Source organism: Bufo bufo, chromosome 1 (assembly GCF_905171765.1).
Source record: "Bufo bufo chromosome 1, aBufBuf1.1, whole genome shotgun sequence".
Classification (NCBI taxonomy): domain Eukaryota; kingdom Metazoa; phylum Chordata; class Amphibia; order Anura; family Bufonidae; genus Bufo; species Bufo bufo.
The window spans coordinates 532,760,374-532,830,200 of NC_053389.1; the positions used below are offsets into that span (position 1 = coordinate 532,760,374).

Here is a 69,827-nt window from a genome sequence, read left to right on the forward strand (position 1 = left end):
GCTGACCAAGAGAAGGCAGATGCTCAACAAACAGGATCTGTTTTTTGGGGGGTTATTGTTCTGATGGATCAGAGGAAGGGAAAAATAATCAGTGACGTTGACACAAACTTACTACTGACACCCTCTCCACTCTGTCAGTGGGGCTCCACTTGTATAAGCGTTTAATAGAACAGGTTCTGTAGACATCTATGTGGAATCAGCTGACAATGGTGTAAAAGGAGTGTGCTTCTTCTTGGCACCAACATTGACCTGTAAGGCTGAGTTCATACTTGAGTTAATTTGGTCAGTTGTGGCCCCGTGACTGCCCACATAAGTGAAGTGTGCAGTGATTCTAAGAGTGACGCCTGTCATCGGCATGTCATACTGACTCACAGTATTATTTCACTACCACAGCCAACTCCCTATGTGTGTTACTGCAAGGCACTGTGTTATACACCACTATAAAAGGCTCTCTGCAGCCAGGAAATAGCCGTTTTTTACCTAAAGTCAACGCAAATAAATTCAGAACAAATCAAATTTTTTCAAAAAAATTCTGCGAAGCGGCCAAATTGAATTTTTTAAAAATTCGCTCATCTCTAATTATGTCCCCCTCCCCAGATAATTTAACTTATTTCACTAAATCTCTTAAATATAAATTTGTCATTACAAAATATTGACAGGTGTTAAAGAAATTTTGTGAAATAAATTAAAACATTTAAATTAAAACATGCAGCCAAAATTGATGCAAATATCTTGTTTGAACACCCAGAAATTTTGTCTTGGAGGGGTTTCAGAGTAGAAGAAAAAAAAAAGGAGGTGCATGTAGCAGCCCATGCAACATTTTAGTCCCCTCCCATTGTTATAAGCCCCTCCTACATATAATAGGTCACTCCCAACAAACACCATACAGCTGAAATTATATTGTTGAGTCTCACCCTCATTCTACATAGACACACTATACTTAATACTCAGGGCCCCTACATAAAGCTACTGTACTCAAACTAGTTTTCCTCCTAGTGACAGGAATCACCATCCAGTTCTGTTTCACATACTGCCCACCTCGTGGCAGGTGCTGTTACAGCTTCACTTCCTCCCAACTAGTCCTGAAGGCGCCAAAAGAGGAGTGGAGGAGGAGCTGCACGATATTTAAAGTTGTGTAGGTCTGGGGGGAGAAGCCCGGCTCTACACAATATATAGAGAGGGGAGGGCCTGCCCTGGCTGCTTTACATTATACAATAGACAACAGCAGGCTAGAGCCAGGAAGCTCCTCCCCTCTCCAGATCCTTCTCACAGTAGATATTGTTCCCCCCACCATCTGCCCATGGCCTGCTGCCCCCTTTGGCCATGCTCACCAGGCCGAAGCCCCCTGCCACATTTGCAGCCACCACCATGCTTCTAGTCTCGGACACTAATAGTATAAACATAATGTCCCCCAAAAATAATTGTGCTAAGCCGATATTGTGCCAGGCTGTACACCACAGTAATAGTGCTGCCCAAAGCCGCACCAATAGAAACAATTCTCTGCCCCAAGGAACACTTAGTAGTATAATGCCCATACTAGTAATCATGTTCCCCATAGCGCCCCCCCCCCCCTTGTAGTAGTAAAGCTTACCATAATGCCTCCTTGTAGCAATAATTCACCTTACAATGTGACAATAGAAAGTACTAAAATGCCCCCTTAAAATGTGTGCCAGTTCAAAAAAATTCCCCCTATTTATGCAAACTAGTACATAAATGCCTGTTCTGTGTGCCAGTACAAAAAATACCCCCTTAGTGCCCGTGGTTGAGCTAATGTCCTTTATAATGTAGGCCAGTATAAAATACTCCTATATAGTGCCCCCATAGTTCTCATCTCCCCCTTCCTAATAGTGCCCCATAATGTGCCAGTATAAAATGCTCCTATACAGTGCCCCCAGTAGATGCCTAGTGTCCCTCATAATAGCCCTTCTTAGAGCCCCCTGTAGGTGCCCCCATAATGAGTCAGTATAAAATACCACTATCAGAGGAACGGGGAAGGGAGACCCTTTTCCCAGTGCCATCTTAAGAGCATTATAGGCCCCCGGGCAATACAGTGCACTGGGGCCCTGTCTACACAATCACGCACTAGAATAAAAATGCAAATTATCAATAAGGCGATATTTATTGGGCATTTCCTCTTGTGGATTTTCCCCAGCAGTAGGATCAGGTAATGATACCATTGGTATTTCTGCTGGAATTGGAGTGCATGTAGATGTGGATGCTACATCTGGAGGAGCAGAACTACTGGCTGACGTTGCACCTGGATTGAGCCAAGATGTTAGTTTTGGAAGTTTGCACATTTTCTCTTTCTCCTCTGCAGCCTTTTTCCTCTTCTGTGCTCCACTCAAAACATTACGTTTCATTTCTGCACTAAAGGTTATTTTCACCAACACGTAATAAACTTTATTTTTCCTCACCTTTTTTACACTTCCTCGAACGAGTGGCAACTCTAAGATTGCTATATAAGGGGGACACATAAGATATTACAGTCAAAACTTGAGGGGCACTAATAACTTAAAGTGGATGTAAACCCAAACATTTTTTTTTTTTGTGATGTCACAATGTAGAGTACCCAGGCAGTACACACGCCACTCCAACATTAATACCCACCAGCACCAGCAGTACCCACACCAGCATTACCCACCAGCACCAGAGTGTGTGTACATTTATATATATATCTATATTTATTTCGTTTTTTTAGTTGTATGATTAAAGTGGATGTAAACCCCCAAGTATGCAGTATAGCACCCTATAGTATACAGCACCACACAGTATGCAGTATAGCACCCTATAGTATACAGCACCACACAGTATGCAGTATAGCACCCTATAGTATACAGCACCACACAGTATGCAGTATAGCACCCTATAGTATACAGCACCACACAGTATGCAGTATAGCACCCTATAGTATACAGCACCACACAGTATGCAGTTTAGCACCCCACACTATACAGTACCCCACAGTATATAGTAGAGCAGTATAGACCCCCACACTATACAGCACCTCACTGTATACAGCACCCCAAACTATACACGATACAGCCCCCCACACTATACAGTACAGCACTCTACACTATACCGCACCCACAGTATACAGCCCCCCACACTATACAGTACAGCAGTATAGCACTCCCCCCACTATACAGCCCCCCCCCCCACACTATACAGGCCCCCCACACTATACAGGCCCCCCACACTATACAGCCCACCACACAGTATACAGGCCACCCCCCCCCCCCACACACAGTATACAGCCCACCACACAATATACAGCCCATTACACAATATATAGCCCACCACACAATATACAGCCCACCACACAGTATACAGGCCCCCACACAGTATACAGCCCCCCACACAGTACACAGCACCCCACTATACAGTAGTTTACAGTATATTAAAATAACAACCCCATGTCACCTTTTTCTGATGTAATCTTTACACAGAAAAGCTCCACAGTTAACTTCTGCAACACTCCTGATAGGACCTGTGATGACTTCATAGCCATGTGACCAGTAATTGCTAGGTTACTGGTCACATGGTAATGATGTCATTAAGGTCCTAGATCAAAACTCATTAAGGTCCTAGAATTAAGATCATTAACACAGTACGATCATGATGCCTGTGTAGCCGACAGCCTGACACCCGGGGCAGTAGCTAGCAGGGCTCAAGAGGCAGCTGCCTTGGGCCCCCCCAGGAGCAACTGGGCCCAGGGCAGCTGCCCCTTTTGCCCCTTGGTAAAGACGGCCCTGGCGGCAACGCTGCTAAATGACGGTTGGGAAGTTGGCTGGTGGGTTCACTGGGCAGGCGGGCCCCCAGGCAAGTGGGGCCCCCGGGCAACTGCCCATTCGAAAAGACGGCCCTGCCTTTTCCTCTATCCCACCTCATCTACCTGTATCGCTGTCCTGAGAACGGTGATAGAGTTGGATATAGAGAGATAAGCGCTTCCACAATGGAATCGCTCATCTCCTACTGCCCTGCCCCCGCCACCCCCCCTTCCCAATTAGATCCAGGGCCACGCCGCCCAAGGCGATCACCTCACCTAATTGGCGTTGCAGCCCTGAACGGGAAAATAAATAAATCGGCCTGCTTCTAGATGGAACAAAGTCAGACTACAGGGGCTCATGATTATTCTGCAACCATACAGACAGGTCCAGAGCTGGCAGGAGGGCATCATCTCCATCACTGAAGATAGTAAGCTGTAGAATTTCTATGGCAATTGACTCCCACTCATTGAAGCTGCCATGAAACAGACACCTTGCTGAACTGTCTATACAGGATATCTAATAATGGTGTTCAATTCAAATCGTAATGTATGCAAAGTTTTGGATGAAACGCCTGTTTTCCAGCAAAATCTCAGTGACTTAATCTGTTAGAAAACCACACTAAACCATATGGCTCTCAGCCGCTCCAATGCTACTCGTAACTATGCACACATAAGATAGATAATACATTTCCTCCATGATTGAAAAATAAAACATTTTTATTAAAACAATATATGTATATTACATACCTACATTCATTTCAAAAAGGTACATTTACATACATATAAATTTCAAAATGTAATGCTTTTATTTTACCTGGAATTCAATTAAAAGTAAAGGACAGCTCTTTCAAATTTTTAGTAAAGGCTTGATCATCAGCCACAGTCTTTCACGGATATACTTGGGGAAAAAAAACTACAAAATCTCACATGCAGCGAGGCAGCAGTGGGTCAATCTACAACACTCCAAAATCTTAGCAGAGCAAAAGTGTGTGTGCCACTCATTCTCAGGCTGGTTAATTGGAATTAGGAAGTGTCCATTATATAATGTAGACAGTGTAAAGAATTCTGTCACTAGTGGTCCAGTTTGTCCAACTGATCTGAGAGGAAAAACTAAAACAGAAAATTCACAGAAAAAAAAAATAGAGCAATCCCTCCCTTTTGGACCGGCTACACATGACATATTTTATTGTAGAAATCCATGACAGAATCTACATGGGGTTTAATTATTTCCACAGATTTCATTCTAGGCATTGCCTTTAAAACCTGCAAAACATACAAAGTTGAACGTATTTAAAGAGAAACTGTCTGTCGAAATTCGACTCCGTATGGGGACCATGGATAGACAGGTCAGGGGTGTGCAGTCAAATGTGGGGGGAGTTCACTGTTATTTCTCTTACCTTCGCTATTGAACCATTGTTACCATTTTGGCTAGCCTGTCTATGGGCTTGGTATTGCGGGTCTGCCGGCGTCTCCATTGTCTCAGTTATTGAATTCATTACTGTGATCTGTGTATTTGCACATATTCTAATGTATCTGACTAATATGTTAAATTTGCTGCTCTCTTCCTATAATGTTGGGGTTATGGGGGATTTTGTTATTGTATTTTTTGAATACATTTGTATTTATTTTTACTTCAATAAAAATTATCTGATTTAAAAAAAAAAAACATACAAAGTTTGTGGGGGTTTGTTGCAGACATTTTCTGTGGCTTATGGAGGAAATGTAAAATGCTGCCGATTCTCTGCACCACATTAAGTTGCAGAAAATCTGCAGCATTTCTGCCACGTGTGAACGTAACTTAAGTCTTCCCATCTCTCATTTAAAGGGATCCTGTCGTCAACTTTATGGTGTCCATACTAACGGCAGAATAAAGTTGAGACAGGCGAGTGGATGTCAGTGGTCTGTCATTTATAAGTTAAAACTAAGTGGTTGCCGAGAACCAACATCACAATCATTGCAGACTGGGCCTGGAAAAGAGTCCCGGCCACCTGAGAAGAGTCCTGGTTATTCCTGAATTCCAGCCCTCCTGCCCACCTGCTGATGACTGACAGTCTTCTACCTAGTTTTCTCCCTAGGAGAGAACTGCCAATCATCAGCAGATGGGTGAGAGAGCAGGAGATTATGGATAACCAGGACTCTTCTCAGGTAGATTTGACTCTTTTCCAGGCCTGGGCTGCAATGGTTATGATGCTGGTTCTCAGCAACCACTTACTTTTAGCTCATGAGTGACACACCGCTGAGATCAGCATTTCTGTCACTATATTAGGCTGCCCACAGTGAGGTCAGCATAACGTTGATGACAGGTTCCCTTTAATTCTAAAGTTGTCTCATGTTGCAATTAAAAACGAGAGCTCAGCCTTGACAAAGCAGTAGATTGGCGATCTGATAAACATTCTGGGAGACATCTATCTTGACCGTTACACTGGTGAAAAAGTCACAAGTGATGTTACGTGGGAGTTTTACTGCAAAATCTTGTGACTGTCAGCTACACCACCTCTCACCACTTTGAACAGTAGGACTGTTTCAGCAAATTAATCACACAACAAAAAAAACAAAAAACAAATAAAAAAAACACAACAAACACAAATGACATTAAAAGGGTGCCAGGCATTGCTAATGATGACCTATTCTTAGGATAGCCCATCATTATCAGATCTTCGGGGGGGTCCGAGTCCTGGCACCCCCATTGAGCTCACCGGAGCTATACAGCATTGTATATAGTATAGCGGATGTGCTTAGTATTGCAGCTCAGCCCCATTCACTTCTATGGGGCTGAGCTGCAACTAGGCCATGTGACCAATCTACGGTGACGTCACATGGCCCATGGAAAGGCCACAGCAATAACAGAGCGCTGACCTCTTCTAACAGTTGATCACTGGGGTTTCCTGGGTGTCGGACCTGCGCCGACCTGAGAATAGGTCATCAATATTAACGAATCAGCTCTTTAAAAAAGGACAGCAAATGATAAATTCTCCCCTACATGTCTTTTAATCTTCTGACAAGGCTACCCAAGTAAGCAGCTTGTACTGTAGAGGTGACACAAAGACAGGACAGTGTTAACTGAATAGAAGAGATACTGCACAAGAAGCAAGTAATATCAGTGGCATACACCTGCCTGAATGCTACATTTCTATCCCCTCTCCCACCTATATATGCTTTCATATGCCCTCACATTGATCATCTTAACTGTGCGTGCGGCTTTTCTATGTAACAAAGTATGATCTGTACAAAGGCACTTCGTAATCACAAAGAACAGCCTATTTTTCATAGTTGCTGTAGTAGTGAATATCGCCAAAGTAATAAATGTTTGTGCGTATATGCATTAGCAGCCTGCTTTAAATCATTCCATAAAAGGTATATAGAATTTCCAAAATTTGTAAAGTAGAAAAAAAAAAGCAATTAAAGTGTTTTCTAGGTATAATCTCCCGCCTGATCTGACATCTGATGTGGATAGAGGCAACTGCACAATGGGTAATTGGGGAGGTGGGGCAACCATCTGACACCCAAAGAGTATAGTGTATGGCACCTCTTCTAAATAGTGGGACCTGGTCATTCTATTCACTGTGTCACACAGATGTCTTGACTACCTAACCACCCAAGGGGTGGGAAACATGCCTGGATAACACCTTTAAATATATAAATTTAATTTCACAAAGACCACAAGACATGACTGCTGCAGCCAATCAGTGGCCTTATCGGTGTATGACAAGACTGCTGAGGCCAGTGCTTGGCTACAGTGGTCATGTGCTGCATACACCTACATTACCGCTGCAGCCTGAAAACAAAGACTGGAGGTGCAGAGTGGAGCAGCAGCGCTGGAAACATCTGGGGATTCAGTGGTGAGTATATCATCTTTTACTGTTTTAAGACATGGGCGCTGGCGAGGTTTAAATGGTCACTAATGTTTTGCACAAATGAATATTAGATGAATATAAGAAACTTTGTAATATATCTTATTTAGGCTACGTTCACACTAGAGTTTTGGCTTTCCGTTTGGGAGATCTGTCATGGGCTCTCACATGTGGCCCAAAACGGATCAGTTTTGTCCTAATGCAATCTGAATGGAAAAGGATCCGTTCAGAATACATCAGTTTGCCTCCGATCAGTCACCATTCCGCTTTGGAGGCGGACACCAAAATGCTGCCTGCAGTGTTTTTTTGTCCGCCTGACGAAGCGGAGCCAAACGGATCTGTCCTGGCACACAATGTAAGTCAATGGGGATGGATCAGTATTCTCCAACAATAGAAAACGGATCTGTCCCCCATTGACTTTCAATGGTGTTCATGACGGATCCGTCTTGGCCATGTTACAGATAATACAACTGGATCCATTCATGACGGAAGCGTGCGGTTGTATTATTGTAACTGAAGCGTTTTTTGCAGATCCATGACAGATCCGCAAGAAACGCTATTGTGAAAGTAGCCTTATGTATACATATTATGAACTTTTTTCTTTACTCCTCCCAAACTATACATTCTCAAAGTCTGTGAGCTCACTAAAGGTTTAGATTATGGGGAGGAGGAGTAGTAGTCAACTGACAGTATGTTTTACACCGGCCAATACAGCGGGCCGTCACTAGGACCAAACTGTTCGTTCTCGATCACTGTCAGCTGCATTTACATGCATCAATCATCGCCTCTGTAGTACGTTTATTCATCCCCATACATGTTCATTGTCTGTCAGCAGCACATTCCGGTTTACACAGGGCAATGTGCCAAAAATGATAATTTTACATGCAGCATAAATAATTGGGTCACCCAACAGATAGGCATGTGCTAGCTTGTCGCATGATCTGCAGCATATTTACATAGGGAAATCACCAGGAAGTGACTGCCCAGATCCTTGGCTCATGTAAAGGATCTTTTGTTTAGGAGTGGGGGAGAGTAAAGAGTAAGTAATAGACATTAGTGACATTTTAAATCATTTAAAGCGCTGGTGCCTTCTCAAACAGTTGATCAGCTCTGCTCCTCCTGTTCTATAACATGGTGTCTGCAGCTCAGACACTGTTTAATGTGAGGATTTTCATATTCATGGCCTACCTTCAGGATAGATCAGCAATACGAGATCAGCAGGGGTCTGACTTCGGCACTTCTGCCGATCAGCCATCTGAAGAAGCCACGGCACTTCCCAGAACACTGATGAGCGATACGACCTCCTCGCAGTGCCATCCATTGTATTGTGGCTGTGCTTGGGATCACTGCTCAACCCCATTCACTTGAATGGTATTGGGCTGCACCTAGGCCATGTAAAACGATGAACATAACATCACTGGCCTAGGAAGAAGCCTAAGCACTCGCACAGTGGGATAGGACATCAATATAACAATCCCAAAAACCTCTTTAACAGTTCTACTTTGGTTTTATTGCTTGCAAGAAGCATGCTATTTAAACATGGTTATAAATGTAGTACTATTAGGTTTATTTCAGGCAAAAATAGGTCAGAAATCTGAATTGATATTTTTGCCGTCATGTGCAAATTACATTTGGATATCAAAATACATTGGTAAATACAGTTGGTAATAAGCAATGTTTTCACATAAGAGCTATGTTTAACATCCAAATGCAATTTTAAAAACCTAACAGTAGTTGGTTTGTCCTGGTTGCCATACTCTGTGCCAAAGAACAATTCAGTTCTTCAGCTTCAGGTATCGGAACAAGGACTTTATGACGATCAGGTAACACACAGCTCTGAAGCCCAAAGTGGAGGCTTGCTGTTGTAGGGGATCTTGGGAACTGTGGTGGCTCTACAGGCAGCGGCTTCCAATGGTTCTTCTGGTGAGGCCTCTGGAACTTCACAGAATGATTCGTCCTCCTCATATGGATTTTCCAACATCTTCAACACCCTCCTGACCTAGTGAACAGTTTTCAAGACGTTTAAAAGTTATGTAAATATATGTAAGTACCACACTAATAACCCTCATAAGAATACATGCACTATGGTGAAAAGTTATTTATAAACACAAGACATTTAAAACATTGTTGGTAAACCCTTACCAATTACTATGGAATCTACCGACTACCTAATCTCCATTGATGCCAAACTGTACAAAAGAAGACCATTGATCTAATGCTTCTCAGCATTATTTATTAACACGTATAGAAGGCACTGTGTCTACATTTTTATCAAGATGCATAGGCCCACTCACCAACTCATCAAGATGGCCTCTTGAGTGGATTCCTAATCCAACTGGGTGCAGCGCCACATGGGATCACCACAACACATCAACTGCAGATGGCAAGAACCAGCAGCCTAACACCATCCACGCCATCAGGCTAGGCCCCCAGTGACTACAGGCACAGATCTCAAAAGCTCACCTCTTCAGGTTTCATCAGAGACCACAAGGAAAGGTGAGCTTTTCATATCTGTTTGCATGGGGCAGTGCTGCATGGTGGCTGCTGTTGCCATGCCTGTGGGTTGGTGGGGTCCAGCAACTAGAGGCTCAGCCTGGCTGAATGGGTGTTCTTGGGATCTACTGGATCTTTCCGCCTACAGGTGCTGTGCTACGGTGGCATTGGTTGTCATGTGGTGCTGCACCAAATTAGAGTAGAAACCAAAAAAGGCCACCTTGAGTGGTGAGTGGGCCTATGCATTTTGATAAAAATGTGCCTCACGGACATTTTTTTTTTTTCATCAGATAATTTTTATTAAAGATTTTCAGGAATACATCACAATCAATGTATGAGTATACTGTACATATACAGTTCTAAACAAGAACGGTACAAAACACCTACCATCCCCTCCCCCACCCCTCAGTGCGAACAAATATATTTCTGAAATAACTATGCTCATAGCAGTACAATTTTGCCTACTTCTCAAGTTCCTGCTTTCAACACCTCATTACACCGAGACGTGCAGCATCCAGCCCAATGTGCGCAATCCACATACTACACTCACCTTTGAACTTTTTCATTCATCCCCTTTTGAGGTAAACCCCCCTCTCAAGCCCTATCAAATCAGAACACCCTACCATCGAGCTCTGAAATGGATGTGGCAGCAGGTTTCAGCCAGTAAGGTGCTATCAGCTTCTTCGCACAATATAATATCTTGGCAATAGCTAGCCTGATATACTCCCCCTAACGTGTGAGTATCCCACAAGTAAGTGGGTTATTAGGAACTGTAATCTGATATATCCTATAAATCAGAGCAAATACTCCCTTCCAAAACCCATCTAATATATCGGACAATGCCAGAACACATGCATCAAATCAGCAGAAGAGGCCGTGCACCTCACACACTGTGCCGTATCTTGACTCCTACCCTATGTAAAAAGGCTGTGTACTATACACTCTATGAAGGAGATATATTTGAGATACTCTATATACCGGACTCGAGGAAAGTCGCGGTATCTGCACAAGTATAGGATTCTATATATCAGTGGGAATCAGTCCTACATCCTTCTCCCACAACAACCTAAGACCTCCCAGAGCATCTGGCATGTGTTTACATAGCAGTTTTCCATAAATCAAAGATATAAGCCCCCTAGTGGAGGTAGCTTCAGATAATATATCATATATAGGTAAAGAAAAGCAAATGCAGCGCTCAACTGTATTCGTTAATGGGAGGCAGGGATTAAAGCCCGGACTAGGCTTGACAGTGAAAAAAAGGATACAATCCAGCTTCCCATAAAAACGATGACTTTATTCTTGTAGCAGTAAAAACATACATGGACACCACGGTCAACCGTGGTGTCCATGTATGTTTTTACCGCTACAAGAATAAAGTCATCGTTTTTATGGGAAGCTGGATTTTATCCTTTTTTTCACATCATACATAGGAAGTATTAGAAAGATTCACAAGGGGGTGTAAACTTGAGTGCATGTTTATAATGATGCCAAGACGCAATAGATCAGTGGATGGCATGTGGATGTGAGATCCATGTCTGTTTTCCTACAGTCGGACTAATCTCCATTGATCCTGAACATAGGTAAGTCCAAACACAGGCCAGCACTCTACCTCAACGTGGTGCACATCCATCCGCTATGCACTTTCCATCAGCACATACTTTGTGTTTAGGTGATAAATATAAGGCTCAATGATATGCTCATGGATAGATGACATTACCTCGGTGAAGTCTCCTTTCTCAGCTGCATCTATGGCATTTTGAGCTATGTAATTTCTCAGAATGTTTACTGGGTTGTTGGAATTCATGATTTTCTCCCTTTCAGCAAGTAAAGTGTTACCATCTCCAGCATTTCCTTGTTCCTCCTTTTCCAAGCGAGCACTAGGGGGAGAAAAAAAAACAAAAAACGCAATCCTCAACGACCGCAGTGACACCGAGAATGCAAAACAGATCAAAGTGAGCAGCTCACCGGTTTTATGCTGTCCTATCTGAGAGCAGCATAAACTGATGACAGATCTGGACTGAAACGTAGGGTCATTTACTTGTTTCCATCAGTCCTTTTCCTATTATCCCTAATGAGTAACTACAAAGCATAGAAAGCTTAGGAGTCTGATGAGCATGAGCTCCCGCGCCCCCCCCCCCCCCCCCCCATGCCAATTGGTAGCTTTTTTAACATACACAATGTAGGGAAAAAAAGCTGTCAATCATCTGGGTGGGTTGGGCAATTCATGAATAATGGGACACTAGGGCTCTGCTCACACTGGAAATTCTCACTAAGGATTTTAAGTAAAGTGACAATGCAATAAAAGTGATCCATATTAGAATCTGTCACTAATTTATGTTGCCCTCAGATAGTGGAGGATAAAACTAATGACTGGTTCCCTTTAAAGGGCATCTGTCAGCAACTAGGAAACTGGCTGACCTCTTGCATGTGCGCTTGGCAGCTGAAAGCACCCGTGTTGGTCGCACGTTCATATGTGCCCGCATTGGTGAGAAAAATGAAGTTTCAATATATGCAAATGACCCTCTAGGAGCAACGGGGGCTTTGACGTTACTCCTTGAGGCTCTGCTCTCTCTGCAACTGCCGCGCCCTTTGATAGGTCCAGGTAGGTGTGATGATGTTTTCACTGCCTGATCCTGTTAAAGCACAGAGGGTGTGGCAGTTGCAGAAAGAGCAAAGCCTCTAGGAGGAACGGTAACATCCCAGTTGCTACTAGAGGCTTGTTTGCATACATTAAAACTTTATTTTTCAATGTGTGGTATGAAGAACATAACTTTATTCTGTAATTCAGTAAGATTATGATATTGGTATTTTAGTTGTTTACCAAAACATATTTAAGATACAATTATATGTTCAATATGGGCTTAAAAGTGCAGACTCTCAGCTTTAATTTGAGGGCATTCACATCCTAATTGGAGGAAGGGTTTAGGCATTACAGCTCTTTAATATGTAGCGGCCTCTTTTCATGGGATGAAAAGCAATTGGACAATTGTCTCAAAAGCTATTTAATGGGCTGCATGGGCTATTCCCTTGTTAATCAATCATCAATTAAGCAGGTAAAAGGTCTTGAGTCGATTTCAGGTGTGGCCTTTGGAAGCTGTTGCTGTGAACCCACAACACGTGTTCAAAGGAGCTCTCAATAGAAGTGAAACAGACCAAACAGATCATTAGGCTGAAAAAAACAGAAGAAATCCATCAGAGAGATCGTGGAAATGTAAGGAGTGGCCAAATCTGCTAAAAAAAAAAAAGGGTGCACTGGCGAGCTTGTGAACTTAGAAAGGCCTGGACATCCACAGAAGACAACAGTGGTGGATGATCGCAGAATCCTTTTCATGGTGAAGGAAAAACCCCTTTACAGCATCTATCCAAGTGAAGAACACTCTCCAGGAACTAGGTGTATTGGTATCAAAGTAGACCATAAAGAGAAGACTTCATGAGAGCAAATAAAGAGGGTTCACCACAAGGTGCACATCATTAATCAGCCTCAAAAATAGAAAGGCCGGATTAGACTAAAAAAGCCAGAACTGTTCTGGAACAGCATTCTTTGGATAGATTAAACTAAGATCAACCTGTACCAGAATGATGAGAAGAAGAACGTAGGGAGAAGGCTTGGAATGGTTCATGATTCAAACCCAGTGTTTGTCTGAAGTCTGGAACCCATGGACATTACCAGTCATTGCCTGCAGAACATTTGATTTAACCACTTCACATCCTGGTCATTTTCCCCATTCCTGACCAGGCCTAATCTGACATATGTCACTTTATGTGGTAATAGCTTTGGAACGCTTTTACTTATCCAAGTCATTCAGAGATTGGTTTTCTCGTGACACATTGTACTTCATGATAGTCAAAAATTTGAGTCAATATATTTCACCTTTATTTATGAAAAAAAAATCCCAAATTTACCCAATTTTTCTAAAATTGTAATTTCTCTGCTTTTAAAACAGAAAGTGATACCTCAAAATATTTATTACTTAACATTCCCCATATGTCTCCTTTATGTTGGCATACATTTGTAAATGTCATTTTATTTTTTTAGGACGTTAGTAGGCTTAGAATTTTAGAAGCAATTCTTTTAAGAAAATTGCCAAAATCCACTTTTTAAGGACCAGTTCAGGTCTGAAGTCACTTTGTGGGGCTTACATAGTGGATGCCCCCCATAAATGACCCCATTGTAGAAACTACATACCTCAAGTTACTTAAAACTGATTTGAATTTTTTTTTTTTAACCCTTCAGGTGTTCAACAAGAATTAAAGGAAAAATGGAGATCAAATTTTTACATTTCACTTTTTTGGCAGATTTTCCATTTTAATCCAAACAAAACTCAATATTTATTACCCTGATTCTGCGGTTTACAGAAACACCCGACATGTGGTCGTAAACTGATGTAAGGGCCACACGGCAGGGCGCAGAAGAAAAGGAGCGCCATATGGTTTTTGGAAGGCAGACTGGTTTTTAGATGCCATGTCCCATTTGAAGCCCCCCTGAAGCACCCTTACAGTAGAAACTCCCAAAAAGCGACGCCATTTTGGAAACTAGGGGATAAGGTGCCAGTTTTATTGGTACTATTTTGGGATACATATGATTTTTAATTGCTCTATATTAACCATTTTTTGGTTACCTTGCCCCGTGTTTAGGCACCGTTTTTATTTTTTATAACATTCATCTGACAGGGTAGATCATGTGCTATTTTTTATAGAGCAGGTTGTTACAGACGCAATGATATCAAATATGTCTACTTTCTTTGTTTGTTTCAGTTTTACATAATAAAGCATTTTTTTTTAAAAATTATTATGTTTGGGTCTCCATATTCGGAACTCCTTTTTTATTTTTATGCCGATCGTCTCATCTTCTCACTACTCATCTTCTCACTACTTTACTGAAAAAAATACCTCCGCCCCATATGTCACAATCAGAAAGCAAGGATGCTCTGTGATTTGTGAGGGGGCATTAACATGTACTGAAGTCCTTGGTACCCAACCTCTAATATCGAGCAGACTTGACTCCAGGTTAAACTTTTTCCATATCTGAATATTTATTATACTAAAGATACTGGACAACATGTAAAGAGACTTCCATCTTCGTGTACTAAAGGGATTCCAGATTCTACATAATTAAATATACATGAATATAACAATTCAAGGCTCAAAAAGACTGAAATAAAACTGTCCTACAACAGCGGATAGTAATATAAGCAGTCGTCCTGGGGGCCCATGGCCACCTATACCACCTACCATCTTAGACCTTATTCACACATCAGGTATTTAGTCAGTATTTTCCATCAGTGATTCTGCGCCAAAACCAGATGTGGGTCAGAAACATAGAACAGGTACCACGCCTAGTTTTGGCTCACAATCCCTGATGGAAATCACTGACTGTGAATAAGGTTTTAATAGACCACATCAGTCATGAGAAGTGACCTACCACTGTGCTGAGGCAGGCAGCACTCACTAAACTCTGCTATTGCTTTCACTTAGTGAAATAGGAGGCACACGGAGGTACAGTGAAATGGTACAAATTCCCAAAATAGTGAATTGGGGTCAGACAAGACACTTTTTGGGAGGGAAGGGGGCAACTTCAGAGTCTGCCTTGATGGCATTGGTTATACTAGTAACACTTATGCAAAAAAAAAAAAAAAGCTGGACTTTATTGGTGACACTTACACCATTTGTATGACAAACAACTATGAAACTGACATTTAGCTTATGTGAATATTTCCACTCAGACCAAGCTCCTCAAATATCCATAGCGCCATTTGAATGTTACAAACAAGTGATGTCACAGCAAGAATTAGGTAAGTGAAGGTGCGCTATAATCATCATGGAAATATTATAATGAGGTGATGTCACAAACAAGTGATGTCACAGTAAGCATTAGGTAAGTGAAGGTGCGATGGAAATATTATAATGAGGTGATGTCATAGAAATATTATAATGAAGTGATGTCACAGGCAGCTAGCATTAGGTAAGTGAATGTACACTGTAATCCTTTGTTGTTCACTGCCGCATCACGAGTAAGTGTCCAGCTACAGATCACACTTGCCTTCAAGCAAAGAAGTTACTTACTAGATACAAGTATAACAAATATATGTTTACTTGTTGCGTTATACACGTTTGTTGCGTGCTCCTAGTGGGTCCTCTAGAGGAGAGACTACTATCAAATCAGCAGAATATTAAGTATGAGGAAAACTATTGGACAGTCCCTCAAACACAGTTCCACCATCAGAACCTCATTTTAAAGCCCTAGTGAAGCCAAAAGAAGAATTTAATACGCGGAAGACTTATGTAAAGAAGTACTGCTTCCCCTACCGAGATGCACAATCTGGTGAACAAGGCCCACATCATTCAGTCAAGATCTTTACAAGAAAACACCATTAAAGAAGTCTCATTTTCACTGACCAAGTGGGTGCTAGGAATGGGAGCCCTAGTCATTTTCATTTATCTCAGCATGCGTGGTCTGACAAATTTGTACAAAAATGTATGGTGACAAAATCCCAGTGGAAAAAGCTACAGCAGCGTATGCCAAGGTAGAACAGGAGGAGTAACACCAGACGCTTACCAATAAGATCTCAAGAAAAAAGACTGACCTGGCAAGAATGATATATATTAAGCTTTATGTTATAAATAAAATGTTCATGCTGTAAAGCTGCAGCTTCTAATCTCATTTATTGTATATAGGTTTTTCTCTAAGGCTACTTTTACATTTGCGTTGTTGTTTTCCGATATTGAGATCTGGCAGAGGATCTCAATACCGAAAATATAAAATAAAATTTCCGTTCAGTCCTCATGCATTCTAAATGGAAAGAGATCCGTTCAGGATGCATCAGGATGTCTTCTGTTCCGGCAGCATTCAGTTTTGTGACTGGACATTACAAGATGCGGTTTTGTGTCTGGTCAAAAAAAATAAAAAATAAATTGATCAATCACTGAAAATTGAGAGCCTAAAAAACGGATCCGTCTCCCATTGACTTTCAATGTATTTAGTGTCTGATCAGTTTTGATTTCACACAACTGCATCCTAACAGAATGGATGCATCCTGATGTGCAAAATCCAAACAGATCCGTTTAATTCGGGTATCGGATCTCAATACCGGAATGTGCTTTAAACTGTAGACTGTCAGCTTTAATTTGAGGGTATTTACATCCAAATCAGGTGAACGGTGTAGGAATCACAAGAGTTTGCATATGTGCCTCCCACTTGTTGAGGGACCAAAAGTAATGGGACAATTGGCTTCTCAGCTGTTCCATGGCCAGGTGTGTCTTATTCCCTCATTATCCCAATTACAATGAGTAGATAAAAGGTCCAGAGTTCATTTCAAGTGTGCCATTTGCTTTTGGAATCTGTTGCTGTAAACTCTCAAGATGAGATCCAAAGAGCTGTCACTTTCAAGCCATCATTAGGCTGAAAAAAACAAACCCATCAGAGAGATAGCAAAATTAGGCGTGGCCAAAACAACTGTTTGGAACATTCTTAAAAAGAAGGAACACACCGGTGAGCTCAGTAACACCAAAAAACCCGGAAGACCACAGAAAACAACTGTGGTGAATGGCCGAATAATTCTTTCCCTGGTGAAGAAAACACCCTTCACAACAGTTGGGCAGATCAAGAACACTCTCCAGGAGGTAGGTGTAAAAGTCAACAATCAAGAGAAGACTTCACCAGAGTGAATACAGAGTGTTCACCACAAGATGTAAACCATTGTTGAGCCTCAAAAACAGGAAGGCCAGATTAGAGTTTGCCAAACAACATCTAAAAAAGCCTTCACAGTTCTGGAACAACATCCTATGGACAGATGAGACCAAGATCAGTTTGTGCCAGAGTGATGGGAAGAGAAAGAGTATGGAGAAGGAATGGAACTGCTCATGATCCTAAGCGTACCACCTCATCAGTGAAGCATGGTGGTGCTAGTGTCATGGCGTGGGCATGTATGGCTGCCAATGGAACTGGTTCTCTTGTATTTATTGATGGTGACTGCTGACAAAAGCAGCAGGATGAATTCTGAAGTGTTTCGGGCAATATTATCTGCTCATATTCAGCCAAATGCTTCAGAACTCATTGGACGGCGCTTCACAATGCAGATGGACAATGACCCAAAGCATACTGCAAAAGCAACCAAAGAGTTTTTTAAGGGAAAGAAGTGGAATGTTATTCAATGGCCAAGTCAATCATCTGACCTGAATCCGATTGAGCATGAATTTCACTTGCTGAAGACAAAACTGAAGGTAAAATGCCCCAAGAACAAGCAGAAACTGAAGACAGTTGCAGTAGAGGCCTGGCAGAGCAACCCAGCGTCTGGTGATGTCTATGCGTTCCAGACTTCAGGCTGTAATTGACTGTAAAGGATTTAAAACAAAGTATTAAAAAGTGAAAGTTTGATTTAGGATTATTATTCTGTCCCATTACTTTTGGTCCCTTAACAAGTGGGAGGCATATATGCAAACTGTTGTAATTCCTACACCGTGTAAATACCCTCAAATTAAAGCTGACAGTCTGCAGTTAAAGCACATCTTATTAGTTTCATTTCAAATCCATTGTGGTGGTGTATAGAATCAAAAATGTTAGAATTGTGTTGATGTCCCAATATTTATGGACCTGACTATGTAATCAGTATACATGGAGATAATATTGTGGAAGGAATAATGTCCCTGTGCAGTGGCCAGTTTGAGGTAGCACCGCTGGGTTCCCTGCAAACAGTCAAGCTGCCACCAAGTGTTGGAAATAAATAGATGGACTGGACTGGCACTCTGTATGTATGGCGTAATAAGAATAAGGTACGATAAAATATAATAAAATACTATTAAATATGAATAAGTAATGTATAAATACAATAAATACAATATGAAGTGATCACACAATAAAATATAATATAAAATAAATCACTGCGATAGTGGACACTGCACAATAATATAAATAATATAAAACACTGCAAATGACAATCAATTATATTGAATTAATACCGAAAAAAGAGTCCTTCATGTAAGTCCTTAGATGAAAATAGAATAGAAGTAGTAGGTATAATGTCCTTCTTCTCAAAAACCGCTTGTATGCAGTGTGTAGTTTTAATCCACGATTTGAAAAAAACTATGCAAAGAAAGGGTATCTAGATGGCTTTTTAGTTTTGATCCAAATATGCTGGATAAAATGCTATATGTTCTCAAGTAGCAGTATTATAGCCTAGACCCAGGTAATTTTCAAAGGTACCGCATACCCAATTATAGACAATTTCGTCTTATATCTGAGAACGCCAAAGTAGCGAGGTCTGTGGCGTACTACTTGCTGGTAGATAAAGTGCTGTATGCTTTCAGGTAACAATAGTCTTACCTTGACCCAGATACTGTTCAAAGATACCACATACCGGATTGTGGACGGTTTCGTCCTGTATCAGAGGACGCCAAGGTAGCGAGGTCTGTGACGGGTGACCGGACTGTTCGTGTCTCAAGACGTCGGCGTCTCACGTGACCTATGACGTACCTTTGTTCCGGGATTGTGTCAGATTATCGCGGGAGGTGAACTCGGCGATTTCTGTGTAGCAAAAGTCTTTCTTGGAGCGCTCCAAATTTTGCAGAAAAGTTCACAAACTTGATATCATCTATGAAAAGGCCTTAGACGGAGTGGGGAGCTATCAGCTGGTTACGCCAAACGCGTTTCGGGGATCTCTTCCCCTTCTTCAGTGGCCACTGAAGAAGGGGAAGAGATCCCCGAAACGCGTTTGGCGTAACCAGCTGATAGCTCCCCACTCCGTCTAAGGCCTTTTCATAGATGATATCAAGTTTGTGAACTTTTCTGCAAAATTTGGAGCGCTCCAAGAAAGACTTTTGCTACACAGAAATCGCCGAGTTCACCTCCCGCGATAATCTGACACAATCCCGGAACAAAGGTACGTCATAGGTCACGTGAGACGCCGACGTCTTGAGACACGAACAGTCCGGTCACCCGTCACAGACCTCGCTACCTTGGCGTCCTCTGATACAGGACGAAACCGTCCACAATCCGGTATGTGGTATCTTTGAACAGTATCTGGGTCAAGGTAAGACTATTGTTACCTGAAAGCATACAGCACTTTATCTACCAGCAAGTAGTACGCCACAGACCTCGCTACTTTGGCGTTCTCAGATATAAGACGAAATTGTCTATAATTGGGTATGCGGTACCTTTGAAAATTACCTGGGTCTAGGCTATAATACTGCTACTTGAGAACATATAGCATTTTATCCAGCATATTTGGATCAAAACTAAAAAGCCATCTAGATACCCTTTCTTTGCATAGTTTTTTTCAAATCGTGGATTAAAACTACACACTGCATACAAGCGGTTTTTGAGAAGAAGGACATTATACCTACTACTTCTATTCTATTTTCATCTAAGGACTTACATGAAGGACTCTTTTTTCGGTATTAATTCAATATAATTGATTGTCATTTGCAGTGTTTTATATTATTTATATTATTGTGCAGTGTCCACTATCGCAGTGATTTATTTTATATTATATTTTATTGTTATTAAATTGTGTGATCACTTCATATTGTATTTATTGTATTTATACATTACTTATTCATATTTAATAGTATTTTATTATATTTTATCGTACCTTATTCTTATTACGCCATACATACAGAGTGCCAGTCCAGTCCATCTATTTATTTCCAATATTTTTCCTGTACGGGTGATACAGTTTTTCTGGACTTGAGCACCTGGCCCTAATCGTATAGGAGTGAGCTATTCCTATTACTTATTTAATCAATGCCACCAAGTGTTGCTGCTCTCCATAAGGGCTGGTAAGATGTGGTGCACCCCAATGGGAAATAAGTCCAGAGAGTCAAGGTCTGCAACTAGTGTGCTTATTTACTGGAGGTGCTCAAGTGCAAAACAATATAGGCAAGGCACTGGGCCGGCTTCTTCAGTCTCCTGAGGAAAGGCCTGAGCTAGCTGTCCCTCGCGCTCTCAGACGACTGGTATCCTGGTCAAAGGCTGGTGATCCAGGGCCTGTGGCAGAATATCCCTGTCTCAGAGCCTTCTTCTGGTCACTCAAGTAGAGTCTCTTCTTCTAAGCACTGATCAATGACTGCAGAACACTAGGGGCTCTGACTACTCTCCTTATATACAGTTTCTAGCTGAACCAGAACCTTTTAGTTGGAGGGGTGGAGTGGAAAAAATCAGCCCAATCAGATACAAAAGTTACAATATCTGTCCATCATAGACTTGCGTTAGAACTTTTCTGTCATGTCCCCCGGCACGTGACATTAAAGCAGGTAAACAGAAGTGGTAACGATCCCCCTGGACCAAGAGTACCGGAGGACCACAGCAAAAAACCCGGAGGGCGGAGCCAGTGAGCCCCGTACTTCACAGAGCCCCAGATGGTGGGGATGACCAGGTCGAGGGCTCACTGGTCGCACCTCCAGGAAGGTCGGGGAATGCTTGGCCCCTACCTGCCAGGAACAGGCTAGTGAAACCTCCAGTGGGACAGACACAGAACCAGGAGGTACACACAGGGTAGCGACCCCCCCCTGGGGAAGCCAGGAACCCCCTTCTGGAGGAGACTAGAAACAAACGTACAGGGCAGAAACAGATAACAGACACCGTTACACACTGCTAGGCACTCAGATGCAGATACAGTGGGGGAAATAATTATTTGACCCCTCACTGATTTTGTAAGTTTGTCCAATGACAAAGAAATGAAAAGTCTCAGAACAGTATCATTTCAATGGTAGGTTTATTGTAACAGTGGCAGATAGCACATCAAAAGGAAAATCGAAAAAATAACTTTAAATAAAAGATAGCAACTGATTTGCATTTCATTGAGTGAAATAAGTATTTGAACCCCTACCAACCATTAAGAGTTCTGGCTCCCACAGAGTGGTTAGACACTTCTACTCAATTAGTCACCCTCATTAAGGACACCTGTCTTAACTAGTCACCTGTATAAAAGACACCTGTCCACAGAATCAATCAATCAAGCAGACTCCAAACTCTCCAACATGGGAAAGACCAAAGAGCTGTCCAAGGATGTCAGAGACAAAATTGTAGACCTGCACAAGGCTGGAATGGGCTACAAAACCATTAGCAAGAAGCTGGGAGAGAAGGTGACAACTGTTGGTGCGATTGTTCGAAAATGGAAGGAGCACAAAATGACCATCAATCGACCTCGCTCTGGGGCTCCACGCAAGATCTCACCTCGTGGGGTGTCAATGGTTCTGAGAAAGGTGAAAAAGCATCCTAGAACTACACGGGAGGAGTTAGTTAATGACCTCAAATTAGCAGGGACCACAGTCACCAAGAAAACCATTGGAAACACATTACACCGCAATGGATTAAAATCCTGCAGGGCTCGCAAGGTCCCCCTGCTCAGGAAGGCACATGTGCAGGCCCGTCTGAAGTTTGCCAATGAACACCTGAATGATTCAGAGAGTGACTGGGAGAAGGTGCTGTGGTCTGATGAGACCAAAATAGAGCTCTTTGGCATTAACTCAACTCGCTGTGTTTGGAGGAAGAAAAATGCTGCCTATGACCCCCAAAACACCGTCCCCACCGTCAAGCATGGGGGTGGAAACATTTTGCTTTGGGGGTGTTTTTCTGCTAAGGGCACAGGACAACTTATTCGCATAAACGGGAAAATGGACGGAGCCATGTATCGTGAAATCCTGAGCGACAACCTCCTTCCCTCTGCCAGGAAACTGAAAATGGGTCGTGGATGGGTGTTCCAGCACGACAATGACCCAAAACATACAGCAAAGGCAACAAAGGAGTGGCTCAAGAAGAAGCACATTAAGGTCATGGAGTGGCCTAGTCAGTCTCCGGACCTTAATCCAATCGAAAACCTATGGAGGGAGCTCAAGCTCAGAGTTGCACAGAGACAGCCTCGAAACCTTAGGGATTTAGAGATGATCTGCAAAGAGGAGTGGACCAACATTCCTCCTAAAATGTGCGCAAACTTGGTCATCAATTACAAGAAACGTTTGACCTCTGTGCTTGCAAACAAGGGTTTTTCCACCAAGTATTAAGTCTTTTTTTGTTAGAGGGTTCAAATACTTATTTCACTCAATGAAATGCAAATCAGTTGCTATCTTTTATTTAAAGTTATTTTTTCGATTTTCCTTTTGATGTGCTATCTGCCACTGTTACAATAAACCTACCATTGAAATGATACTGTTCTGAGACTTTTCATTTCTTTGTCATTGGACAAACTTACAAAATCAGTGAGGGGTCAAATAATTATTTCCCCCACTGTACACTCGAAAACAGGGAACATAACATAATACATAAGACAGGGCAAGAACAGATCAGAACATGGCACAGCACATAACAGGACAGGAACCGGAGCACAGACACATGAGAACAGACACTTGATACAAAACCAGGCGACACCACGCAGAAGGGTAGATGGAAAACCCCCAGGAACAGAAGCGAGGTGCTACACCTCTACACCTAGCAGCAGCAGACAGGACTCAGGACAGACTGACAAAGACAGACACGGGGATAGCAACATCCACAGGCAAGTTCACTGACCCCGCAGCCAGCATGCGGCCCCAAGAAACCAGCCTGCACAGGAATTCAGCCTGCAGCCAGTATGCAAGGGTGGATGTAGCCAGCCTACACGGAAAGTCACAGTGAACTGCGCTGTGACATTACCTCCCCCTCCACCCTCCCTCCGGAGGATGAACATGATCGCCAAAACCACAAGCAGAACATGCTGATACCCTCTTATCGAAGGCACTGGCAGACACAGAACGCAGGCTTGAAAACAGATGATAGAACACAGATCCAAAAACCGAAACACGGCATAACAAGGAACGGTATGGTTACATTTAAGAATACTGAAATGGAATGACAAAGCAATTTTTCCAAAACAAGTCTTCAGACATAATAACATAGCACATTTAAAAGGTCATTCTGTCTGGTTTTGGTGGTAAACAAGTCTAACTTTTTCCCCTCTAATACAGACTCTTCTTTAACCCTTACGATAACTGTGGACAATTATTAGCTTCTCATAATTAGAAGTCCCAAAAGTCTCAGTATTAACCCTTTCCACAGTGCCATGCAAATGAACATGATAAATATCAAAACAAAAAATGAAGTTACACAGTATCAAACAGTATAAGTCAGTACAGGTTAACCCTTTAAAGTGAAAGGAAGTAAAGAGTGGATGACTTTGCATCGGGGAAACAGGGGCAATTGCCCAGACCAAAATACCCCTGCTCCAGGGCACTACACCTGTACCTGTGGAGATATGAGAGCCATGCCCTAGTTATGCGAGTGGAGCCCTCTGCGGATTAAATTGTGGTGTTCATAAAGGTCAATATGTGGGCTCATCCTAGACGTATACATGGCTTCAGATTTCACTGTGTAAATGGGATTAAACCCTTGAAGGGTGTATGAAACAGGTTTACATGTGTAATGACAGCCAGCTGCAATGATGCCTCAGTCAATAGTGGCTGTGGCATTTGAGAGGTTAGATAGATAAGCAACTGTCTATTATGTAAGCCACACCCATGAAAAGGACACTCCATTTATTCCATTGCTAGCTGTGTAAGTGTCAACCTGTAAAGGGCTCTCCCGGGTTGAAACCCTGCCACCCTTTTTTTTTTTTAATGGCTCCTATGCCCTGCTGTGCCTCATGCAGTGTTCCCACTCAGTATGTTAATACTGAGCATCGGTACAAGGAGGAGGAGATGCTAGGGTTTCTCAATGGGCGTCTCCTTCTCCCTGGATGTGCCGCGATCCAATCACAAAGGAGCCACGAAGAATGTGAGCTTTTTTTTCTCCCTGGCTGTGAGGCTCTCCGCTGTGATTGGAGAAGGAGAAGCCCATTTAGAAACCCTGGCGTCTCCTCCTCCCTGTACCGATTATCAATATTAACATACTGAGCGGGAAAACCGCATGAGACACAGCGGGGCATAGGAGCGATATTTATAAAAAAATAAAAAAAATAAAAAAAAACACAGGCAGGTTGGCAGCATAAGCAGAGGGGGAAGGGGGGGGGGGGTACCTGGCAAGGAAAGGTATTTATCTAAACACAAAAAAAAAAAAAAAAAAGGTCCTCTTTAAAGAGAAACATGATGACAATTAAACCTGCATTCCCTGAATTTAAGGGAGGCCATTGCAGCACCAAAAGAGGTATGATACAGTGTGGACTTAGCATACCTGTGGAACCTGTGCGATTGCAGACAAGAATAGGACATGCTCTATTTTTTTTGCAGGGACGCGGAACAGAACAACGGATGCGGAAAGCCCACTGTGTGCTGACCGCATCTTTTGTGGCCCTATTAAAATGAATGGGTCAGCACCAGTTCTGCAAAATTGCAGAACCATTCAAATGGTCATGTGAATGAGTCCTTAGTGTAGGTTTCTGTCCTAAAGAGATCATCTTGTCATTGACGGACAGGCACAAAGGATTTTGTACAAAATGTATTTGCCAAGAATCTCACATTTCTAACGTAACATTAGCACATTTGATTGTATTTACTTTATTATTTTTGTTTGCAGAGTGCTGTTGCATTGTGGTTGTTTTTGTGCTTTCAGCCGTGGTGACGTGCACCTGCGCACTGGGATGTGCTGACTAAACCCCATTTTTTTATTTTCGGTTTGCATTGGAGATGTGGCTGACTACATTGGTCATACACTCCTAACTAACCTGTCTGTCCCATAGGCTGATGTTAATTAGTGCAAGTATAAAGCTGTAGCCTGCTCCCCTGAATTTAATGGAGGTCATTTGGCACCAGGAGAGGTAAGGTATAGAGTGGGCTCAGCATGCATGTGAAACCTGCATTCCCTGAATTTAATGGAGGCCAGTATGGCGCCAGGAGAGGTAGTATTTAGTGTGGGTTCCTGAGGGCACATTGTTAGCACCAAAAAGATGATGAAGTGGGATGAAACAGAAAGCTGTGGTTTAGATGATTAAGATACCTCCAATGTAATGAAAGCAGTGTCTAAGATTACATACCTGTATTTCTTAAGCCATTCTTCCCAGTGCTTCTTGTTATCATTCATTAGGTCCTCGGAACTAGACTGCTCAAACTTTTCAGATTTCGCTATACGTTCCAGCTCTTGATTTATGTTGACTTTAGAGCCAATCAATGCAAATAATTGAGGATTGCTCTGTGCTAACATCAGCATCATTGTAAGTTGCCTGACAGTCATAATATATTGGCAATGAGCATACAAAATGTGGTATGATAGTGCAGCACAAAAAACATTCAACTAAATAGTGGGTAAAACCCAAGACTACCCATGTTTCTCTAGTCACTAGCATTATATTTTATGGAGATACCTACCAAACCAGTAAAAATGTTAAAGAGTAAGGCTACTTTCACACTTGCGTTCGGAGCGGATCCGTCTGGTGTCTGCACAGATGGATCCGCTCCTATAATGCAAACGCTTGCATCCGTTCAGAACGGATCCGTCTGCATAACTTTTTTTTTTTCAGATCTGATTTTTCACTTAGTATATTCTAACACAGAGGCGTTCCCATGGTTATGGGGACGCTTCAAGTTAGAATATACTAAAAGAACTGTGTACATGACTGCCCCCTGCTAGCCCCCGATCTCTTACAGGGGGCTGTGATCCGCACAATTAACCCCTCGGGTGCCGCACCTGAGGGGTTAATTGTGCGTATCATAGCCCCCTGTAAGAGATCAGGTGCTGCCAGGCAGCAGGGGCCAGACCCCCCCTCCCTCCCCAGTTTTAAATTCATTGGTGGCCAGTGCGGCCCCCCTTCCTCCCTCCCTCCCCTATATTTAACTCATTGGTGGCCAGTTAAATACAGGGGAGGGAGGGGGGCTGCACTGGCCACCAATGAGTTAAATACAGGGGAGGGAGGGGGGCCGCACTGGCCACCAATGAGTTAAATACAGGGGAGGGAGGGGGGCTGCACTGGCCACCAATGAGTTAAATACAGGGGAGGGAGGGGGGGGGTCTGGCCCTGATCTCTTACAGGGTGCGGCACCTGAGGGGTTAATTGTGCGGATCACAGCCCCCTGTAAGAGATCAGGTGCTGCCAGGGCAGTTATTACACAGTTCTCAGTATATTCTAACTTGAAGCGTCCCCATCACTATGGGAACGCCTCTGTGTTAGAATATACTGTCGGATCTGAGTTTCACGATCTAACTCAAATCCGATGGTATATTCTAACAGAGGCGTTCCCATGGTGATGGGGACGCTTCAAGTTAAAATATACCATCGGATTGGAGAAAACTCCGATCTGATGGTATATTAATAGGGACTCCTGACTTTACATTGAAAGTCAATGGTGGACGGGTCAGTTTGCAATTGCACCATATTGTGTCAACGTCAAACGGATCCGTCCCCATTAACTTGCATTGTAAGTCTGGACGGATCTGTTTGGCTCCGCACGGCCAGGCGGACACCCGAACGCTGCAAGCTGCGTTCGGGTGTCCGCCTGCTGAGCGGAACGGAGGCCAAACGGTGCCAAACTGATGCATTCTGAGCGGATCCGCATCCACTCAATGCATTGGGGCTGTACGGATCCGTTCGGGCCGCTTGTGAGAGCCTTCAAACGGAACTCACAAGCGGAACCCCGAACGCAAGTGTGAAAGTAGCCTAACTAAACCTTTATAGAAACTTTTAAAATGTTGTCCCTAATAAAACTATTTCTAAAATACTTTATTAATCAATTTTCTATTTTTACTACACTTTTCCCTGCCTAAAGCGCATTCACTGTGCGCTTAAAACTCAGTTCTCCGTGTATGGAGTACATTTTATCAATGGGGCCGCAGCAGCGCTATGAGTACGGACAGGAGAGCATATTGCTGCTCCTTCCCGTGCTCCCAGGAGGATTACTAACTCTTGGCATAGCACATGGGTACCCTGTATCCATGTACTATGCCAGGATTAGCTGAGCGGAGCGGGCTCCTGCTTCTGCCTGCTCCGCTAAGGTAAAAGCTGACATGCAGTTCCCTTAGCTTAGCAGAGCAGGAGCCCACTCCGCTAAGCTAATCCTGGCATAGTACATGGATACAGGGTACCCATGTGCTAATGCATCTAGAAATAATTAACTTGTAGACATTGGCATGTATGTAACTCACTTTCACGTGAAGGCTCTTCAATCTTGACTGAACTCACTCATTTTACTAAAGTAACCCTTCAGCTGGATATGGCTAAAAGCACCTGCTCATTCTGATCTTCATGTTTGACAAGGATGCCCCTAATTGCCTCAACTGATGACTTATTTCTCTAAAAATCCACTTTAATCACTGCTCACAGCATACTGAAATGAGTGGTTTAGAGTCAAGGAGGTAAAGACCTTGAGATCCAAGTCAAGCTTGCCACGTCCAAATCCACCCGATCTATCATGACTGATGTCTCTGTGGACAGGGAATTCCATATGTAAAAAGCATACAAAAGAAAACACCCTCCTGAACCCCCTCAGCCACAGGATACTGCAGGTACATGGACACCTGGAGCCAGCAAATATGAAATGGAAAAAGGTGAAGTCTAGAACAAGGTGTCTCGGTTAAAACATCATCTAATAAAGTCAGTTAAAAAAAACATAACATGAGTACAGTCCTGCAGGATCGGTCTACACGTTTTGAACTAGACCGTTCTTAATCATGACCTGAGGGAGTATAATATGCAACGTGACAACAGCACGAGTGAGATCTCAGCAGGGCTGTCGAGGACTTCAGAGAAAAGAGCCATTGGCTCCTGATGGCATGGGGTGCCATATCCAGCTGACAGGGTTCCCTTTAAATGTGATATAGCATGGTGTACATACATCGTAAAATTCATATAAATGTTTTGGAAAAAAGATAAGTAGGCCTTCAGTGTGCACCCATCTGATGCTTGCTGCACTGGGTGAGAGACTATTGCAGCGATATTAACAAATCTTCCGCAAGTGTCCATATGCACTTGTATTTTACATTATGTATCCTAGGACAGGGTATGTCAGAGGGAAAGACACCGACCTCTGGTACAAAAGGTATTTTTTTAAGAAGTTAATTCAGTGTTTTCATGTACAAAGCTTCCCCTGCCTTTTTCTTGCCCACACTGTCCTCATCCAATCAGTTGGCCACTCTGCAGTTTGGTAAACATTTTGGAATAATCTGGTAAATCCTTCCACCCATCTTCAGCTAGAAGACAAGGGTAAGACTCTATACTTCCTTCATCCTTGTAATGAGTTTCAGAATTACAAATTCTGTACTATAGGTTGTGAGGCCAGAGCTCACTGCACTGCAGTCACTTGACATTACCTGTAGTGCAGACATTTCACTAAGGCCTCATGCACACCACTGTTTTGGTCCGCATCCGAGCCGCAATTTTTGCGGCTTGTATGCGGACCCATTTACTTCAATGGGGCCGCAAAAAATGCAGACAGCACTCAGTGTGCTGTCCGCATCCATTGCTCCGTTCCATGGTCCGCAAAAAAAAATAAAAAATTAGATATCTATCCTGTCCTATTCTTGTCCGTTTTGCAGACAAGAATAGGCAGTTATATAAATGGCTGTCCGTGCCATTCCGTAAATTGCAGAATTCACACGGACGCCATCCGTGTTTTGCGGATCCACAATTTGCGGACCGCAAAACACACAACGGCCTAACTAAATGAACACTACCACTCAACTGGTATCTAGATTTCAACCATTTAAAGGGGCATTCTCATCTCATATCACAGGTAGATATGCAATTACTTTATGATGGCTAAGGGTCTGACCTCTGGGAGCTTGATTCTGAGAATGGGGTGAATCAGTCATTCCCTGCAAGACATGTCAGCCAACTGCAGCAACTTTCCAATGAGCTAACTGCATCTGAAATAGTGCTAGCCTATCCTAGTGATATATTATCATTTTATAAAAGATGTGAATGATCCTTTAAGCATTTGGGGAGGGTCCTTGCAGATTAAGAACTGTGAATAAAAGTATTCCAGAATATAAGGGCACTACACAAACTCCTCTGGCTCACAACACTGATTCATCATTTACCTTGGATCCATTTTTGGCTTGAAGACAACTTTCAGTTCTTCCACGCTAGCACACTGTTCAATGATTACATTCAAGAATCCATCTATGTCACCAGCATTTCCTGAAAACTTGCTGAGGACCCGGAAAGTATTAGTGAAATCCGAACCTAAAAATAAAAAAATAAATTCTATGATTTTATATATGCAAGAATTCTGTAATGAACAGGAGCATGTTCATGATTAGTGTATTAAACCAATAAACATCTGTAATGCAGGTTTTCCGCCAATGGTACCCACCCCAATCACTAGAACAAAGTGAAATGCTTTTGAGAAATGGCACGTGTTGCCCAATATGTGTGATGCCTTTATCTGTTGTACCATGCACACCAGAATAAAGAATTGGATTTTACATGTTGACAAGTGCTGGATTTTTTTTCTTGCTTATTCAAGTGGAAGTTCTGTCTCGCCGTGCCACGCCGACCCAGCAAGCATATAAGAGACCATAGAGCAACTGAGCTGGTAAGGGTTAACGCCCATTCTGCTTCTCTCTTTGTAGAACAAACTGGCAGCAGCAGAAGAAAAGGACCCCCCAGCACTTCTGATCACACTGCGATAGGACCCCTCAGCACTTCTGATCACACTGCGATAGGACCCCTCAGCACTTCTGATCACACTGCGATAGGACCCCTCAGCACTTCTGATCACACTGCGATAGGACCCCTCAGCACTTCTGATCACACTGCGATAGGACCCCTCAGCACTTCTGATCACACTGCGATAGGACCCCTCAGCACTTCTGATCACACTGCGATAGGACCCCTCAGCACTTCTGATCACACTGCGATAGGACCCCTCAGCACTTCTGATCACACTGCGATAGGACCCCTCAGCACTTCTGATCACACTGCGATAGGACCCCTCAGCACTTCTGATCACACTGCGATAGGACCCCTCAGCACTTCTGATCACACTGCGATAGGACCCCTCAGCACTTCTGATCACACTGCGATAGGACCCCTCAGCACTTCTGATCACACTGCGATAGGACCCCTCAGCACTTCTGATCACACTGCGATAGGACCCCTCAGCACTTCTGATCACACTGCGATAGGACCCCTCAGCACTTCTGATCACACTGCGATAGGACCCCTCAGCACTTCTGATCACACTGCGATAGGACCCCTCAGCACTTCTGATCACACTGCGATAGGACCCCTCAGCACTTCTGATCACACTGCGATAGGACCCCTCAGCACTTCTGATTACACTGCGATAGGACCCCTCAGCACTTCTGATTACACTGCGATAGGACCCCTCAGCACTTCTGATCACACTGCGATAGGACCCCTCAGCACTTCTGATCACACTGCGATAGGACCCCTCAGCACTTCTGATCACACTGCGATAGGACCCCTCAGCACTTCTGATCACACTGCGATGTGTAAAAAAAAATAACGTCACCTGCATTTGACAACAGTGTTGCACTTTCTTAGAGCCCCTCATTCTAAAGACTGGTGGTTTTATAGTTACCCATGAGTGTGCATTAACCTATACCTGACAATCTGTCACGATGTGATGAATTCTGTTATACTTGCTCCTCTCTTTATCCCCAGAAAATGGACATGACTTTCGCATATATGAAAATCCAAAAAAGCTTTATTGTAAATATACATAAACAATACATACATAATAATAAAAAAGGCAGCACAAGGCGGGACACACGGATGAGGAGCAGGACCCAAAGGAGAGGCCGGGAGATCAGCACACCAGAGGACAGGGAAAAAAGAATGCTAGCTAAAACCTCATGGGGGCAACGCCCCAAACAAAGTACAAGAAAGACAATTGTAGAAATATTGAGGTTTGGTAATCAGATTTGGTATGCTTTTTTAGCTAGCATTCTTTTTTCCCTGTCCTCTGGTGTGCTGATCTCCCGGCCTCTCCTTTGGGTCCTGCTCCTCATCCGTGTGTCCCGCCTTGTGCTGCCTTTTTTATTATTATGTATGTATTGTTTATGTATATTTACAATAAAGCTTTTTTGGATTTTCATACATGCGAAAGTCATGTCCATTTTTTGGTGACAATTGTGGCTCCTTGTGGGTCGGTATTTTGAGATTATTTCTGTCCGGTTAAATTGGTTGACTATCGCTCCTCTCTTTGCAGCGGTCCATCACTTCTGCTGTACAAAATGCAGTGGTCTGTAAACATCGATGTGCACAGTGAACAGCACATGTTGGGCATGTGACCACTGCGGCCAGTCACGTGTGCTACATGTGCTAGACTGCAGTAAACAAGCAGTGGCAGTAGGGCTGGACCAACACCACAGAACAGCGCTGAAGAAAGGGGCAACTATAAGATTTTTGTTTTTTATTCTGAGCAATTGGGGGGGGGGGGGGGTTTTCCATAGTTTTTAATTATCTCGGACACCCCCTTTAACAATAAAAAGCATGTAGCAGACAGACACTCCTGCCTAGCTTTACAATGAATCAATACCAATGCTCCCGTAATATTTTTCAGATTTATAATTTAAAAGGTTGAAACAAGTGAACAGTCTGAAGGTTAATGAGTGTAATAACTGATAAATGTCACCTGTAAGGTTCATGGTGTCCAAGAAATCAGAGATTAGTTTGGCGTCTTCTTCAAGCTCTAGGTGAATAAGACCCAGCTTCTTCCTCATTTTCTGAAGGTAATGCTTCTGGAATTCCACATCATATTCTTCGTCAATTAGTTTCTGACTAAGGTCTAAAGGCAACTCAGGAACCAAAGCTTCAGCAAGCTTCCCTAAATTCCATTTACAGATCTCCGGCTGCTTGTCGTAAGCATAGCGTCCCATGTTATCAGATCCATTACAAATGTGCTCAGGATCATACCTGGAAGAAAGACCGTACTGGAGTTACTGCCACTGTGACTAGTGAGGTATCCTGGACATAAATAACCATTACAACGTGAAGTATAGCATGCACACTCAATATGGATACACCGCCTAAATAGTACTAATGCGGGATTATCTACACTGAAGGCTAGACCATGCTTCCACGTAATGCAAACAGCATGGTAACAGCAGCTTACACGGCCAAGGCCTGTTCTTGGTTGTGCCACCAATATAAAAACTTATCCCACTCAACAGATACCACTGCTACATCACTTTCCTCAAATTTATCAAAACTGCCTTTTTCTAAAGTATTTAGTCTATCATTGATTTCATATTCAGTTGCTGTAGTTTACATCCTGCATTGGAGCCTTGTAATGTAGGATGTAATAAATAAATAAAAAAATTTAATGGGAGCTAGAGTAAATTGATGAAAAACTTTTGAATGAAAAAGTAGTTTATGGCACAAGCCCATTATTTTTATTTTTTTAAAATCCTGGAACATACTGCACTCAGTCCTAATAAATGCAATTGTATAAACCACAACAGCATGCTCATATACCCCTAGATTACATACCTGTCCAAAAAACCAAAAGGACCATAGTCAATAGTAAGTCCAACAATACTCATGTTATCAGTATTTAATACACCATGGCAAAAGCCAACACACTGCCATTCTGCAACCAGTCTTGCAGTCCTCCTTGTTATCTGAAAGAAAGTTAAGGGTATTGGAAGTGTAAAGTTTAATGGATTTGGTATACAGTTATGAGGTGTATATTGCTCTAGTTAAATGGGTTTCTCCAGGAATTAAGTATTGATGACCTATCCTTAGCATAAGTTCCAAAGAAGATAAGCAGCTGCCAGACCTCTACTTATGCCACTTATTCACCACCCCTATAGAAATAAACATGAAGGCTGATCAGTATATGAACATTGGAGAAGTAGGAAAAAAAAGGTTATCACCTCTGCAGAGTTGCTGCAGCATTTTAGGGAACAGCAGGAAAGGTTGAGTAACTCGCCCTTTGTATTTGTACTGATCCGAGCCAATATTTGCACAAAGTATTCACCTGCAGTTTACAGCTCATCATAGACTAGAATGGGGCTGCTGGTTTTATATAAATCGTTCCAAAAATGTAAAATCTAACCAACATCCACCATACATATACAAAGACAGGTATTTAAAGATGGCACTTGCTCAGCATCTGAGTAGACACCCGAGGCAGAGTGATCTGAGACAATTCCAATCAGACTTTAACCCCTTGGGTGCCCTGGACCAACAAGAAAGTGAGCTGTTCAATTGCTATTGCAGCCTTGTGAAGGCTGCCAGGCCTGCTGTGCCAGGGCTTAAAGGGGGTTGCCAATCTCAGACATTAATGGCATATCCTGGCAATGTGCCAACAATGTCAGATAGGAGAAGAGCCCAGAGATTGGAGCCACACCAATCTCCAGAAGAGGGGCCCCAAACTGAGGAAAAGCAAGCCAACATATGGCTATTTTTGTAAGAGTGCACTGTGAATGCACGGCAAACTCTCTATTCACCACACATAGAAACAGACGAAGGAAAAAAGGAAATTGGCTGCGTCAGGAAGGGGTCTGTGAATTGAAATATTCTTGTTTAGATACTGTACAGAGGCTGAACCTGTACAGCCCTAATACATCTCAAGTAAATGGATCCAGTCTCCACTACACTTGAACATGCAGGCGCAGTAAGCGCTAATGCTGCTATGCACAAGCACAATAGTAGCATATAAGACACCACTTTTACAGTGGTGGAAAATGAAGATTACTCTTACTGGTAATTGGATTTTCCTGAACCCACGACAGCACCACAAGAGAGAGTCTCTGCCCCCATAGACAGGAAACCTGAAGAACAAAAAGGCGGAGGCTCTCCTCCCACTTCAGTATGTCTTTCCAAGGATGAGAGGAACTCAGACCACAAAAATTAGCATAATCTCTTTAATTTTAATTTTTTATATTTTTTTGCCACACCCGTGAAACATGTACCAACACCAACAAAACAGGGAAGGGAAATAAGAGTGCGGTCGTGAGTTCAGGAAAATCCAATTACCGGTAAGAGTAATTTTCATTTTTCCCCTCACCCACGACAGCACCACGAGAGTGAATAACCAAGGATACACCTAGGGTGGGTTGACAGGCGAAAGCACCTTTGTAGCAAAAGTTAAATCAGCGGTTGACTCCAACTGTAATCGGTAGTGCCTGAAAAAGGTTGTTGGAGATGACCAGACCGCCGCCTTACAGATATCCTCAGAGACAGCTGCCCTTTCAACCCAAGAGGTAGAAATGGCCCTTGTAGCATGGGCCCCAAGACCTTCCCACAGAGACTTCGCTGAAGCTAAATACACCAAAGATACTGCTGACGTAATCCATCTGGCCAGAGTATTCTTGGATGCGGATTGGCCATTAGGATTCACCTGAAAGACAACCGAGTAGGATTTCCTCCACTGTTTCGTTTTGGACAAATATTGCAGTAAGCATCTTCTAACGTCCAGGCAATGAAAGGACTCTTCCTCTTCTGTAGTTGGAGTCCCATAAAAAGTAGGAAGAACAATCTCCTGGGGCCTGTGAAACCTAGAAGCTACCTTAGGAAGGAATGCTGGGTCAGGAAGGATCTTCCAAGATGCTAGTATAGGGAGGATTAATAGAAATACACTGAAGCTCACTAAGCCTTCAGGTTGACGTAAGAGCTACTAGGAGGCATAACTTAAAATGATAAATGCCTAATAGAGATTTCTTCAATGGGTTCGAAGGGCGGTTTTGTTAAAGCCGTCAGAAGAACAAAATTCAGATCCCAAGGAGCTACCCTGGGAGAAACATTTAGAGAAGATCTGGAAATTGATCTTTTAAAAAAAAAGAAAAAAAAAAAAAAAAAAGGGGGAAACCCATGGATTGGAAGACACATTTTTGTTAAATAGGGCAGATATAGTAGAAACCTGTACCTTCAAAGTGCTAGGAGACAAACCCATTTGAAAACCTCTTTGAAGAAATTCTAAAATCTGGCAAATCAGAGCTTGGGAAGGGATGCATCTAAAATCTAGACCAGCAAAACTTAAGAACTTCTTCCATACTCTGGCATAGTTAGAAACCGTAACTTTCTTTCTACTCTTTAGAAGAGTGTTGACCAAATCTGAAGAAAACCCCCTATTGATCAGCAGGATCCTTTCAAATTCCATGCCGTCAGATGGAGATTCCCTATCTGTGGGTGAAACACCAGACCCCGAGATAGAAAGTAGTGGACTTCTGGAAGGACCCAAGGGTCCGTCACAGGCATCCACCTTAACCACGTCCTTCTGGGCCAAAAACAGAGTTATTAGGATTATTCTCGCCTGATCTTCCCTTATCTTCTGCAGAACCCTGAGGATTAAGGGAAAAGGAGGAAAGGCATAAGCTAGAGGGAAGTCCCATCTGTGGAGAAAAGCATCCAGACCACAGGGGGATCACTCTGGCGACAGGAAAAATAACTTCTCAACCTTTTTGTTCTGGCTTGAGGCAAAAAGATCTATCAAGGGGAGACCCCAGCTGTTTGTAATCATCCTGAAAATCTCCTGGCTCAAACTCCACTCCCCCTGAGAAATCCACTGACGACTCAGAAAATCTGCCTGGATATATTCGGTCCCTTTGATGTGAACCACAGAAATGGATTTGCAATTCTGTTCCGCTAAACAAAGAATTTCGCCCGCCATTGACATCAGACTCCTGCTTCTGGCACCCCCCTGTCTGTTTAAATAAGAGACTACAGTCTTGTTGTCCGACATAACTCTGAGATGTCTGTCTGACAGTAACGGAGGAACTTCCAACATTTCAAACTTTACCGCCATTAGCTCTTTCATATTCGAGGAGGCTGACTTTAGGCTCCCCAGCCATAAACCCTGAGAATGTCCCTCTCTCTGATGTGAGCCCCCATCTCTGATATCACCTTCGTGAACACAATCGGTTCCCAAGTCCAAAGGGAAGAGCCTGGAACTGTAAATGTCTGACAGGTACTTCTATTTCTACAGCTACTCTGAGAAACTTTTGAAAGTCCCGATGAATAGGGATATAAAAATAGGAATCTTTTAAGTCCAGCACTGCCATGAAGCAATTAGGGAATAGTGGATTTATAGCTGATCTTATAGTCTCCATCCTGAACTTTAAGAGCAAGAATTTGTTTAGTTTTTTATTTTATTTATTATTGTTCTAAAAGAACAGGTCAATTTTTTTTCCACCAGAAAGAGAGGAGAGTAAAAACCTTCTACCACCTGTCCTTCTGGAACCGGTATCAGAACATTTTTGTTTAACAATTCCAGAACCTCTCTTTCCATAGAGTCGCTTCTTCCTCCAATAGATTTTGTGACCACAAATCTCACTGGAGGAGGAGAACGAAATTCTAGTTTTAACACCTCGCCTATTGTATCTAGGAAGCAGAGTCATCTTCTGAAAAGGGTATTTTCTTTTAATATTTCTGGAAATATACACTTTAATGAAAGTTGCTACATTTTTATGGACTGGAAAACATCTCTGATGCTTAATTTTAAGTCCCCCAAACATCATATCCTGAATTGACTTAGGTTCCCTAGCATCTTCTATACCCATAGACGATTTTACCGCTTTCAGAAGATGCTCAACATCCTCTACCGGAAAAAAGGGTCTTCCCATTTCCTTTCCCTCTTCCACCGAAGTATAAGATGAGGCCTCAGCATAAGGATTCTCAAAGGAAAGTAGATCCGGTCCTTGTTCTGAGTCAGAAGAACGTAAACGGAGATTTTTGTATAACTTACCAGTAAAATCTCTCTCGCTCTTCATTGGGGGACACAGAAACCATGGGTATAGCTATGTCCTCTAGGAGGCGTTGACACTAGTAAGAGCTGTTAGCTCCTCCCCTGGCAGCTATACCCCCTCCAGCCTGGAGAGAGAGCTTCAGTTTGTGAACAAGCAGTAGGAGAAGCAAGCCAACCAAGAAAAAACATGGAACACCAACCATGCCAAAAGACCCAACAGAGTTCTAACCAGTAACTGCCACACTGTGGCCGAACAACAATACTGGGTGGGTGCTGTGTCCCCCAATGAAGAGCGAGAAAGAGATTTTACTGGTAAGTTATACAAAAATCTCCTTTTCTCGCCCATATTCATTGGGGGACACAGAAACCGTGGGACGTTCATGAGCAGTCCACGGGGAGGGAAAAACCACAGACCCATGGAAGCAGCGGCCCCTAGTGGTATCCAAGAAACTGCCGCCTGCAAGACCTTGCGGGCTAAGCAGCGGCTGCCGATGCATAAGAATGCACCTGGAAAAATTTTGTGAATGTGTGTAATTGAGGACCGGTAGCCGCGTTACACAACTGCGCAGCCGAGGTGCGATGCCTCAGAGCCCAAGAAGCGTCCACCGCCCAGAAGGCCGAGCCGTAAGGGCGGAACCCCGTACCAGTGCGGAATGGTACAGCATTTGCAGACCGAATCCATCGTGCAATTGCCACCTCGGAGGCCGCCAATCCTTTGCGTGGATCCTCCGGAAAAAAAAAAAAGGGGACTGGAGGCTGCCAATAATGACGTAACTCCCTGCCCTAGGGAGTGAAGGAGAGGAACAGTGAAGGAAGGACCAATTCTGCATTAAAGTGGAAGACAGAGACCATCTTCGGGAGAAAAAAGGAATGGGCCAGAGAACCGCCTTAACCTTGTGAAGACCCAGGAAGGGTTCTCTGCAAGAGAGCACCCCCAACTCGAAACACCCGTCTGATGGATGTGAGAGCCACAAGAAAAAACTACCTTCTAGAACAGGAGCCGGAGAGATATCTCCCCAAGGGCTCAAAGGGAAAAAAGACTAAACTCTGAGAGAACTATATTCAGATCCCAAAGGCGGAAAAGGAAGATTTCCATGGGCACCAGGGAAAGCCACGCCGTCAACCAAGACCCTAAATGCCGATGTAAGACCGGACCCTAAAAGAAGGTAGTCTCTGAGTGGCAGTGACAAGGGACATCTCCTAGAAGGAGAACGAGATCGGCGTACCACGCGCGACAAGGCCAATCCGGAGCGACTAGGATTTGTCGGAAAGGCCTCCATCTGACCCTCCGAAGAACCCTGGGTAGGAGAGAAGAAACACGTAAGGCGGGAGAACTCCCGCCAAGGAGATGTCAGGGCATCAATGTGATATCTTTTCGGAACTCCTGCTCGGGAGAGAAGGTGGGGAGCTTTCGTGTAGATACTGTTAGCACACCCAGACCAATGGAAGGAGTCCCCATAGAAGGAGGGATGTGGAGGGCGCCACAGCCCACCAGTTGGGACCGGAGCGTGCCTGGAATGGAAGGCCACTAAAAGAATACCCTGTGCAGATGCAGATGAGGGAAGGTAGTAACATAGGAACTACCAAGGCATGCAGGGTGTCTATGAATCATGATCCAGAGGAGGAAAGGGACAGGGGAAGAATAGGCTAGGTCCAAACCCCTTTTCCCGTAGAGACTGGCGCTATACAGAAGTAGCGAAGGATTTCAGTTGTAGAAGAGTCCATCACCTGAAGAAAAAACTAAACAGACAGACCCGAAGTATGTAGTGGTATGCAATACCGCTCCCACCGTAATAGCGAGTGCTTGCCCCGTCAGCGAAAAAAAAACCAAAAAAAACAGAGGGACGCCTGAGACTATCCGTAGAAGCCACGTACCATACTGCCCCAGTTTAAGTAGAGCAACCTTAAACGGCGATGAACAGGAGCAACTGCCAAGCTGGCGCCAGGGTAGGGCCCCTACCTGAGGGGATGTCCCACTGCAGCGACCACAAACTCGAGCATTAGCGAAAGGCTGCCCCTGTGGAGGAAAACACGCTGTAGCTGCTACCAGAGCGCCAGCATAACCACTTTCCCAGAGAAGGAGGAGTGGTGGATAGAGAATACAGTCAGTGAAGCACTTGACTCGCTGGAACGTACTCACCATATATGTGCAATGGTGTACGCACTACTACTGATGCGGACAATATCATGACCGACTGGAACAATGAAGACCCATGGAGATGGGAGTCTCTAGGACACAAGTGATGCTAGTAAACCCCCTGAGAAGACAGAGGAGTTATAATCATGGCCAAAACCAGCACCAAAAAGAACACAATGAGAATAGCCACCGTATCCACTGGCGGCACTCATATAGCACTAGAGTAAGAGTACCAGGCACCGTTGAGTATCGACTGTTGAATTGCCGTATCTGAAGATATTCAGTTATTCCCCCGCTAGTGGATCACTTGCGAAAGGGAGTAAGGCAGGCAGGAAGCACAGTGATGTGTAACACTCCGGCTATGGGAGTATAGCGCGACAGTCGGACCGTATCCAATGGTGGTGCAACTACCCTACCTATGGAAGGTGGAATGCATACGGAGTACTTAAGCCAGTGGTAGGGAAAATACCCCACCTAAGAAGGAGGGTTAATGCCCACGGCGAGAACTAGTGCATATGGTGAGTCCTGTACCCTGTGGGAGTGCAATTAGCACCTAAGTAAGGGGGTAATGCATACAGCACACCTTGTAACCAGTAGGAATGTCATCGCGCCACCTATGGAAGGAGCTAATGAATACGGCAGGTACTGAACCCAGTGGAGATGCAATTCCACCACCTACAGAAGGGGGAATGTATACGTCCGGCACTGAAATCAGTGTTATTGTACTTAGTCCACCCATGACAGGGGACAATGTATAAGGTCATTACTGCATCCCAAAGTAGTGCAATTACTCCGCCTAAGGAAGGGGGTAATGCCTACGACAAGTGCTGCTGGCAACCGTAGACGCAATCTTAGGAGATTGCTTCGGATTCATATCAGGGTCTGAATCAGCGATTCTCCCCCCATCCCCACCCCCTCGGATGGACCCGCTCCTGTTAGAGAGGGTACGCCTGAGCGTGACCAGGGGAGGAAGGGAGGGGGTGCGGAGATGTTCGAGGAGAAGATGACCTGCTGTGGTCCGCTAGCGCGCAGGTCTGCCCCTCAGAATCTCGCCCCTGGCAGATGCGGACTGCGCAGGAGGGGGCTTAACAACCAAACCACCCAGGGGGTGGAATGGGAACAGAGGTCCTGTATAAAAATTTCACCGGCTGAGAATCATCAACCAAACGACCCGGGAGGGTGGATTGGGAATCCAGAGGTTCTCCACTGTATGGCTCAGGTGGAGAATCATCAACCAAACGGCCCCGGAGGACAGATTGGGAATCCTGCGGAGATCCCTCACTGAATTGCGCAGGTGGAGAATTATCAACCAAACGACCCAGAGGGTGGGTTTGGAATACTTCAATTGTCCTCCACGTGATGTACGAAGGTGGAGAATTATCAACCAAACGGCCTGGGAGGACGGATTGGGATCCTGCAGTGGTCCGTCACTGGATTGCGCAGGTGGAGAATCATCAACCAAAACTGCCCTGGAGGGCGGATTGGGATCCTGCAGTGGTCTGGGAATTCCAGAGGTTCTCCGCTGTATTGCACAGGTGGAGAATCATCAACCAAACGGCCCCGAAGGACGGATTGGGATCCTGCAGCGGCCCGTCCCCGGGGCGATACACAGTAGGGCAGAGAAAAGCGCGGGCCGGAACACCGATGCGGTGCACGGGCGATCGCGCTGCAGTTAACCCCTTTCGGAGTGGCACGCCGGCATCCGCTCCAAGGGGTGTAAATTGTGGTAGGTGTCGGGGAGCGGAGCCTCCTCTGATGTGTGACCGTGCGTCTCGATTCCCCCCCCCCCCCCCCCCCTTTCAGCTGTCCTCTGGTATTGCACTGCAGTTAACTTCTTCTACTCAGCAACCCGTGCAGCCGCCCATCCCTGTTGCTCTAGGCCTCCGCTGGAGTCGCCGAGCTTAAGCACATCGCAGGGGGAGGTGGGTAAAGACCAGAGATGGTTGCCGACCAGTGACTATGTCGGATGCCATCTTTTTGTATAATGGCGCAGGCATTTACATTAACCCCCGATGGAGTGTGCCCTTGCCTAGTAAGGGGGGACTAGAAAGCCGCCACAACACAGGGACTGCCCCTGGAATGGTTAAACTGGCTAGAGATGCCACGAGGTAGGTGGCAATGCCTTAATCGTACGTGTGCTGGAAGGTCGAGCAGCCACTTCCATCCTTGTCAAGGGGAGTGCAACCTTCTCTCCTTTCCCCATTGCCCTCAATGTGGAGCGGGCCCCTGAGTGATAATGAACGAGGGAGGGAGGGGGAAGAGGGTTAATACTTACCTATTACCGTGTACTCACCTCATCCTGCCGCCATCTTCACCCCTCCTCTGGTCCAGCAGGGTCACCCCTTCAGCTACTGGCACCATAGTGGCAGGACGCTGGAAAAGGGGGGCTTGGATGGGTGACCCCTTGGCTGGCGGGAGGCAGGGGAGCGAGGCTGCCCTGATCCACCTTGTCTTCTGTGGGGGAGGCAGCAGTGCGGGTGACCGGCACTGGCGCAACTCGACCCCGGGAGAACAGGGAGGAGAGGCGTCCACTGTTTTCCCATCTGAAAAAGAAGGAAAAAAATAAACTAAAATAAAAAATCTTCAGGAGATCCCTGCAGAGCAGGGAGGTCTTGCCTCCTATTGACACTAGAAAAAACTGATGCTCTCTCTCAAGGCTGGAGGGGGTATAGCTGCCAGGGGAGGAGCTAACAGCTTTATCTAGTGTCAACGCCTCCTAGAGGACATAACTATACCCACGGTTTCTGTGTCCCCCAATGAATATGGGCGAGAAAATATCTAACGGTTGAGCCCTTTTAGACTTCTGTTCTTTTAGCGGCCATGGAAGAACTAACTTCAGACCTCACCAAGGACTGTAGATTTTTTATAAAATGACGGTGACTCCTCGGCTACAGCTCTGTCAATGCAGCCCTGACATAGCTTATTTGAATACTCAGAAAACAAAGGGGATCTGCAGGTTTGTATTCCCGCTAGACCTGCCAGCAGCTCAATTCCAGGTTGCGCGCATTATATGCGCCTACCCTGCCCTCATCAATGATCATGCCGTTCTTCCGGCGCACCATGTGTTCCACACACGACGTACTCCACTTCCTGTTACGCCGCTCCAGCTTCCGGAAGGGTCTGCTCCTCCCCTGGGGAAAAAAATATATAGTGCACACCAATGCCACTAAGCAAGCTGCTCCCAAGTGCTCCAAAGCCCTCAACTGGCTACCGCGCCTCTGCTGACCCCCAGCGCATCACCCAACACCACCCACAGGGAAATCGCAGGTAAGGACGGCACCCAAGGGAGAAGCCCCACCATACTCCAGACTTTCCTCCAAAGACAGGAAACCATACTGAAGTGGGAGGAGAGCCTCCGCCTTTTTGTACTTCAGGCTTCCCGTCTATGGGGGAGGAGCATATCTCTCATGGTGCTGTCATGGTTGAGGGGAAAATATCTGATAACATCCAGTTTCATAGTTTCTAGAGAGGTTTCAACAGGACAAAATTATTAGAACATGACATTCATATCAGGGACAAGCATATCAGTCACTGTTTAGATCACCAAGATATTTTACTTCTACCTCTACTTCCATATAATAACCTACGATGGTCCACGTCCTACATTAAAGGCTATGAAACCTTTGGGTACAATTTTTTTTTTTAATGACTGCAAGTTACTAATTTTGGATTAAAAATCTTTTTTAATTGGTCTTTACTAAAATGTTTCTGAAGTTTTTGTAATGAAGGGTTAAAAGGGGTATTCCGGTTACCATAAATATAACTTATGTTTTAGACTAATTCATCATCCATAAATAACCTAATATGTAAATTTCACAGATTTACCGTTCAGTAGTTATAAAAGTAGTTTTCTTCCTCTGCTACCTTTCCTCATAAATTACCATGGCATCGACCTGTAGTCCTGAGCCTTTGTTAGGTCGGGCATGCTCAGTGTGTTGCTATCAATTCTCTAGCTAAATATCTTATGAAACAAAGGCGATTACTGACTAGATGGGGCGTGACTGGACTCTATATAAGGCAGCCAATCAGTAAACATCAACACTTACAGCAGAAAAATCTAGGGATTGTGGGGATTGTAGTTTTGTGAGGGAAGGTCAGGCACCATGATACTCTGTGTGTTGCAGGCTCACACAGGAGCTAGACAAATGGATAGCAAGGTAAATTGAAACTCTGGTTATATGTACAGGTACGAGTTCTGGTTGGGTCACAGCTTGCATCCTTAATGCAGTTTTTCAATAATTACATTACTTTACTGGAATACCCCTTTAAGTTTTAGTCTGTAAGTGAGCATTGTGTTTATGACCTGGTAGCTTAGAGATAAGGGTTATTAGATGACCAGCACAAAGTGAAAGTACCAGTCACACAGTTAACCCTTTGTGGCAGAATGGCTCAATATTTTTTTAATAAAGGCCAATTGAAAATACGATTTTTAGACAAAAATTTGTAAAATGCATTCATAAACAAAAATTGCCTCCAAGGGTGTTGATTACTTTTAAGCTATATTCTTATCAGTTTGATAACAACAAAGCTAGAAAGAGTGTTTAAGAGCTGTCAGAAAATCAGAGATAAGGCTTCACATGAGCTGGGTGGGACAGGACGGTAAACAGACAACCTTCTACTAGAGAAGCTCAACACTGTACAGAAAAAGGTGCTGAACATTTTTATTAATGACCAAATGGAAAAAAAATAATGTTTAACTCTTAAGTACAATGCAATCATTAAAAATGTCTCCAAAAGGGGTCCATAGTCTTTAATAAATAAAAGACAGCAGAAAATGGTCATTGGTACCTCTCTGAAGAAGGCAGCATTTCTCTCGGTTTTGCTTTCCGCATACTTCTCCTGTATATCTGGATAAAACGTGCTGATCACATAATCAAGCATCTGGATCCGAATATCATTCCTATCAACACTAGGACCATGACGTCCAGTAAATTCATCAGTTGGCTTGAAAATCTCAAATGATCCAAACCTGATAAAATAAAACAGGTTTTATCTCTAACATTTACTTAAAAGGCTTTTCCAGTATTTTCTATTTTTTTTTTACTGAGGATATACCCTCAGGATAGGTTATCAGTATCTGATCAGTGGTGGTCCGACACCTGAGACCCCTGCAGATCAGCTGTTTTGAGAAGGCACTGGTACTCCTGTGAGGACTGCTGAGCTGCTCCTAGGCCAAGTGTCGTCACTGGCCTAGGAAAAGCAGAGAGAAGGCCGCAGCACTCACAGGAGTGCCAATGTCTTCTCGGACAGCTAATCAGCATGAGACCCAGGTGTCGGACCCCCACTGATCAGATACTGATGACCTATCCTAAGGAAAAAATTCCAGGAAAACAATTACTCTTACCAGTAATTGTTTTTCTTGAAACCCATGACGGCACCCATGCAACTAGGACCTCCCATCGAGGACAGGAAACCTGAAGAGATAAAATGGCTCACACCCCCACCACACCTCAGTGATTCTAATAAACAGACTTCCGGAGGTTGAAAACAGAAGGTTGAAAACAGAAACCAACACACAACGGGGCCCGGTGCAGTCACTGTATTCTATTACACCTGGCCCCGCTCACTGTAGTAATCATATCTAACCTGTAGGCAATGTTAAACTATAGAAATAATGTGCAATACAGCCTATAGTACTTACTACAATCTTCCGTAGCAGGCAGGGCGGGCTCTGGCAGCGTAACTCACTATGTCACACGCCTGCTCCTCCTACTTTATGATTGAAGCAGGCGCGTGACCTAGTGAGTTACGCTGCCAGCGCCCGTCCGGCGGAAGATTGTAGTAAGTACTACAGGCTGGATTGCACATTATTTCTATAGTTTAACATTGCCTACAGGTTAGATAGGATTACTACAGTGTGCGGGGCCCGGTGTAATAGAATACAGTGACTGCATCGGGCCCCGCTGCCATTACAAAACTAGATGCCGACCCCCACCCCCTGTATTGGGGGTCATTCACTACACAGGGACACTGTTGCGTCATCCACAGATCCTCCCCCTCATAGCAGTGCCATGCCATCCACAGATGCCGCCATAACGGTGCGCCATCCACAGATGCCCCCATAATGGTGCGCCATCCACACATGCCCCATTAGTTCAAAACCTACCAAAAGCACACCTTTTGGTTCAAATTATATTTTTTCTTATTTTCCTCCTCAAAAACCTAGGTGTGTCTTATGGGCCGGTGCATCTTATAGGGCGAAAAATACGGTAATATATATATATATATATATATATATATATATATATATATATATATATATATATATAAAGCTGAGTGTATGTGTGGGTGTGTGTGCGTCCGCTAAAGGAATCCGCACAATCACGAAATTTGGCACACAGGTACATCAAGTGCCTGGGAAGGTTTTAGAGCAGGTCTCAGCTCTCTAGGACGTACCGTTCCCGAGATATTCCCAAAAAATGCATTAGCCAATAGAAGCTTGGTCACATGACCCTTATCAGCCAATAGAAGCTCTCAGGTCCTTCAGCCTCCACATTCAGTTTTACTTCAGGTTTCCATAACAACCCAGCCATTTTTTTTTTTTGCTGTAGATGAGCTTTAAAAGGAAATCTGTCACCAGGATATTTGCTATTGAAGTAAAGCCATGGCCTAATAGCACTTAGTACCTTATTTCAAGATGTGCCTTTGTTCCAGCAATACATGTTTTTATCCTCTGAAAATCCAGTTTACTTGAAATGCAAATGAGCCAGTCAGGTGCCCAGAGGGGCGTCACTCTTGCAAGAAGGAGCCCAGACACGCCCCCGTCACAATGTGTCCACCCTCAAAAGACTTAAAACCCCGCCCCCAGGTCAGCAAAGCCACGCCCCGTATCCATTTAGGTCACGCCCCCTCCCACTCCTGAGTCGGGAGTGATTGAAAAAATGAAGGTAAAAATTAATTTCTGTCAGCTGCAGGGGTGGGCGGAATGGATGCGGACCCATTCTACGGACGTGTGATATTAGTTTTAGTGCAGGCATCCTCAAACTGCGGCCCTCCAGAGGTTATAGTTTTACAACTCCCAGCATGCCCAGACAACCTACAGCTATCAGCAGGGCATAGTGGGAATTGTAGTTTTACAACATTTGGAGGGCCGCAGTTTTAGGATGCCTGCTTAGTGTCTTCAAAGTCTGAGAGCCATACATATTGGGCATCGCCGCGTCCATAAAAATCTTCTCTATAAAAATAACATTTATTTCAAATATAAAAGTGTGGTATCAGCGCTGGAAAGAAAAGGGACACTAATCAGTGCAGGAGGGGCAGTGGTTCTTCTTGCTCAAAACTTAAAAAAACTTTTTGAAGTTTTGAGCAAGAAGAACCACTGCCCCTCCTGCACCGATTAGTGCCCACAGAAACCGAATCTGGATTAGGAGCATTCCCGGACCTACATCCAACGATACAGGTACTCTTTTCTTCCCTGTGCCCCATGTCCCTTTTCTTTCCAGCGCTGATACCACACTTTTATATTTGAAATACATTTATCCTTTGGATCGCGGCAACCGTTATCTTTCAGGTATTCAGCAGCGGCTCTGTGTACAGCTGTTCACAGAGAAAGGACATACTGTGACAGCGCAGATACAACTATTGAAATCCGAAAAATAACATTTAACCCAACCCCCCCGGATGAACAGCGTTAAAAAAATAATAATAAACGTGTAAAAAAAAAGCCATTTTTTGTCACTTAACATCACAAAAAGTGTAATAGCGAGCGATCAAAATGTCATATGCACCCCCAATTAGTGCCAATAAAAAAAAAAAAAAAAACAACCCTGTAGCTCTCAGGCTATGGAGATACTAAGATAATTTTTATTTTGTTCCTAAAATGATATAGTGCAAGATCTAAATAAATTTAAAAATGTTGACATATTAGGTATCGCCGCGTCCGTAAGAATCTGCCCTATAAAAATAACATTTGACCAAACCCCTCGGATGAACAGCATTAAAAATGTTAAATAAAAACGGTGCCAAAACACCCATTTTTTTGCAAAATTTCTATTTGAATCTTTTTTTCTGGTAATAAAGCAAGGGTTAACAGCCAAACAAAACTAAATATTTATTGCCCTGATTCTGTAGTTTGCAGAAACACCCCATATGTGGTCGTAAATGGCTATATAGCCACACGGCAGGGCATAGAACGAAGGGAACTCCATATGGTTTCTGGAAGGCAGATTTTGATGGACTGGTTTATTTACACCACGTCCCATTAGAAGCCCCTCTGATGTAGCCTAGACTAAAAACTCCAAAAAAGTGACCCCATCTAAGAAACTACACCCCTCAAGGTATTCAAAAGCTACTTTACAAACTTTGTTAACCCTTTAGGTGTTCCACAAAACTTAATGGCGAATGTAGAAACAATTTTAGAATTAAAATTTTTTGTTACCTTGCCTCAAAAAAGTGTAATATAGAGCAATCAAAAATCATATTTACCCTAAAATAGTCCCAAAACAACAACCACCTTATCCCGTAGTTTCCTAAATGGGGTCACTTTTTTGGAATTTTTATTCTAGGGGTGCATGGTATAAACAAAACCAGTCCTGCAAAATCTGCCTTGCAAAAACCATATGGCGTTCCCCTCCCATGTCCTCCCGTTTGGCCAAACAGTAGTTTAGGACCACATATGGGGTGTTTCTGCAAACTACAGAATCAGGGCAACCCATATTGAGTTTTGTTTGGCAGTTAACCCTTGCTTTGTTCCTGGAAAAAATGGATTATATTGAAAAAAAATATATATAAATAAAATAAAAATTATCGAAATTCTTAAATTTTATGTCCATTTGCCATGAAGTCTTGTGGAAGACCTAAAGGGTTAACAAAGTTTGTAAAATCAGTTTTGAATACCTCGAGGGGTGTAGTTTCTAAAATGGGGTTCACTGTGGGAAGACCAAACCTCTGGACTATTTAAAAAATAAAATAATGTCTTTGTTTAGACACCATTCTCCTTGTTTTAAGGAGACTCGACTTAGGAAGTCTGCTATGACGTTCTCCTTCCCCTTCAGATGCACTGCTGACAGAAAAAGCCTTCTCTCCTCTGCTATATAAAAGATCTTCTGGCATAGAAGTTAAAGGGAAGGGACTCATTCCCCCTTGACGGTTTATGTAGGCCACTGCTGTAGAATTGTCGGAATAGAAGACAGACAATCTTCCTGTGCTTTACCGCTGGTATAGCCAACTTCAGTGCCATCTCTACTGCCTTTAACTCCTTAAAATTGGAGGATGCATTCCTCGTGTTTAAGTCCCATCTCCCCTGCCAGCACCTGTTCTGGGAGTGGGCCCCCGAACCCCAAGGGCTGGCGTCTGTGGTAATTAGATTCTCCGGAATTGTCCACAACAACAGGTAGAGTCTTATCTTTGAAGAAAGGTGGAAACTCTGATCCAAGGAATAAGGGGAGCCGTCCCATGATTTTAGGATGTTTGTCTGAAGCTCTCTGGAGTGGATCTATGCATAAGGTACTGCTGCAATCGCTGATGTCATCTGCCGAGTGCCGCCATTGCTTCCTTGAAAGTACATTGGTAAGAAAGGAAGACTGACCATACTTGTTCCCTAATCGACTCCTTCCTTCTTTGCAGACAGGAGTCCAGCTGAATTCCTAAGAAAATGATGATTACACTTACCGGTAATCGGATTTTCCTGACCCCACGACAGCACCTTAGAGAGATGGCTCCGCCCCAGGACAGGAAACCTGCAGCATAAAAAGGTGGAGCCGCTCTCCCACCTCAGTGAGTTTCCAGAGCATGAGAGGGACTCCCCCTTACGTTAGTTCAGTTTAACATTCTTCTTCTTTTTTTGCAACACCCGTGAACACACAGACTTACACCAACAGGGAGGGAATAAAGAGGTGCTGTCGTGGGGTCAGGAAAATCCGATTACCGGTAAGTGTAATCATCATTTTTCCCCTCCCCCACGACAGCACCTTAGAGAGAGATTTCAGAGATCAGCCTCAGGGTGGGAAACAGTACTCAAGACTTTTGTACCAAAGAGAAGGTCAGAAATAGAGTCAAGTTGAAGCCTATAGTGTTTATAGAAAGTAGACGGAGAAGACCAGGTGGCAGCCCGACAGATCTGTTCAATGGATACGCTGGCCCTCTCAGCCCAAGAAGTGGACACCGCCCTCGTGGAGTGAGCCCTCACAGAAATAGGGGGAGACACACCGGATACTGAATACGCCAAGGATATAGCTTCTCTGATCCAGCGGGCAATAGATGCCTTAGAGGCAGTATTACCTTTCCTAGCCCCGCCGAACAGAACAAATAAGGCAGAAGACTTCCTCCAGTCCTTAGTCACCTCCAGGTACTGCAAAATATACCTCCTGACATCGAGGGAATGCATCTCCTTCTCTCTGTCATCCTTTTGTTCTGAAAAGAAAGCTGGAAGAACTACCTCCTGAGCCCTATTAATCCTAGAAGGAACCTTCGGCATAAAGGCGGGATCTGGTCTGAGAACTACCCTGTCTTCTCTGATGGACATGAAAGGGGGGTTAATGGAGAGGGCCTGAATCTCCCCAACCCTTCTGGCTGACGTTAAGGCTACCAGCAAAACTAGCTTAAGGGAAAGCACTTTAATCGAGCAAGAGACTAGAGGTTCAAAGGGATGTTTAGTTAGGGCATTAAACACCAAGTTAAGGTCCCAAGGAGGAAATCTAGGGCCTGCTACTGGCGTAATCCTATCTACTGCCTTAAAAAACCTAACAATCCAAGGGTCCATGGCTAAACTCCTTCTCCCTAAGACCGACAAAGCTGACACCTGCACTTTTAGCCAACCCTAGGGACAATCCCCTCTGTAAGAAATCCAACACCTGAACCACTGAAAATTCTAATGGCCAGGAAACCCTTTCTGTGCCTATAAAGGATAGGAACTTCCTCCATACCCGCGCATAAATAATATTCGTCACCTCCTTCCTACTTTTCATCAGAGTGGAAATGACCTCCTTAGAGAATCCCTGACTGGCTAAAAATGACCTCTCAAATTCCAGGCCGAAAGATGCAGAGACTCTACCTCCGGGTGGAATACTGGACCCTGTGACAATAGGTCCGGAATTCCCGGCAGGATCCATGGATCCGAAACAGACATGGCCCGCAACAGGGAAAACCACGCCCTTTTCGGCCAGAAGGGAGCTATCAGAATCACTCTCGCCCTTTCGTATCTGATCTTCCTTATCACTAACGGAATCATTTGTAGCGGGGGAAAGGCATAACCTAGCGGGAAGTCCCATCTCTGGAGGAAGGCGTCCACCCCAGATGGGCACTCTTCTGGACTGAGGGAGAAGAACTCCGGTACCTTTCTGTTCTCCCTTGTGGCAAACATGTCTACCGAAGGCAGACCCCATAAATCTACTATCCGGGAGAATATCTTTGGATTTAGTGACCACTCCCCCTGACGTAGCCTGTGGCGACTCAGGAAGTCTGCCTGGAAATTCTCGACCCCTCGAATATGAATGGCCGAGAGATGAAGCACTTTCTCCTCTATTTCCTCGAAAATCCATCTTGTCTCCTTCTGTAAGAAATCTGACCTGGTTCCTCCCTGATGATTGAGATATGAGACCACTGTCCGATTGTCGGACATCACCCTCACATGTCTGTTCTGTATCATAGGAAGAACTGCCCTCAAGGCCAACAAAACAGCTCTCAGCTCCTTTCGATTTGACGAGAACAGCTTCTGACCCTGGGACCACTCTCCCTGAAAGATCTGATCCTCCACGTGAGCCCCCCATCCCCAGGGGCTGGCGTCCGTAGTCACAACTACCGGTTCCGGAAAGGACCAGGGAAGTCCCTGAGTCAGATTCTCTTCTTCTTTCCACCAATTTAGGGATGAAAGAGTTACGTCGGACAAACTTATAACTGACTCCAGAGACGTCCCTGCTCGCCTTGTGGCAGCCAAAATCTCTCCCTGTAACTGGCGAGAGTGTCGCTGCGCCCACTGAACTGCTGGCATGCAGGATGTTAAGACTTCTAACAGGGACATAGCTTTCCTTATAGACAGGGTTCCTCCTGACTGAACCCTCCGAACTACTTCCTGAATCCTGGCTACCTTCTCCTCTGTGAGGAAAGTTTTCTCCAACCTGGAATTTAAAACCAGACCCAAAAAGGAACTGGCCATCACAGGGAATGCTACACAATCTCAGCTTGGACGACATATCCCCCCCTTTCCAATTCTTAAGCCACAAAGCACGTCGCGCCGAATTGGAAAGGGATGCGGCTCTCGCTTCCAGCCTCACCGAGTCCACTGCGGCATCTGCAATAAAGTCCACGGCCTTCTGGAAAGTGGGCATAGATGCTAACAATTGCTCTCTAGGGCATTTATCCCTAATCTGCCCCTCTAGCCTATCCAACCACAGTGACATAGATCTCGCAACCACTGTAGCGGCTATACTAGGCCTGAAAGCCGCCGCAGAAGATTCCCATGAATTCTTAAGGGCAGAATCTATTCTTTTATCTAAGGGATCCCTCAAGAAACCCATGTCCTCAAAGGGCAGAGAGGATTTTTTAGAAATCTTGGAAATGGCTACATCCAGCTTCGGAGCCCTGTCCCAAGATGTAGATGCCTCTTCCTCAAAGGGGTATTTCCGTTTAAAGGTTTTAGAAATAAACGTTTTTTTATCCGGTTTTTTCCATTCTTTTTCTATCACAGCTGAAACCGATTTATGGACAGGGAAACACCTACGCTTCTTTTCCCTAAGTCCCCCAAACACAACATCCTCTACAGATCTATTTTCTCTGGTATCTTCCAATTCCAGGGTAGATCGGATAACTTTTAACAATTTGTCCGTATCTTCTGCCGGAAAAAGGAACTTTCCTTCTTTGGTGTCATCCTCAGAAGAGAAGGAATCATTAGAGTCCTCATCCCCGGAGAGAGAGCCACTATCTTCCGATTCCACGTCGGACTCCTGCCTCACCGCTCTTCTCTTCCTACCGGCTTTCAAGGAATTTTTGACTTCAGACATAATAGACTTAATGTCTTTTAGAAGACTCGGAGTCTCCTCGGCCACTGTCTTCTCAATGCACTGCTGACAGAGCTTCTTAGCATAAGAAGAAGACAGCGAGCACTTGCAGATAGGGCATTCCTTGTTCTTTTTCTTTGTCGCCACCTTCTTAGGCACCGTCTAAGAAAAATAGAATATACCCAATCTAAGTAACAGCCTAGACCCTGAAAGGAGCGAGAATAGGACTCACAATACCGGCGGCAAGATTTCAATATCTGCACATTCAGATCTCCCCTCTTCATCCATAATGAAAGGTAACCTGCAAAAATATTGTCCAGGTTATCTACTGCCACCAAGAATTCCTCTCACCTGAGAGATACATAGTTACTGCAAACCTTGCCACGCCAAGATAGCACAGGAACTGGTCCACTTCAGGCACACTGAACAACAGCCAACAGCGTCCAATAACTCCAGCACCCTCATACCTGTATGTAGTTGGTTTTAAAACTGCCGGGCAGCCGAACTTCCGGTCACCTGACCGGAAGCGCACGGCCGTGGAACACATGGCACTTCCTGTCCGGACGCCACCCACCAGCGTCTACATCCGGTGGCGCCCTGGCTGGTTTGCAGCAATACTGGGGCCTTCTGGCCACCCTAGATCCGTTGGTGCGGTCCTCCTCGCCTGAGGGACCAGCACCTTCTGCCCTTGTGACCCGGGATCTTCTCACCGGTATCCTGCCCCCGACGCCTGTGGGGATGATCGGACAGGTAAACAAGCCGCTTCCAACCCTCCGGCATCTACCGGGACTTCCAGGTCAGGACGACAACTGCAGGCTCCCGTACCAGGACAGGAAACCTCACTGAGGTGGGAGAGCGGCTCCACCTTTTTATGCTGCAGGTTTCCTGTCCTGGGGCGGAGCCATCTCTCTAAGGTGCTGTCGTGGGGAGGGGAAAAATGCAAACTTGAGAAGGAATCAGGTATGATTTTTTCAAGTTTATTTTCCATCCTAGATTTTTCAAAGTGGAGCAGAGGAATTTAAAAAATCGTCCAGATAGGGCACTAGCGTAATTCCAGACAGTCTTACAAAAGCCGCTACTTCTGCTACTACTTTGGTAAAGACTCTGGGACCTGAGAAACCCCAAAGGGCAGCGCTCTGTATTGGAAATGCAGTAACTCTCCCTGGAACCAGACTGCTGTTCTTAAAAACTTTTGGGATGAAGCATGGATTGGAACATGGTAATATGCATCTTCCAGATCCAAGCTTGCCATTCAGCAATCCTGGAAGAGGAGATCTACAGTTGATTTTATCGTCTCCATACGAAATTTTTTGTAGACCAGAGATTCGTTTAATTTTTTTAAATTTAAAAATCACTCTGAATGTTCCATTTGGTTTCTTCACCAAAAATGGAGGGGAATAAAACCCTCTGTTTTGGTAAACGGGCAAACTACCCCTTTTTCCAAGAGGGAGAAAACTTCTAACTCCAAAGCATTTCTTCTTTCTGGATTTTTGGGACACGCTGTATGGGCAAAAAAATAAAAATAAAAATCTGGTGGCTGAGAAAGGAATTCCAGACTGAATCCGTTTTCTATCACACTTAGGATCCATTTGTTCTGAGAAATGGACCTCCAGGCTGGGAGAAACTGAGACAGTCTTCCCCCGACCCGAGATCTGGCGTCATTGTTGTTTGTCCTTTGGTCTATTGTCCTGGGGCTTGAACAAAAAAAAAAAAAAAACACAGATCTTTTAGGAAATTTCTCCCAGTCTCTCAGGAAGTTTTCTGAGGAACCGGGAAACCCCTATTTTTATCTGAGGCCCTCTCTAGGATGTCATCAAGCGAGGAACCAAATAGCCTAGAACCCTCACATGGAAGAGAGCAGAGTCTAGACTTGGAACCCTGATCCCCCTTCCACGATTTAAGCCAGATAGCCCGTCTAGCTGCGTTAGACATGGCAGCTGCTCTGGCAGAAAAGCGGATCGCATGAGTAGAAGCGTCCGCCAGGAAGTCTGCGGGTTTAGAAAATGTAGGTAGGGAAGATAGTAATTCCTCTCTAGGCATTTTGTCCTTAATATGAGTCTCCAGCTGATCTAACCATAGCCTAAGGCTACATGCACACGAACGTTGTTAGTTTCCGTGTCCGTTCCGTTTTTTTGCGGATAGGATGCGGACCCATTGATTTCAATGTGCTGTCCGCATCAGTATATCCGTTCCGTTGCCCCGGAAAAAAAAATAGTGCATGTCCTAAACGGATCCGCAAAAGAAATAAAAGATGCCATACGTCCCTCTAGAGATGGGAATGAATCTCCCGACACGGCACAGGTGTTCAATGTTTTTTATTTATTTCCTGTTTATTTTCTCTACAAGTTATTTTTATTATGCTGATGTACATTATAAGGTTATATTCTAACCTGAAAGACATTGTATTTGACTTTATGTGTTCAATAAATCGAATTTATATTAAAGAAAAAAAAAAAAAGGGATGCCATAGGGAACGTCATCATTTTTTTGCAGCTCTGCAATTTGCAGACCACAAAACACATACGGTCGTGTGCATGTAGCCTTAAGGAACTGGAGACCCAAGAGGCGGCAATGGCCGGCCTAAGATTTGTTGAAGCAGACTCCCAAGCACGTCTAAGATAAACGTCTGCTTTTTTTATCTAAAGGATCTCCTAAGCAGCCTAAATCATCGAATGGTAGAGCCGATTTATTAGCCATTTTAGCTACCAGGGAATCTACCGTGGGGGCTCTGTCCCAGACGCCCGCTACCAACTCCTCAAATGGATATTTTCTTTTTACAGAATTAGGAATGAAAAATTTTCGATTAGGATTTTTCTATTCTTTTCTGATAAGTGCTTCCATATTTTTATGAACGGAGAAAACTCTAGGACTTTTAGGGCAGAGACCCTCAAAAACTTGGTCAGGAATAGATTTAGGTTGTTTTATATCTTCTAAGTGCATGATGGGTTTAACAACTTTAAGTAAATGCTCAGTATCTTCCGGTGGAAAAAGAGCCCCCCCGCTGAATCCTCTTCTGAAGAGAAGAAATCATCTGGTAAGGCCTGGCCGGATTCTCTATCCTCGTCCTTATTATAGTTAGACCTTTTTGGAGACCTTGGTCGACTCAGACTGAGTAATTTAATAGAAGATTTAACTTCTGACCGTACCAAGGCCTTAATATTTCTAGATAAGCTGTGAGACTTCCATAACCAACTTATCTATACAGCTTGACATAGTGGTTTAACATAAGAGGCTGCTAAAGCTACTCTACACCCTCCACATTCTTTATGTTTAGTCTTTCCGGATTATTTATTTGGTGTTTTTGCTACCTACAACAATAAAGCAAAAACACCCAAAATTAATTAGGAGAGGATAAATCTCATCAATAGTAGAGTCAAGTTTCCCCACTCCTCAGGGCCAATACCGGGCTTGTGGGCCTCGAGGGCTCCAGGGGGTTGGCGCGTCCTGCATCAACTGGTCCCGACATGCTGGTGGAAACCCAGATCCTGCACAGCACTGTGTGCACACAAGGCTGGCTGCCTTCTCCTGCTGCCAATTTATCAAACGCACCTCGGCTCCTTTTAACCCCTAGGCCCAAAAATGCCTAATCCAACGAACGAGGATGCCCACACCTCTTCCGGCCCGGCGCCCAGAAATGAGCCGGAAAGGGCCATCCCAGCACGCATGCACAGAACGCAAGAGAAGCACGCGCCGCCATCTTGGAAGCAGGACGCCGGGCAACCTGCTGCAAAGGACCGGGAGCCTCCTGAACACGGCCACAGCGGCTCCCCAATGAGGCTTGGGGGGAGGCAGGAAGAAGAGCAGGCTTGGGCAGCGGCTCCCAAGGAGACTGACGCTGCCAGGGATAGGTCCCTTTACGTTATAGTAGACCCGGACCTCCCCAGCTTCCCGAGGTGAGAACCAAAGCAACAGTAGGAGCCAAAGCTCCTCAGGTACCTCCTATCTGGAGGACAGGAAACCTGAAATGAGGTGTGGTGGGGGTGTGAACCATTTTATCTCTTCAGGTTTCCTGTCCTGGGTGGGAGGTCCTAGTCGTATGGGTGCCGTCATGGGTGAGGGGAAAACACTTTTAACCTATGAGTATGTTGAGGTTCATTTGCAGGAAAGTTATATTACCTTAGAAATGTGGGAGCAACACGCAAAACAATTGTGCATTTTTCTTTCTTGGGGTGCCCATCGTAGAAGATGTCTCTGATCACTGTGGAGTCTGAGGTGACACAAGAAGCAGCTCTTGTAGTTGGTACTCCAAGGTGGAACATGGCTTCACTGCACAGGAACTCTCTGATGCTGGAGCGCAACACTTTTCTGCCATCCGCTTGTCTACAACATAAGCCGATTTTCAGCGTGGGAAGAAAAACAGCAATACACAGATACAATGCACCACTATGTATACACCTTTACAACAGCTCTGCTGGAGGATAGTCAAAGTATAGGACTAGTTCTCTCACCAGGAGTGACACCCTCAGGGTGTAGGACCTTACAACTACAGAACAGCAGAGACCTCCAGGCTTCAGACTGGTAGCAAAAGAAACGCTCTCCGGTCAACACCAGCCGCAAACTTATAGACCTGCATGACCGATATTAGATCCTTTACAAGGCCCACCTATAGCAAAGTTTCATCCAGTGGAAAAGTAGCAGAGCCTTTTTCTGGTCCAGAAATATCAATATCAGATTAGTGGGGGTCTGACACGTGGCAGCCCCGCCGACCAGCTGGTTGAAGAGAATGCCATGCTCCTGCGAGCGCAGTCTTCCCATCATTGCTTACCTGTTTGTCGTTGCAGGACTGAGCAGGTGTAAGCTGCCTCATTCACTTCTATGGGACGTCTCCTTCCTATTTAAGTGGATACTACAGAGCCGTCCTATAGAAGTGAATGGCGCGGCCTCTTGTAATTACACCTGCTCAGCGCTGAGATGTCAACAGTGAGCAGGTAAACAATGAGGGGGCAGCGCTCGTAGGAGCGGGACCTTCCCTTCAACCAGCTGATCGGTGGGGATGCCGGGTGTCATACCCCCATCAATCTGATATTACGGACCTATCCATCCCCTCAGCCATGTGCTTACACATCCAATATACCAGCATGGTTGTGAAAAAGGGGGAGAGGTCACTGTCAGTAACCTGTAATGCATCAGGCATTAAAATTAGAGATGATCGAAGCAAGGTTCGGATGCTACATCTGAAGCCACTTCACTAAAAGAATTGTTATAATACTGTACGGAGATTAGTCTCCGTACAGTATTAGAATGTATGGGCTCCGATGAGCCGAAGTAAGTTATTCACGAAGTCGCGTGAGACTTCGTTGAATAACTTCGGTAATTGATTATTAAAGTGAAAAACCACTTTGCTTCGGTTCCGAGTGGTCCCTTGGAATCGAAGCAGAGTTTGGTTCCAAGATTTTCACTGTAATAATAAATTACCATTACATTTTAATACTGTACGGAGACGAATCTCTATGCATTATAATAATTAATTTTTTAGCTTAGGAACTTCGGACGTAGCATCCGAAGTTGCTTCACTCATCTCTAATAAAATGCTGATCATATGGTGCAATGCATTTGTGTAATCAAATGAGAACATACCCGCATATGTGTGAACAAAGCTCAAATGCAATCTCCCCACTGTCCATTACAGAGGTTTTCCTAGAATTATCCTCTGGATAGGTCATCAGTATGTGATCAGTGGGGGGTCCAACACTCAGGACCCCTGCTAATCAGCCGATTGATAAGGCAGAGATGCTCACAGTAGCTTTGCGGTCTTCTATCTGCTGGCCTAGGCCACTGATGTTATGTTCATAGTACACGTGGCCTTGGGGCAGCTCAGTCCCCATGAAGTGAATGGGGCTGAGCTGTGATACCAAGCATAGCATCTATACTATGTACGGCGCTGTATTTGGTAAGCATGGAGAAGGGCGTGGCACTCACAGAAACGCCGCTGCCTTCCTAAACAGCTGATTGGCAGGGGTCCTGAGTGTCAGACCCGCACTGATCAGATACTGATGACCTATCCAGAGAATAGGCCATCCGTATATAAGGGTTTAAAGGGGTTTCCTGGTATGTTACTATCGATAACCGAGCCTCAGGATTGGTCATCAATATCTAATTGGTGGACCCTCGCCAATCAGCTGTTGGAAGGGACCGCAGCACTTGGGGGAGCACTGGAGCCTCTTCCTAGGCCTGTGCAGTGATGTCCTTCAGTCACATGACCTTACTGTGCTTCAGTCCTATTCAAGTGAACGTGACATGCTGCAATACTGAGCACAGCCGCTCCACCGTGTACAACGCAGTGCTTCATATACGGAATGAAGAGGCTGCAGCGCTCGACCGAGCACCACAGCCCCTTCATGTTACTGATCAATGGAGGGTACTGATGACCTACCCTGAATGCTGTCCTTGGAATAGGGTGTGCACTGATCTAATCTGTATCCCCCCAACCATGAGAGAGCTGCCTCTCCTCCAAGGTCTACCTTACATGCCCCAAGGGGAAGAACTAAAGTCTCAGATCAGTCAGATTGTCCTCTTCTAGCTGCAGTGACCGCTATGGTCAGGTGGGGGGCTCCATACTGCCCACTACTTACCTGGAGTAGGGGGTGAGCCCGGCGCCCTTCAGCTGCCTCCTCCAGGGTCTACATTAAGAACTAAAGTCTCAGATCAGTCAGATTGTCCTCTTCTAGCTGCAGTGACCGCTATGGTCAGGTGGGGGGCTCCATACTGCCCACTACTTACCTGGAGTAGGGGGTGAGCCCGGCGCCCTTCAGCTGCATCTCCCAGCGCTCCCCGGCCGGGTTGATCACCTCCCCCAGGTACATGGCCGCTCCGTCCCCCAGCTGGCCGGCGAAGCTCCCGAACTGGTGGCCGCAGTAGCAGTGAGCGGCGGGCTGGGAGCCGGGCAGCAGGCGGTTCCCGCTGAAGTACAGGGCCGCTTCTTCCTCCTCGTCCTCCCCAAGCTGCAGGCCGAGCAGAGCCAGCGCCGGGTGGGAAAGGACCACCACTGTGGGGCTGTGCACCGGGGCGGGGTGCACGGGGGAGAAGCAGAACCCCGGGACTGTCCGGGACCGCACCGCGTCCTCGTCCTGTCCATCCCCGGGCTCCACAGGCAGGCAGCGCCGTGCTCGGTTATCAAAGCGCAGCGCCCGCAGGCTGGAGGCCGGGGTGACGACGGCGGAGGAGGTGAGCACTGTCCGCTTCATCATTCCCACCGCCCCTGAGATCAGCGCGCCAGTCCGTGCCCAATACACGCAACCATGTACCAGGCTGTGGGCCATCCGCATGCCCAAAACACTCACACCCACAACATCAACACCCAGGTCACATGTCCCGAGCCACCAGTGGAAGCTGGGTCCTAGAGACCACACAGCTTCACTGAGGAAGAGCAGCAGTGACACAGCGATTCTAGTAAGGGAGAGAGGGAGGTCACTGGCAGGTACAGGGTAGCCAAATCAGGGCTGAACCAATCAGCTTCAGGGGCGTGGCTAAAGCCTTTATGTGCTCTGGTGCAAAACTTCAGCTTGGCCCCATAATACTCCAGAAGAGTGCCCATTAGAAGTGCTCCTATAGTGTGCCAAACAATACTGCCCAGAGTAATAAGGATACTCTGTTTCACCCCTATTGAGCTCCCAGTAGTATTAAATCCCCTTGATAGTGCCCTACTAGTCATAATGTCCCCTATAGTACCTCAGTAAAATGCCCTAATATTGCCCCCAGTAGTTAAAATGCTCCCTATAGTGCCCCAGTCCTTACAATGTCCACATTCCTCAAACCGCCCATTTAGTGCCTCCAGCCTTTTAGTGCCCTAAACTTTTTAGTACTCCCTGTAGTGCCCTTAGTCCTTATAGTGGTCTCCGGTAGTGCCCCCAGTTCTTATATTGTCCCCCAAAGTGCCCCTTAGACTGCCCCACTATAGTGCCCACATTCCTTATAGTGCTCCCCTGTAGTGCCCCCAGACCTTAAATTGCCCCCTGTAGTGCCAACAGTCCTTATATTGCCCCCTTTAGTGCCCCGTCCTTGTAGTGCCATCAGTCCTTAAACTGGCTCCTGTAGTGCCCACAGTCCTTATAGAGCCCCCTGTAGTACCCAGACCTTATAATGCCCCCCATGCTACTCAACATACAAGGCAAAAAAAGGATACTCACCTGATTTACGGCCACTGTCAGTGAAGCAGCGATGAGTTCTCAGGTGCTCGCATTGAAGTCAATGACATCCTCACACCACCTAAGTCCTGCCTGCACCGTACTACTTCTCATAGGCCTCAGGCCTAGTTGCCTGCGGCCTATGAGAGGGAGCTATTGGTTCCCATGTCCCGCCACAGTGATTCAATTGTATCTCTGTCCTGAGGATGGCGATACAGTTGGATATCTCTGGCAGGCAGCACATCTGGGGTCCAGACCCTGAATGTTTTAACCTAGCAAAGAAAATCACAAACATGGAAAAACACCAGGGGTGGCCCATGGTGGCAAAAATTGGAATTAGACTTACCGGTAGTTCTGTTTCCATGAATCCACCATGATGGCATACATATGGAGATTTTCCCCTGACCTCTGTAGGGGCAGGAACAGAGAAAAGGTTAAATTGCCCCCTCTCACCACCATTCACCAGTGTTTCTAAATGACTAAAGAGCTAGTGACAAATTGTGGTATTACGTTTAATACATATTTTTATTGAGTATTTCTTTATACCCAAAGGAGATAAATCAATCTGGCCATCTAACAAAATTTGGGAAGTGTTTAACTGTCATGGTGTATTTATGGAAACCGAATTACTGGTAAGTCTAAGTCTAATTTTCCATATCACCAGCATGACGGCATACATATGGAGACCTAACAGATCACCAGTTAAAGGGGGGCTACCGCTTGAAGGACCTTGCGTCCATAGTCAATAAGTCTAACCTATAGTGTATGCATATTGGACCAGGTCTCTGCTTTGCATATCTGTTTCAATGAATCACCTGCTTTTTTTTGTATATAAAGAGGACATGGCCCTGGTGGAATGGGCCTTGATCTTTTCTGGGCATACTAGACCCTGGGACTCGTAGCAGCAGGCAATTGTATTCCTCATCTACCTGGCTATGGAAGATTTGGACACCATTTTACCTCTATTCTTCCCTGCGAACTGGACTAAGAGATTGTCCACCTTCCTGAAGTCATTAGTAACCTCCAAGTATCTCAATACTGCTCTCCTAAGATCTAAGGAATGAAACTCATATTCTTTCTTACTGTTGCGGTTACTACAAAAAGAAGGATAATTTTCTGATTCCAGTGGAAATCTGTCACCATCTTAGGAAGGAATCCTAGGTCTAGTTTCAGGACTATTCTGTCTTCAGAAGTTGTTAGGTAAGGTTCCCTAATGGAAATAGCCTGGATCTCCCCTAGTCTCCTTCCTGATGTAATCGCTATAAGGAAGGCAGTTTTAAGGGACAGAAGTTTGAACAAACTTCTATGGGTTCAAACAGTCCTCTCGTGAGACCATTAAGAACCGTGTTTAGATCCCATGTAGGAGTTAGGGATCTCAATAAGGACCTTAGTCTTGTAACTGCTCTAATGAATCTTTTAATCCATATATGGCTAGTAAGATCCATATCAAAGAACACGCCGATGGCTGAAACCTGTACCTCCAAAGTAGATGGTCTGAGACCTAAGTCAAAACCCTGCTGTAGAAATTCTAATATCTTTTGAGTTTTCGGCTTCTCATGGTTAGGGGATGTTTCGCCTGACCAGGAACAGAATTTCTTACAGATCTTCAGATATATTGCTGAAGTGACCTTCTTTCTACTGGATCTAACAGTTGAGATCACTTTTTCTGATAGACCCTGATGTTTTAGGACAGGGGTGCACAACCTTTTTTGGTCTGAGGGCCGCATTGTCACATCGCTCTATTTCAAGGGGCCGCAATGTACACAGGCCGATGTAAGGTGACTGGGGAGGAATGATCGCTATCACAGTCATTCCTCCTTCATTTAGTTACATTGACTATCAGTAGCACATCCCTGATCACACAGAGATGTGCGGCACGATTATACCGCCAGTTATCATGAGTGAATGTCCCTATGAAGACGTGTTTTCAGTAATTGACCTGAATATCTCGCTGCTGGCCCTGGAAAAATACTAACAGTGGCCCCGTTTTGTAGTCGGGTACAAATTGATGGAAGTCCGGGCCAGCAATACCATATTGTGGCACATTATACCGCCCCACAGTTCATCACACAATACTGCCCCCATGAGCACAAAATACATCCCCAAAAACTCTCACTGGCTGGCCGTGAGGAGGGCCCAGACGGCCCCCTGGAAAATTTCCCTGTGAGATCTATGGCTAATCCACCCTGGCTTAAAGGGATTTCCCAGTAAAAATGAATTTTTAACAAGTTCTTGCAGCATGTCCCCTAAAACCGAAGATTATACTTACCTGCTCCCGGCGCTGATTACACCTGTCAGTGCATGGCCATGGTCACATGTACCTCTGCAGCCAATCACTGGCTTCAGCCGGATGTGGCCACAAGCAGCGTGTCACTGCTGCAGCCAGTCATTGACTGGAGCGGTGTATGTGACCATGGTCATGCACGGACAGGTGTAAAAGTGCAGGAACCGGAAGATGGAGGCAGGGCGGCATGGAGCAGGGAGGCAGCGGGGGCAGGGCAGCATGGAGCAGGTTTAGTATGCATCTTCTGGTTCAGGGGCCACGCTGAAGGAACTTGTTCATAAATCAGTGATTTCCCTCACTGCAGAGGCCGTGCTCCCTGGTTATTACCGCCTCCTGCCAGTTACAGACGCCCTGCAATAACCAGTAAGCACTTTCACTTACTAGTGGGGAAAGCGCTTATTACACTTTTTTTGTGTTTTTGTGCACCTGGTGGTTCGAACGGTTGTGTGTTGGGACTACCAAAATAATTTTTGCAACAATTTTTCACTTGAAACATAGGGCCTTATAATTTATTTTTTTGTTTTATTTGGGGAAAACTGCACAAAACATTTTTTAAAAGTATTTTTTTTTTCAAACTATAGCTCCTTATTCTTTAAATATGCAAACTGACACCAAAATAAATTATTATAATTAGTTCCCTATTTTGTGTCTGTCGTTTTGTTATATTTATATGTATAGTTAGTTTCACATGAATGGAGGCAATAATGGCAACAGTTTTGGTTGGTGTGGGTGTTTTCTCTTTTATGTACAGTATTTTATTATTTTTTATCTTTTTTAACTTCATTTTTAATTTATTTCTGCTACAAATAATAGCCCCCAAGAGGTCATAAAAAGACCTTTGGGGGACACTGACACTTTTTGTGAATTTTTCACTCTTTCCTTTTTATTTATTACTTTTATTTGTATTTTAATAATATTTTATTGTATTCTTTTTTTTTTATTATTGGTTTATTACTTATTATTTTAATATATTTTTGCCACATAATATCTGCCCCAAGAGGTCATAAAAAGACTGTTGGGGGACAATGAACACTACTATTTTGCACATTTTTTATTTTATTTTTTGTATTTTTTTTAATATATTTTTGCCACATAACAAGGGATCATAAAAAGACTGTTAGGCTGGGTTCACACGAGCGTGTCCGGATTAGGTCCGGATGCGTCCCGGTGTGTTGCGGCAAACCTGCGCGAGTAGGAATGCAATTGCAGTCAGTTTTGACTGCGATTGCGTTCCGATGTTCAGTTTTTATCGCGCGGGTGCAATGTGTTCTGCACGCGCGTGATAAAAAACCGACTGTGGTACGCAGACCCAAACTTCTTCACAGAAGTTCAGGTTTGGGTTAGTTGTAGTGTAGATTGTATTATTTTCCCTTATAACATGTTTATAAGGGAAAATAATAGCATTCTGAATACAGAATGCTTAGTAAAATAGCGCTGGAGGGGTTAAAAAAAATAAAAAAATTAACTCACCTTCTCCTCTTGTTCGCGAAGTTCCCGGTCTCTTCTTTACTTCTTTAATGATGAGTTGTGGGCTAAAGGACCTTTGGTGATAGACCATGTGATTGGAGCATGTGATCTGACGTCACCAAAGGTCCTTTAGCCCACAACTCATCATTAAAGGGTTTCTGTCACCCTGCAAAACTAATTTTTTTTTTTTTGTATAGTTAGATTGCTCATAGTGCGATATAGCAGAATATAATGCTCTTACTTACTTTCATGCGGCCGATTCTTTATAAAACGAACTTTTATAATATGTAAATGAGGGCTCTACCAGCAAGTAGGGCGTCTACTTGCTGGTAGCTGCTGCAGAAATCCGCCCCCTCGCCGTGTTGATTGACAGGGCCAGCCGTGATCTCCTCCTCCGGCCGGCCCTGTCAGTAATTCAAAAATCGCGCGCCTCGCGTCATTCGGCGCAGGCGCTCTGAGATGAGGAGGCTCGTCTCCTCAGCACTCCCTCAGTGCGCCTGCGCCGATGACATCACCGAAAGAGAAGACGTCATCGGCGCAGGCGCACTGAGGGAGTGCTGAGGATACGAGCCTCCTCATCTCAGAGCGCCTGCGCCGAATGACGCGAGACGCGCGATTTTTGAATTACTGACAGGGCCGGCCGGAGGAGGAGATCACGGCTGGCCCTGTCAATCAACACGGCGAGGGGGCGGATTTCTGCAGCAGCTACCAGCAAGTAGACGCCCTACTTGCTGGTAGAGCCCTCATTTACATATTATAAAAGTTCGTTTTATAAAGAATCGGCCGCATGAAAGTAAGTAAGAGCATTATATCCTGCTATATCGCACTATGAGCAATCTAACTATCCAAAAAAAAAAAAAAAGAGTTTTGCAGGGTGACAGAAACCCTTTAATGATGAGTTGTGGGCTAAAGGACCTTTGGTGACGTCAGATCACATGCTCCAATCACATGGTACATCACCACGGTGATGGACCATGTGATTGGAGCATGTGATCTGACGTCACCAAAGGTCCTTTAGCCCACAACTCATCATTAAAGAAGTAAAGAAGAGACCGGGAACTTCGCGATCAAGAGGAGAAGGTGAGTTAATTTGTTTATTTTTCTTTAACCCCTCCAGCACTATTTTACTAAGCATTCTGTATTCAGAATGCTATTATTTTCCCTTATAACCATGTTATAAGGGAAAATAATACAGTGAATAGACTGTCACCTAGCAACCATGCGTGAAAATCGCACCGCATCCGCACTTGCTTGCGGATGCTTGCGATTTTCACGCAACCCCATTCACTTCTATGGGGCCTGCGTTGCGTGAAAAACGCAGAATATAGAGCATGCTGCGATTTTCACGCAACGCACAAGTGATGCGTGAAAATCATCGCTCATCTGAACAGCCTCATAGAAATGAATGGGTCCGGATTCAGTGCGGGTGCAATGCGTTCACCTACCGCATTCCACCCGCGCGGAAATCTCGCCCGTGTGAACGCAGCCTTAGGGTGCAGTGAACACTCTTTTACTTATAATATTTTATTTTATTTTTTCTTTTATTTGTGATTTATTATATTTTTTTAAATAATTTTTTAACTTATTTAATATATTTTTTTCCACATAATTTGTCCCCAAGAGGTCACTGAAAGACCTTTGGGGACACAGACTTTTTTTTTTTGCACTATTTCCACTGTAACTGGGGCATCCAAAGGAGCTACAGGGAAAACCAGCCTGCGTGGGGGCATTGTACACAGGCAGAGCTGATCAGGCCTCCTAACCCTGCAGCTCTGCGCTCCTCTGCCCCCAAGCCGGGTCCACCCTACATAGCGCTCACCTGTGTGAGGAGAAGGCAGAAGCCTTGATAACTGCTTCTGCCTTCTCCTCGGCTCCCCCGCTGTCACTGACAGCCGATGACCCGTCCTGCTACAGTGCAGGGGCAGGAGCTGTAATGATCCATCGCGCGGCGCTGCGGGCAGAAACACAGCTGATTTTACCATCAGCTGTTTTTCTGTCCAGGATATCGACCTCAGGATCCATCCAGTCAGTTTGAAGAACTCTGGCTGCAGATGTCAAATGGGACCCTGATATAGACTGTCTCTCCTGTTGGGAAGAATCCATGGTTCTGAGAGAGAGCGGGGACAAGCTTCCCAAGCATCACCCACTGGATGTTTTCATCTGCGCATAGAGAGAAGCTGCAGCGGTGGTGCAGGGACCAGGAGGCACAGGGAGCCAGGTAAGTATATTCAGTGTGAGGGACATTTTTTAGTCTCAGAAAACCCCTTTAAGGAGGAAGCCTTTTCCTTTACCCCCCTTTTGGGTAACTCCAGCGCCCGGTTTTCCCTTTCCCCCTATAGGATCGATCCTGATTTCCATAGGGGCGAAAATGTATCTTCCTCCTAACCAGTCTCTCCTCTAGGAAGCCTTTCTTTTTGTCTGCTGCCTTCTCAAGAATCCTAACATCGGACCAAAGACATATTCCCCTGAAAAATGTATGGAACACAACTTGATCTTTGAGGTCTTATCCCCCAGACTTAGCAGCATTAGAAAGACCCACATCTCCAGCTGAGAATCGGCATCCACAAGGAAAGCTGTAGCAGATTTTAGCAGAGGGATTGAACCAATTATTTCCTCTCTTGGCGTTTCATTTTTCAGATGGTTCTCTTAATTGTTCAGCCATAGGTAAACTGACCTAGCCACCGAGGTTGCTGAGGCCAAACATAGCTGCTTCCCATGATTTATGAAAAGTAGTTGCCCATTGCAAATGTGAGGAGATGGAAGCGTTTTCTAGCTCTGGCTTTGTCAACATGTCAGTGTTTGATCAGTGACTTCCATCAGTGATTGTGAGCCAAAACCAGAAGTGGAGGCTACACAGACAAAGTATAATGGAAAGGTTTGCATCTATTCTGTATTTTTGACCCACCATTACTGATGGAAATCACTGATCAAACACTGACTATGTGAAAGCGGCCTAAGGGCTCATGCACACGACCGTATGTCTTTTTCAGTGTTTTGCGGTCCGTTTTTTACGGTTCCGCTGTTCCATTTTTTTGTTTCCGTTTTTTCCGTATGCCATAAAAAATTGGGCTGGGCATAACATTTTCAATAGATGGCTCCGCAAAAATGGAACAGATACATTTCCGTATGCGTTACGTTTTTTTTGCGGACCCATTGACTTGAATGGAGCCCAGCACCGTGATTTGCGGACAAGAATAGGACATGTTCTATCTTTTCATGGTATGGAAATACTGAAACAGAATGCACAGAGACACTTCAGTTTTTTTTTTGCTGAACCATTGAAATGAATGGTTCAGTATATGTACCGCATACTGAACTCAAAAAACGGCCAGTATACTGAACGCAAAATACTGTTGTGTGCATGAGCCCTAATAGCTTCAATGAGAAAATAGCATGCACTTGCGAAGATAAATCCATTGTCACACATCATAAAATGTATTGCCACAATCTAGGAGTGTGAGGCTGGCAATGACAGAGAGCACATCGGGTGTCCTTACCTTAGGTGTCGTTCAGACAAAGCAGTATTCAGGTGACAGATTTCTTATAGCAGGCTTCCCAGTAATCAGCCCTGGCCGCAGCACCTATGCTAATTTGGGCTAGGTGAATACCATACTTGTAGGGCTGGTTTCACATGAGCGAATTCACCAGATTGAACTCGCAGCGTGTCTGTGGAAACTCCCGTACAGACGGGGTCAGTTGTATTGTATATAATGCTGTCAGTGTTATCCAATATATTCCAGAACTCTAAGGCCTCTTTCACACGGGCGTTGCGGGAAAATGTGCGGGTGCGTTGCGGGAACACCCGCGATTTTTCCGCGCGAAGGCAAAACATTGTAATGCGTTTTGCACTCGCGTGAGAAAAATGACGCACGTTTGGTACCCGAACTTCTTCACAGAAGTTCGGGCTTGGGATCAGTGTTGTGTAGATGTTATTATTTTCCCTTATAAACATGGTTATAAAGGGAAAATAATAGCATTCTGAATACAGAATGCTTAGTAGGTGATCAATTGAGGGTTAAAATTTTTTTTTTAAAATTAACTCACCTTCTCCTCTTGTTCGCGTAGTTCCCGGTCTCTTCTTTAATGATGAGCTGTGGGCTAAAGGACCTTTGGTGACGTCAGATCACATGCTCCAATCACATGGTCCATCACCGTGGTGATAGACCATGTGATCTGACGTCACCACAGGTCCTAGCCGGTAGTTCATCATTAAAGTAGTAAAGAAGAGACCGGGAACTACGCGAACAAGAGGAGAAGGCGAGTTAATTTTTTTATTTTTTTTTAACCCTCAATTGATCACCTACTAAGCATTCTGTATTCAGAATGCTATTATTTTCCCTTATAACCATGTTATAAGGGAAAATAATACAGTGAATAGACTGTCACCTAGCAACCATGCGTGAAAATCGCACCGCATCCGCACTTGCTTGCGGATGCTTGCCATTTTCACGCAACCCCTTTCACTTCTATGGGGCCTGCGTTGCGTGAAAAACGCAGAATATAGAGCATGCTGCGATTTTCACACAACGCACATGTGATGCGTGAAAATCACCGCTCATGTGAACAGCCCCATAGAAATGAATGGGTCGGTATTCAGTGCGGGTGCAATGCGTTCACCTCACGCATCGCATGCGCGCGGAATACTCGCCCGTGTGAAAGGGGCCTAAGCGTTACATAGCATCCTAAATCAATATAATGCTATGCGACCCCAGCAGGGAGGTCTGTAGGTTCCACTACCAACCTCCCTGCCATTCCCTAAAAATCCAGCCTGAAAAAAAGCTATTAAAGCCTTTAGCAACCTAGACTTGCTGAGGAAAACCCTAGAATCCTACCCAAATAAGCAATTTCGGTGAGATATACACCCCCTCCAGTACTTCACCAGCCACAGGCCTATATATGTGTGTGTTTAGCAATAAGAGAAGAGACACCTTTGTTGCAATTATTTATTTGAATAATATAAATCACAATGTTCCCCTAAAACCTTAAAAAAGGCACGCTGCGATTGCAAAAATGTATACAAATGCTACAAAAGCAGATGTATACCTTTTATAATACTCAGGCAAATACAACATTATGGCTTTACACGTTCAAGACATGGAGAGCCAATACAGATTGGTAACATATATTAAGCCTATCATTTAAAGAAAAAGGAGAGAGACCTATACGGCAGGAAAAAAAGCTTCATTTACAGGAGGCAGTTTGTGTCACACAGTTTTGCACTGGAG

At 44.6% G+C, this 69,827-nt stretch overlaps 1 protein-coding gene and 1 non-coding gene across 2 annotated transcripts; both read right to left on the reverse strand.

Moving 5' to 3' along the window:
- Positions 1 to 8,071: 8,071 nt before the first annotated feature.
- On the reverse strand, positions 8,072 to 60,123 carry SELENOO (selenoprotein O). The gene is made up of 9 exons (XM_040412056.1): positions 59,449 to 60,123; positions 56,845 to 57,048; positions 44,585 to 44,765; positions 33,462 to 33,592; positions 32,605 to 32,885; positions 30,041 to 30,185; positions 26,046 to 26,231; positions 11,828 to 11,987; positions 8,072 to 9,616 (listed from the first exon to the last, which is right to left on the reverse strand). Exons 1-9 carry the CDS (start codon positions 59,991 to 59,993, stop codon positions 9,428 to 9,430), a joined length of 2,022 nt encoding a protein of 673 aa, XP_040267990.1. The 5' UTR covers positions 59,994 to 60,123; the 3' UTR covers positions 8,072 to 9,427.
- Positions 41,880 to 42,003, reverse strand: LOC120987517. The gene has a single exon (XR_005776112.1). It is a non-coding gene; the product is annotated as a U6atac minor spliceosomal RNA (small nuclear RNA).
- Positions 60,124 to 69,827: the final 9,704 nt, after the last annotated feature.